Source organism: Phyllostomus hastatus, unplaced genomic scaffold (assembly GCF_019186645.2).
Source record: "Phyllostomus hastatus isolate PE091 unplaced genomic scaffold, TTU_PhHast_1.1 phas_contig_366, whole genome shotgun sequence".
Taxonomy (NCBI): Eukaryota; Metazoa; Chordata; class Mammalia; order Chiroptera; family Phyllostomidae; genus Phyllostomus; species Phyllostomus hastatus.
In genome coordinates this window covers 325,706-397,794 of record NW_025333864.1, presented here as the reverse complement: position 1 = coordinate 397,794, position 72,089 = coordinate 325,706, and the positions used below count along the sequence as shown (strand labels likewise).

At 35.4% G+C, this 72,089-nt stretch overlaps 1 pseudogene; it reads right to left on the bottom strand.

The window, feature by feature from the left end:
- Positions 1–33,423: 33,423 nt before the first annotated feature.
- On the bottom strand, positions 33,424–33,707 carry LOC123820702 (annotated as a pseudogene).
- Positions 33,708–72,089: the final 38,382 nt, after the last annotated feature.

Below are 72,089 nucleotides of genomic sequence, written 5' to 3'. Positions count from 1 at the left end.
ACTGCTATCTGGAGATTTTTTATTTTTTTATGTCCTACAGGTTTTCAACTGTGCCTTTAGTTCTTCTGTACTTGAATAAGACCAGTTTCAAAATTAGTCTTCCCTGAATCTTGTGTGATCACCAGTACCTATTTTCAAGGTTGTCAGCAGTAACTACAAAATCCCTGTCATACATCAAAGGTCTGTTTTTATTTTTCCTGGTGACCTTCATGCAAGCAGTGAATGGATAAATTTGTGCCATCAGCCACTTTATAATGGACAGAAAAACCTGAACACTGAAAACCCAATGCCAGAATTCCAGTTACTATCAGCTCATATTCTGTCACTTTTAAAAGGTCACAGATATACTGTTCTTAGTTTTAATCATTAATTTAGTGAGGCACACACCTCTTATCCCTAAAAGTTCTATATATTTTTGTATAAGTGGAAAATTCACTATGTATTTACTTCCAGGTTTAGCAAAGAAATGGAGACAGTGGTTGGGCCCATATAATAAACTGATGTAAGGTGGATATACATCTGAATTGTAAAAAATAAAACCTTTTATTTCTTGGTGTTTCATTTTTTAAAGCATGCTATATTCAGCAAAGATATAAGGGAGATTGGCAAATTTTTTAATTACACTGGAGTTGGGGCAAACAGAAAGTGAAGGTTATAGAATGTGTTTAGAGAAAGAATGGTAAAGAATAATAACTGAATAGTAAAATGCATCATGAGGTTTGCATATATAATCTTCCAAATAACTCTCTGAAATTATTTTTATTTTATAGAAGAGGACCTGAGGCTTAGAAAGATGAGTTAATTTGTTTAAGTCCATCAAACTATTGATAAATCCATTATTTATATTCAGTTTGTTGGTGCCAGAAACCATATTTTTGCATTTTATGGAGTAGTCTACTCAAGTAAGAGTAAAGTCATGTAGAATGACTATTTTCCTTAAAAAATAATTAATCATTTTTATTTAGCTGAGTCATTATTGAGTATTCATCACATGGAGAGCTAAGCAGTGTTTGTATCTTGGCCTACATGAGAAAGATGTGCCACATTTTGCTTATGTTTCTGAAATTATTAGGAGACCAAGACAGTTACTGAGCTTTACACCAACAGGAGAGTTGGCCACACTTGATATTTGATAAGATATAAAGGCATGAAACCTGAGGGGTAGAAGATAATCCATTTCATGTTGTATTATTTCTGGGTCATTTAATAGAAGCTAGTGAACTTATATTTTCTCTTATTAAATACTAATAAATTAGTAACAAGTAAAATGTCAAAGGAGACATATGTTTTAACAAATGTTGTAGATGAAAATTGTACAAATTTTGGTGAGAATTTTTTATCAATGGGAAAGTTGTTAAATATTATAAAATTACCATGGGCTGCAAACCAAAGCATTGCAAGTTCAATTCCCAGTATACATTCCCAGGGCACATGCCTGGGTTTCGGGCCAGGTCACCAGTTGGGACCATGTGAGAGGCAACCACACATTGATGTTTCTCTATCTCTCCCTTTCTCCCTCCCTTCCCCTCTCTAAAAAAATAAATAAATAAAATCTTAAAAATTATTATAAAATTACAGCTATTGCAAAATGTGTAATACTTTGTTCCTTTATTAACTGCAAAGACATAGTCTTCATTCAGTGACAGCCAATCTGACACAGTGTGAAGTAAAGCTTTGGAAGTAGATGAGGTGAAGAGTCAAATTCCAGATTTGTAATCTACTAGCTTTGTAACATGGAGTTAGGTAAAACTCCTTTTGATAATCTTCCAAAACTGGTTAGGGATATTGAACACCTTTTTATACCCATTGACCTTAGTTTTATGTCTTATTTGGAAATATGTCTATATGTCTTTTTAGCCCACTTTTTAATAAGATTTTTTTGCTTTTGAATTGTATGATTTTCTTATATATTTTGGATATTAACCACTTATTAGATACAATGTTAGAAAATCATTTTCCTATTCCATGTTGCCTTTTCATTTCCTTGGTTGTTTCCACTATTGTGCAGAAGTTTTTAGTTTTACATAGTCCCACTTGTTCATTTTTGTGTTTGTTCCTGTGCTTTTTGTGTCATGACCAAAAAAAATATATTGCCAAGATTAATGCCAAGCTCTTTCTCTGTGATTTCCTGTAGAAGTTTTGTGTATTTATGTCTTAGACTTAAGTACTAACCCATTTTGAATTAATTTTGTGAATAGTGTCTTATCTTTAAAAACTGCTATCATATGCTTCTTGAAAAATGGGAGGAAAGAGATATTTCCTTTTTTAAAGTATATTTTATTCATTATGGTATTACAGTTGTCTCAACCTTTTTCTCCCCTTTTATACTCCTCTGTGCTCCATCCCCCACTCTCCAGCATTTCCCAACACCCTTAGTTCATGTCCACAGGTCATACATATAAGTCCTTTGGCTTCTTCATTTCCTATATTATTCTTAACTTCTCTCTGTCTATTTTATGCTTACCAATTATGCTTCTTATTACCTACACCTTTCCACCCCATTCTCTGCCTCCACCTCCCCTCTGATAGCCCTCTGGGTGATCTCCATTTGTGATTCAGTTCTTGTTCTAGTTGCTTAGTTTGTTTTTAGTTTTTAGGTTCAGATGTTGATAGGTGTGAGTTTGCTCTCATTTTACTGTTCACAGTTTCTGATCTTCTATTTCTTAGATAAGTTCCTTTAACTTCTCATATAAGGGCAATGATGAACACCTTTAACCTGACCTTATCTGGGAAGCCTTTTAGCTTCCCTTCCATTCTAAATGATAGCTTTGCTGGATAGAGTAATCTTGAATGTAGGTCCTTGCCTTTCACAACTTTGAATACTTCTTTCCAGCCCCTTCCTGCCTGTAAGGTTTCTTTTGAGAAATCAGCTGATGGTCTTATGGGAACTTCTTTTTAGGTAACCCTCTCCTTTTCCACTTGTTGCTTTTAAGATTCTCTTATGTTTAACCTTGCTTAACTTAATAATAATGTGTGTTGGTGTGTTTCTTCTTGGATCCAATTTCTGTGGGACTCTCTAAGCTTCCTGGACTTCCTGGACATCTGTTTCTTTTGCCAGATTGGGGAAGTTCTCCTTCATTATGTTTTCAAATCAGTTTTTGATTTCTTTCTCTTACTCTTCTCCTTCTCACACCTCTATGATTTCGATGTTAGAATGTTTAAATTTGTCCTGGAAGTTCCTAAGCCTCTCCTCATTTTTTTGAAGTCTTATTTCTTCCTTATGTTCCAGTTGAATGTTTATTTCTTCCTTTTCTTCCAAATTGTTGATTTAAGTCCCAGTTTCCTTCCCTTCCCTGTTGGTTCTCTGTATATTTTTCTTTATCTTACTTGTATAACCTTCATTTTTTTCCTTCATTTTGTGACCAAACTCAATCATTTCTATGAGTATCCTGATTACCAATGTTTTGAACTCTGCACCTGATATGTGTTCTATCTCCTCAACACTTAGTTCTATTTTTGTAGCTGTGATCTTTTCTTTCATTTGGGCCATATTTCTTTGTCTCAGCATGCCTATTATATTATAAGGGGTGGAGTCTTAGGTTTTGCCAGGGTAGGGCAACACTCTTTGGTGTGTTGTTGTGCTGTCTGTAGGGGAGGAGTCAGAGAGGGAACAATGCCACTTGCTCCACTCTTGCTCTACTTTTTGTTACTTCCCTAGATTCCCACAAGTGTATAGTGCCCTTTCTGCCTATTCCCAGGTGGTGGGTTTTGTGTATGTTCTAGGATCCTGTAGGCCTCTCCAGTGGACTCTCCTGTGAGACTGGGAGTTTCTCCTGCCTTTACAACCATCACAGGATTTCACAGTCAAAGGTTTTGAGTCTTCATTTTCCTGCACTGAAACCCTGGCTTTAGTGGTCTGTGTCACTCCCCAGTTGTTCCTCCCAGTTTATCAGCTGATAATGTGGGAATGCCCAGTCCACCAGCCCCCACCTTGCCTGTGTGATCTGCACCTTGCTGCACAGCTGCCTGTCTTTGCCCCTCCTACCCAACTGGATGCATATTTCTTTATCTCCTTGGTTATTGTTTTTCTTTGCAGTTTGATTTTCTGTCAGTTCTGGTTGTTTTTTGTTTTTAAATTTCTTGTTATCCTTCTATTGGTTGTGCAAGGAAGCAAAGTGTTTCTACCTATGCCTCCATCTTTCCTGGAACTCCAAGAGAGAGATTTCTTTGGTTAAATGTTTGGAAAATGCTTCATGAGAGAGTTAAACTGATAAAATTTTAAATTAATATTTTAAAACTTTAAATAATTTACCATGGTCCTTGTGCCATTTGCTTATTTGTCTATAAGATGGCATTGTTTGCTCTCTTCCTTAAATCTTGATATCCTAATCCCTATCTCTACACATTTATCAGATATATCTTACCAAATCTCAGCATTGTGGTTCTAAGAGGCTCCCTATTATCTCTGGCTTGCCATGAAGAGTCCTCAAGACCTTTGTATGGCTGACCTTCCTAGCCTATTTTATGTATTTATGTATAAATACCTCTTATTTACCTGACTAACTTAATGCAGGTATTGTCTCCTCCAGTAGAACCTGGGTCCAGCTCACTACTTTAGGTATTTTTCGTATTTGAACCCTGTATCATCACCTCAAGATAGTTAATATATTGTATGAAAGTGTATGTCCTCATTATTTTTCTAATAATTGAACTGAACCTCTCTGGGTGCTTGTACATATTGTGTCTCTTTCATTCTTTCTCTTTCTCTCTCTCTCTCTCTCTCTCTCACACACACACACACACACACACACACCAAAAACACCTCTTTCTTATGCTATCACTGTGAACACAGATAGTGAACATAGACATAAAATCATGTAAACAAGATTATTTCTGTTTTTTCAACTAAACCTAGAAACACTGACATAGAATGACATTTTACGCTACATATTATATTTTTACTGACAATCTTTACACTTTAACCCCAACAACAGTGTATAGTCACGAGCATCTCTCTGAAGCTGCAGACATCAATCCTGTCAAATCTAATTGAATCAAAGCACAAGCAGTTACAAGTGAAGTGCATGTGGATAAATAAAAAGAAAAAAGTAGAGGAAAGAATAAAAACAAAATATATCCAATTGATGTTTACACTTCAACCTATTCCTTTGTGAGAACACTTTGTGGTGTCCTAAAAATTTCCTCCCATTTTTTCAGCTTCCTTACTAGTCATAATTTTGTTCTTTATTTAGAAACATTATAGATCTTCAACATCAATGGTGATTCAGTACAGGTTTAATACTTCCCAAGGTACAAACTGAACATGCTACTCTGTAGTATATAGCTTCCTACATTCCCCAGAATGCCAGCTTTAGGGGGCAGCTTAGGATTTATTGCAATGCTGATGGAGGTCAGGGAACAAACGGCGACATGTAATTCAACTTGTGACCCAATATTCAGGCTCTATTTGACTTGAATTTTTTGCAGCTTATAAAACTTCACAATATTATTCCTGAAAATTGCCTGCACTCATGCAGTGTGCAGTGGGTCCTGTGCCAATGCTTAGCTGATGACTGTCCTCTGAGTGATGAAGCTCAGCTGGGCCTATATTATGCAATCTGTGCACAGCCTTCCTGATCAAAACCCTGCTTAACACCAGCTTGACTGAACTCCAAAATTAATTTCACTGCAACACTTCTCATTCTCAGGGTAATGATGACCCATGCAGTGGGAGTAGGGAGTGGAAAGGGCAGCATTGTAAGATCTCCCAGGGCATTAGTAATATATTTTTTCTTGATATTAATGTTGGTTATGATGGTGGTATTGATTTTTATTTTTGTGGTTATTTGTAAAAAAAAAGTTCATCAAGTTCTGCATTTATGTTTCTATCTGTAGGTTATGCTTCCTTACAAAGATAATTCAAATATATCATCTCAAAGACCCAAACACACTTTAAGCTTCTTAAGATGTTTTGACTAGGAATGGTAATATTATAACCTATACTCTAGTATAACAAAGTGAATGTTGAGACCTTAAACCCCAGTGTGAGTTTTAAGTAGGCTACTTACTCTGTGTTTATCCTTATTTTTTCTGTTTCTTTAATTCCTAAATGGAATTATATTGCCTTATTAATAGAGTAATTACTTATAAGTGAGGCTTTGTGAATAAAGGTCAAGCAGAACAAATTAGTGGATTTCTCTTTTTCTTGGGAGTTAAGAAATGTTTTTAGGTGTGAAGAAAGTAAAGCATTTTGTCCCTGAAAGGAAAAGAAAGGTGGAAAGCAGATACATTCCAGTTACTTTAGAACATGTTTTAATGAAGAAGATTGTAAGACTGAAAGGTGGAGAATGTTCCCTATGGGCATTTAAAATAAAATCAAGAGTGAATTTCCCACAAAGCAACTGTGGTAAAGCCTAATAATTTCTATATTTTTCCTACAATGACTACTTGAAAACTTAAAAATATGAGCCAGAGAGAAGATGGAAGTGAAGTAGATGGGAACTGAGCCTACTTGCTCCTGCATCCAAATGGGACATTTAGCTGATCTTCCAAAAAAAATAAATGTAAACTGTCAATAGAATCTTAGCTGATAAAAAGTTTGGTAGCCGAAGTGTACAGAGGACACTTCAAAACAGGCAGTAAGGAGGTTTTATACTTGCACGGAGAAAGTCCCCAAGTATAGCATCAGAAACCACAGCTGCCACAGGGAAAACATCATTAGAGAGCCTGGTCAGTGACAGCAGCCTAACAGCTTCCTCCCTTCCTAGGGCAGGCAAATCCCAGACCCAGGCCAGGAAAGACTTGAAGGCATAAAGTTGCCTGAGGTTGGGGGTGGGCAGAACACACACACAGCTGGTGGCCCACTAAAGCTGAGGCAGTGGTTACTGGCTGGGACAGAGCCAGAGAGTGTGAGGACCCTGGCAGCACCTGAAGCTAGAAGATGTGGGCTGTGACTAGATGTAACTGAAATACACTCTGGACTTGCCAGAGAGTTGGAATGTGTGGAAAGCCAAGCAATGGCTCTAAGTGAGAGTCATCCCTACAGAGGCTTTTTTCAAAAGGGGAACTGATGCACACTGAGCAGTGACCTCATACACTCAGCTTCCCAGCCAACAAGGAAGGAGGACTATGAGCATGATTTTCTCCCACTCAGTGCCCCTCACAGATTGATCAAAAGGGTCCAAAGTAAGGTGGTTTATCAGCACCAACCTGGCACAACTGCACAGAGTGGAGAGTGGGCTGCACAGGGCTTTTGATAGGGGACTTATGAGTTGGAAAATTTTAGTTTAAGGTAAATAGTTATAGGCCTAGCAAGTAATGTATATATTAGAGCTTTTGTTTCATATCCTGAAGCTAAGGCCCATCCTGGTTCCTGGTAAATCAGAAACTACAGATAAGGCCCATCCTGATTCCTGGGAAAACAGACAACCTCCTGGGGCACCACTAAAGATTACCATCCAGGGACAGGGGGAGGCATCCAGGCCCCTGTGTTTCAGGGAGGGCAGATGATAACCCACCCCTGGGAGCAGCCAACTGCCCAGGACAGGGATGTTGCAGCTTCTATCAACTAATCCTCCCTGAATCTCAAAGCCCTCACCACACCTTGTTTATTCCCCATTATAAAAAGTCTGGCCTGGAAAGAAAAGGGACGATGGTCTGTTAGGGTATGAACCCTAATAACACTTCCATAAAGATTCAATCTCTGTCATTGCTTATTGGATTTGGTAATGACAGGCAGCCCAAACACCGGTGTCTTTTCTGGTTTCACAACAGCTCAGAAAAGTTTCACGTTGCTCTATATCAGAACTCACATATTTTTTTTAAATTTTTCTTTCTTCCTTTAATTTTAGGTTTTTTGTTTGTTTTTTGCTCCCTTTCATAAAGGACTTTAGTTTGTCTTCTTTTACTTCACGCCTATCCAAAATAACTCACTATTATTGGTCTTTTACTTTTCATTATTTTTATTCAGATTACATATGTTTATCATATTATTGTTATTCCAAATCCCACACAGCACCCTTCCCTGGTGTTTGCCATCTTCCTGAGCTTTATTACTACTGTAAATTTTATTTTCTCACACACTATACTGTGTCCCTATCCCTTACTCTCACTATTTTTCCATCCAGCTAACCTCACTTAAGTGCTCTTCTTTTAAGTCAGCTCACATTCTTTTTCCCCTCTTATAAGAGTCTTATTACATTTCCACCTTTTATAAGCAGTAGTTACTTAGGCAAAATACCACATTTGTTGATGTACTTCTCCAACAGAACTCCCATTTGTTCACTATATGTTTGTACTTTAAATCCCATAGAGTACTCTCCTGCTGTATTACTCCATTTTGCCTTCCACCTGCCACTTATCAGTTGAGTTAGGAATTTTCTTTCATTTCCATTTCCCCTCTCTCAACCTGGGCTTTACTCTTTACTTTTATTAGTTTACTTCCCCCATGCTCTCAAAATTATATTTCTTTATAGTAAATATCTCATATACACTTTTTGCTTTTGTACAATACACTTATCCCCATTCCACGTTTACTAAACTTTACTCAGTTGTCATTGTTATTGACATTTCTTTGCTTTTTCTGCAGTTTTGCTCTCGTTAGTCCAGTGCCTTTTCAATTTTACTGCAAACCTCATAGTATACACTTCTCTGTTCTTACTCCATTGTTCCCATCACCCTTTGGTGTTTAACTTACATTTTACCTTTTGTTCTCTCCCTTTCATCACCTTGGTTCTATCTCTATTCTTATCAATTCTTCTTCCTCTTACCACTCAATATTATTTCCCCCTCTTTTAGTCATCTCATATTCCCTTAGACTTATATCCATAATCTTTCTTCATCTTAATTATTCTTTGCTCAATTGTGTCTGAGATTGATAATGTGATATGGGGGTTCCTTTTGCTGTCATAGGTTTGGTTGTTTGGTCATACTGCCTTGTTAACCAACACCTGTACAACAGCATACAAGACAAAAATGGGAGGTGTGACTACCAGTAAGACTGCTGGAGGGGAGAATCCAACAACAAAGAAGTGGCCAAAAAGTAAAACCCAAGTACTACAAAAAAGTCCGTAGGAGCAGAACAAAGGGCAATCCTAGAGCATCCAGACAAGGAGATCAAAGAGACCACACCACAGAGTCCCACAAAACTCTTACCATAGAAATATACTCCACAAAGACAGGCAGGCAAAGCAGAGAACCCTGAGGTGCAGAAACAAAAGTGTCACCTAAATTGGGGAGACAAAGAAACAATACCTTATCAAAAGTAAAGGAAGAATCCCCAGTAAAAGAGCTAAATAAATTTGAGGCAAGCAATATATAAGACACAATTTAAAAAAAATGGCTATAAGAATGTTCAAGGAATACAGTGAGACCTACAAGGGACTGAGTGGGAATGACAATAGCATGAAAAAATAAATAGTACGATAAAAAAACAGGAAGAAATTAAGGACACAATATCTGAAATAAAAATAAATACACTAGGGGCCCTATTGGTGTGTGCCTGACCCTACCGCCCCATGGTTGTGCCATCACAGCAGCAAAGGCTACGTGCCCATGACCACCACCCCAGCTCTACATACCCATGACCATGGCACACAAGGCATGCACCCTTACTTGCCTTAGCAGCCATTGTGGCACTTCCGCCCTGGGGGTCTGGACTGACTCTCTAAGAGGAAGGAAGAAGCTCCCCTCACAGAGGAAAGCAGCAAGGCTCAAGGAGTTAGCAGTCCCCCGAAAGGCTTATCTCAGTGTGGGAGCCTAACTACCCTGGAGAGATATTGAGAGCCTCCAGCACCCAGGATAGCAAAGAGCAAGAAGGTTGTGTATGAGTTGCCCCTGAATGGTGCGCCTCAAGGACAGCACAACTGGTGTACTGAAGGTGCAAGGGTGGTGCTGAAGGGCACTGGGAGTCTGGCAGTGAGCTGAACAACTGGGCTGAAGGCTAGGCAACTGTGAAGAGTGAGGCCTCAGACCTGGCCCCCATCCACACAAAACAGCAGGAAGGGAGAATACAGAAAGCCAACTCCTCACAACCTGCTGCAGCCAGGCTTACCAGCAGAACTGGCTTGGCCACTTTAAAAACAGCAGGAGCCTTTTTTTTTCTTTCTTTATTATTATTTTTTAATTTTCCCCTCTCAAGTGAGACAATAAGACCTGGAGCTATGAAAGGACCACAGTGAAATCAAAAGATGGATCATCATAACAACTGAGAAACTGAGACCAGTTTCACTTTGATATTCCAGAGAACTTGCAAGTGATTGTTTATTTGTATTATTATTATTTTCGTTATTTTTACTTCTTTTATTTTATTAGTATTTTTATTTCTCTTTTTGTTTAGTTTTATTCTTGTTGTTTGTTTAATTATACTGCCTAGCTGATTTTCCTTGTCTCTCTCTTTCATAGTGTATTTTTAATTTTCCTTCCTTCACTTCACTTGTGTTCCAATAGCACACTACTCTAGGTCTTGTAACTCCTATTGTTGTTATTCCAATCACATGGATTCTGTCATATGATTGTTGTTCCAGTATTATTGTAAATAATTCTTGTTCCATAAAATTGTAAATAATACACAACACCCAGATAATAACCCATTTCACTGACTTCTGGAAATGTATTACTATTGTGCTTAACTCTATTCCCTTGCACACTACAACTATTTTCTGTCCTTTACTTTTGCTGTCTCATAATCTGACCTCCCAAAAAGTCACTGTTTTCTGGATCCAACTAACAATCCTTCCCCACTTTAATAAGAGTCTTATTTTTTTCCATACTTTCTAAAAGGTGGCTAGTTGAGTAAAATATCATGGTTAGCACTATATACATCAAAATGATCTCCCATTTCTTCTCTACAGGTTGGTACATTAAATCCCATGGAATCCTGCTGCCTTAATGCATTTTGTCTTCCCCCTTCAACTGATCACATTAAAGAGTAGGTGGCATCTGTGAACACCAATATACCTACTGGAAGAAGACAGAACCCACCAACAAAGGAATGACCAATAATGGAAGAAGGTGAAGGAGTGAGTGGTAGTCACACTAACTTCCAACCTGAAGCAATCTGAAATTACAACTAAATGGTAGAGAAATTACCAAGAATAAACAAATGAATAATTATGAAAGAGAAACCATAAAACCCTGGACAGAAAGAAGAATCAACTTGGAACAATCTGTCCACACCTGCACAACAGCATATAAGATGTGGTGGGCAAAGAGACCCTAACTTAACTATTTGTAGGGAAGATCCCACCAAAGAAAGACTCCAAAACAATAAAACCCCAGAGATATCTAGAGAACCAACATAAATGACAGCTTAAGAGCAGCAAGTTCAGAAGACCAAGGACTTTTCACTACTGAATCTCACAGGTCTCCTACTATAGAAGTTCACACTATAAATCCAAAAAGTCAGGACAGAACAATTTAAAAATTTAAAAAGCAGAGGCTAACAAAAAGAATCTCACAAGCAACAAGAAGACAAAGAAACTATCCCCAAATGAAAGGAGGAAGCCACAGAAAGAATGCTAAATGAAATAAAGGCAGGTCAACTATCATATATTAACTTTAAAATAATGGTTATAATGAATTTCAGTGAACTCACAGAGAATTACCAAAGATTACAGGGAAATTACAATGAACTCACTGCAAACTATATCAATATGAAAAAGGAAATAGAAACTATCAACAAGGGCCAAGAAGAAATGCATACAATTTCTGAATTGAACAACACAGTAAAAGGAATCAAAAGCAGACTAGATGAAGCAGAGGATTGAATCAGCAAGCTGGAGCACAAGATAGAAAAAAACATCCAGCAAGAGCAAGAAAAGGAAAAGAGACTCAGAAAGAATGAACCAGTGTTAAGAGAAGTGCAGGACAAGATGAAATGTAATAATATCTATATAATAAGGATACCAGAAGGAGAAGAAGAAAAGCAAGGATGGAAAACCTGTTTGAAAAAATAATGAGGGAAATTTCCCTAATTTGATAAGAGAAACAGTCACAAAAATCCAGGAAACACAGATAGTCCCAATGAAGAAAAACCCAAAGAGACCCACTGCAAGACACCTCATAATTAAAATGGCAAAAGTCCAAGACAGAGAGAGAATCTTCAAGGACACAAGAGAGAAGTGGGGAGCAACATACCAGAGAGCTCTGATAAAGCTAGCAGCTGACTTCTCAATGGAAAAGCTCCAAGGCAGAAGGTACTGGCAAAGAATATTAAAAGTAATGAAAACCGAAGGCATACAACCAAGACTACTCAATCCAGCAAGACTCTCAATTAAACTGGAAGATCACATAAGGGGGTTCCCAGACAAAAGAAGTGTAAAAGAACACACGTCCACCAACCAGCTCTATAAGAGATGCTAAAAGGACTACTTTAAGAAAAGAAAAGAAAAGAAAAAAAAAGAGTGAGAGAGAGAGGAACACAGGTATAAAAAATGGCAATGAATAAGTACCTATCAATAATAACCGTAAACATAAAAGCATTAAATGCTCCAATAAAAAGACATAGGGTACCTGAATGGAAAATAAATCATGACCCACACATATGCTGCCTACAAGAGACCCACCTTAGTATAAAAGACCTACACAGACTGAAAGTGAAGGACTGGAAACAAATATCCCAAGCAAACAGACAGGAAAAATAAGCCAGGATAGCAAAAATCATGTCACACAGAAGAGATGCCGAAAAAGGGCCATAAAAAGAGACCATGAAGTCACTTCATAATACTCAAGGGATTAATCCATCAAGAAGACACAAACATTATAAATGTATATGCACGCAATATAGGAGCACCCAAATAGATAAAGAAAATCTTAAAGGACTTCAAGAAAGATATGGACAGCAACAGAATTATAGTAGGGAATTTTAACAACCCACTGTCAAAAATGGATAGATCTGCCAAACAAAATATCAACAAAGATATTGTGGCATTGAACAATGTCCTAGATCAAATAGACTTAAGTGATATATACAGATCCTTTCATCCCAAAGGAGCAAAATACACATGCTTTTCAAATGCATATGGAACATTTTCAAAGATACACTACATGATGTGACACAAATCAAGCCTCAACAAATTCAATAAAATTGAAATAATATCAAGTATTTTCTCTGACCACAAGGGACTGAAATTAGAAATCAACCTCAAGGAAAAAACACAAAAACATTCAAACTCATGGAGATAAAATAGCATGCCATTAAACAATGAATGGGTAAAAAAATGACATTAAGGACAAATCAAAAGTTTCTGGAATCAAATGAAAAACAACTCACAACAATTCAAAATTTATGTCACACAGTAAAGGCAGTTCTGAGAAGGAAGTTTATAGCAATACAGGCCTACCTATAAAAGACAGCAACATTTCAAATAAACACCCTAACCCTATCTCTGCAAGAACTCAAAACACAACAACAAAAATGATTCAGAGCAAGTAGAAGGAACAAAATAACCAAGATCAGAGCAGAATTAAATGACATAAAGACTAAAAGCATAATTTTAAGAATCAAAAACATAATTTTAAATCTAGAAGCTGGTTCTTTGAAAAGATAAAGAAAATCAACAAGCTTTTAAGCAGACTCATCAAGAAAAAAAGAGAGAGGACCCAAATAAACACAATCAGAAATGAAAGAGGAGAAATTACAACTGATACCACAGAAATACAAAGGATTGTAAGAAATTACTATGAAGAACTATATGCCAAGAAATTTGAAAACTGAGGTGAAATGGACAAATTCTGGAAAATGCAATCTTCCCAAACTGAATGTAGAAGAAGCAAAAAGCCTGAATAGACCAATAACAGCTGATGAAATTGAAGCAGTAATCAAAAAAACTCCTACACACAGAACCCCTAGACCAAATGGTTTCTCAGGAGAATTGTGAAGCACTTAAGAGTGAGCTAACCCTTATCCTTCACCAACTATTCCAAGAAATCCAAGAAGATCTTTATATACCAACAATGAAATATCATAAACAGAACTTAGGTAAAAATCATATTTGCTATAGCAACAAGAAAAATAAAATACCTAGGAATAAACATAACCAAGGAGTTGAAAGACCTGTACTCAGAAAACTATACAACACTGAGGAAAAAATTAAGATGCAAACCCATGGAAGCATACACTGTGTGTATGTATGGAGTGGAAGAATTAACATAATTAAAATGTCAATACTACTCAAAGCAATTTATAGATTCAAAGCAATCCCTTTGAAAATACCAATAACATATTTCACAGATATGGAACAAACATTTCAAAAATTTATATGGGACCATAAAGTACCCTGAATAGTTAAAACAATTTTGAGAAAGAACAAAGGAGAAGGTCTCACAATACCTGATGTCAAACTATATTATAAGGCCACTGTAATCAAAACAGCCTGGTACTGGCATAAAAACAGACACATGGACAAATGGAACAGAAGAGAGAGCCCAGAAATAAACTCAAGTCTTTATGGTAAATTAGTGTTTGACAAAGGGGGAAAAATTGGAGTTTGATAAAATGGAGTAAAATTGCCTCTTCAGTACTTGGTTTTGTGAGATCTGGACAAGTACATGAAAAAATAATTAAACTAGACCACCAACTTTCACCACACACCAAAATAAATTCAAGATGGATAAAAGACATAAATATAAGTCATGAAACCATAAACATCCTAGAAGAGAACATAGGCAGAAAAATCTCAGAAAATCCATGCATCAATGTTTTTACCAATATGTACCCTAGAGCAAGGAACATAAAGGAAAGAATAAACAAATGGGACTTCTTCAAAATAACAAGCTTTCTTCATGGCTAAAGAAAACAGCAAAATGAAAAGGGAACCAACCATATGGGAAAACATATTTGCAGATGATTCCTCAAACAAGTGTTTGGTCTCCAACATATAAAAAGAACTCACATGTTCCACTTCAGGAAAACAAACAACCCAATTAAAACAATGGCAAAGGACCTTAACAGACACTTCTCCAAAGAAGGCATGTACAGGGTTCAGAGGCATATGAATGCATGGTCAATATCACCAGATTGTGTTGCAATGATTAGATTGTTGCAAATTAAAACCACAATGAAATACCACTTCACACCAGTCAGAATGGCCATCATAAACAAATCAACATACAATATGTGATGGGAAGTTTGTGGAGAAAGGAAAATCTTAGCACATTGCTGGTCGAAATGCAGACTTTTGCAGCCACTGTGGATAAACAATACAGAATTTCCTCAGAAAACTAAAAACTGAACTTCCTGTTGTCTGGGCAATTCCACTGCTAGTACTATACCCTAAGAATCCTGAGCACCAATTCAAAATAACCTATGCACCTCAATGTTTTAGCAGCACAATTTACAGTAGCCAAGTACTAGAAGCAACCTAAGTGCCCATCAGTAAATGGGTGGATCAAAATACGGTGGTACCTTTACACAATGCAATACTATGCTGCAGAAAGACAGAAGGAGCTCCTATCCTTTGCAATAGATGGAATTGTAGATTATTATGCTAAGTGATACAAACCAGATCGTGATAGACAAATACCACATGATATCACCTATAAGTGGAACCTAATCGTCAACAAAACAAACAAGAAAGCAAAATGTAACCAGAGACCTTGAAATTAAGAACATACTGACAGTAACCAGAGAGAATGTAAGAGGGAATAATGGGGGGTAAGGGGGAGATGATTTTCAGGAACATATATAAAGGACACATGGAAAAAGCCAAAGGGTGGAAATATCAAGGGTGTAAGTTGGAAATGGGTTGGGTAGGGGAGAGTCATGGGAGAATATGGAGACAATTATACTTGAACCACAGTAAAAAAAAAATAAAAATATAAAAAACAGAACTATTTTTAAAAGTGATGACATTTATGACTCAGTTATAAGATAAAATTTATGCAATTTTGGTAATGATGATTTAACACTAAAATTAGTTGAAAAATTATCTTTGTAGTATGACCTATATATAGTACATAAGAAAATATGGTTAATCACCACACTGTTGCAAGGGAGATGTGGATATAAAGGAAGTAAAAAGCAATGGATAAAATATAATAGCAATAAAATTTAAAAGAAAATACAGTTAAAACATAAATATACATATATAGGTAATGACTTTTAGTTATTCATTTGTTCATTCTTTCATGTGCCCTTATCAGGGATCATACCCACAACCTTGGCAAATCAGGACAATGTTCTAACCAACTAAGCCACTTGGCCAGGGCAAAATCTTTTTTTTTTTTAATACTCTTAATGGACACAATTGTACTTGAACAAAAGAAAGAACATAAAAAACAAAAATAAAATATTTTGATAGGTAAGTAGCTAGTGCTATCATTAAACATAAACAGAATTCATATGATGTGTGAAGAGTAAGATGCACATTAAGAAGGCAGAAAATGTATGTGAAACACAGAAAGGCTGGAAGGACTAAGATATTTATGAAGTAAATATCAATGACATATAAATATATAACATACACCACAGGTGGCAAACACAAAGCCTGAAGGCCAAATCAAGCCCTCCACCTTGTTTTATCCAACCTGGTGCCTTGTTTCTACTGGGCAGCAGCACTGAGCTCTCACTTAACTGTTACAAAGTAGTTACATTTATACAGTCCTAAAATTACATTCAGGCCTTTGAAGGCAACCATGAGGTTTATGTGGCCCCCAGTGAAAATAAGTTTGACACCCCTGACATACACATAGTGTTGAGAATACATTCAGTAAACATGGGTATTGGTATTTATTTTTAATGAGGTTTAATTGAGTCACATATCAATGACACCCATCATGGCCCCTTATTTCCTCTGTTCAGCAAATACAAATACAGAGCTGTCAAGTTATTGCTGTGCCAAGGTAATTGCTCTGGTGTGTCTCCACAGGAACAAGTGGGTAATTGGCCCAAGCCACTTTGTATATGTGGGTCGCATTGCTTGAACTTAAACTCTATCCTTGTATCTACACCATCAACACAAAAGTGAATGTGGCAGACAGCATCAAGATATAGGAACACTGCATGCCCCAGGATTCAAGTAATAAAGATTTCCCAACTCACTTCTACCCTGTTTTAAGTGTCCTTACTTTTCCTGTTTCCTTCCCCTTACTTCTCACTCTGTGATTTTAATTAATTAGCTCTGTGATTTTAACAAGCTGTGAGATATATTTTAATTTGGTCTGGGATACTTGCTGCATGGTGCTTACTCGAATAGCTTGCCTAGTATTGAGTTTGGAAGTCACCAATACATCTAGACAATTTTTCCACAAAATAGTATAACTAATCAGCTTCCATGTTATGTTTATTCTCCGTAGTCCCAAGGTCTATAAAAGCTCATGGAGATACTCCAGAAATATTTGTAGAATGAGGAATAAAACTTTGAAAGTTTCCTGACCTAGGACCAACTCCTGTTGTGATGCTGAGACTACTTGCACAACATGAAATTCAACCTTTAACAAACACTTCAAGCATGGAAAAGTGAGATATTTTTATATTCATCTTTGTATTTTAAGTGGAAGAAATTATTTGCAGATCATGAAATTCAAGTTAATAGTTTTAATAGTAAAAGAAAATGTTATATATTGCCTACTATATAGGGTACAATTCTAAGTACTTCACATATAATCAATACTTTAGCTATGATGGCTACCCTGTAATGGAGGTACTATGATAAGCTGTTTTTTTTTTTACAGAATAGGAAACTCAAGCCCAGGTAGGTTATATAACTTTTCCAAGGTCAAGAGAAACAAAATTTAAATCTTAAACTTTTTGCTGTCATTTTTAAGAAAGGACCAGAAGAACTAAAGAATTTGCTTGAGGTCATATGGATTGGAAAAGATAGAATTGATTCTAAGAGATAAACATCCTGAAATCCATTCAAAATTTCTTTCACCCAAACTCCACTGAGACCAAACATTTTCTTACAAGCTTGTGTACATAGAAAAGTTATTAAATAATTCAATATTAATGATGCATTATAATAAAGCAGTATATTTTATATAATATAAAATAAGTATAAAATAAAACTACAAAGTATGGGTAATTATATAACTTATATAACAGTTATTAATAAAATTTTATATTTATTTTCTTAAAATGGGATATTTTATAAGGGATTTTTAAATAATTCACCATATATTTTTAATTGTGGTGTCCACACACTCATCACTACTATGTATATAGAAATAAGTTCTTTGATTAATATTTGTATGATGTGACATTTCTCATCTTTTATTTACTTTCAGCCAATCTATATTGTCATATTTGAGATGAGTTTATCTTAGGCAGTCTGATTGGTTCATGTTTTGTAATCATGTTCTCTAATCTCCTTATTATACTTAGGTTATTATTTAGGTGTATTTAGGTTATTATTTTTGTTATGGCATAAGTTTATAACTTTATTTCTTATTTCCTGTTTACTCTCTCTTCTTTTGTTGTTGGTTTTCTGTTTTCTATTCTTGTTGTCCTGTAGGTAATCAGAATATTTTTGGAATTATATTTTGATTTACCAAGAGTGGTTTTGAGTAATTTGCTTTAGGCAGAATTAGTGGTATTTTGGCATATATAATAGATACATAACTCATGCATAATCTATTTATGTAATCATTTGCAGTATAATTCTCATAAATGTTTAGAACCACATCAGATACTATTATAATTCTGCTTCTCTGGTCTAGCATAGAAAATTCAAGAAGAGCAGAAGAATAGATTGTGTTTACCCATATGTTTTCCTTACTGTGTTCTTTTTTTCTTTCTGATGTTCCAAGTTTCATATTTAACATTTACTCTCTGGTTAGAGTAGTATCTGTAGTTCTGAGAGGAATAAGTTTCCTTTGTTTTTACTCACCTGCTTTTCCTCACCCACTCCTGGGTATTATTGTTGAATCTAAGATTCTGAATTGACCTTTTTGGCAGGTGGAGGTAGAAGTCCAAATTTCATATTAAGCCTCATTGACACAGAGCTGGAGAGCTTTTGCTATTGCTGAGCATGGATAGAAGTCAGAGCTCTTCATAAGGTCTTCACTGATATTTTCTGTATGGGTGGCCTAGAATTGCCTCATTAATGATCTCCACATATCCTGGCTGGGTAGCTCATTTAGTGAGAGCCTGATCCTCAACACCAAGGTCATGGGTTGGTTACCCAGTCAGGGCACATATAAGAATCAACCAATAAATGTGTAAATAAGTGAAACAACAAATTAATGTTTTTCCTTTTCTCTCTCTCATTCTCTCAAAATAAATAAATTTAAAAAAATGATTTCAACTTAACATAAATTGACACCAAAGAGTAGGGGAAAAATACTTGTTACTGCCTGGTGGGAGTTATAATCCTGCCTTCCTACTCTACCACTTTATTTGAGAGATGGTCACCTTAATTAGCCTGGCAAGGGTGAAATGTAAGTTCTTCATTCAGCACTCCTGATGTGATTTGGAAGAGAACTTATTTTTTTTTCTTTCTTTTTTTTTTCCTGTGGTGTTTGGTTGAGGTAGACCTGTTTTCTAAATGTCTCCATATCTTGCTAGACAGCAACTCTCCTGGTCTTTCTTTAGAGACAGCAGGATTTGGGGGGAAATTTTATTGTCTGCATCCTTTGACATTATTAGGTTGATTGATTATATAGCTAAAGTCTGGGATATAAGAAGCAAAAAGAAAACCCAAGAATCTCACTGTTGTGTCATTTCTTGGTTTCCTACTTGGTCAGCCATGTATTCTCCATCTTTCAGAATGTTATATATATATTTGTTTTGTTTGTTTTAATATAATATCCTGAGGTTTTAATTATTCTTAGCAAGAAGAATAGAGAAATTATGCCTATTCATCTTCCCAGAAGAAATGTCTCTTCATATGACTAAGTTTTCTCTTAATTTTTTTTAATTTATTGGGGTGACACGTGTTCGCAAAACTGCATAGGCTTCAAGTATACAACTTAGTAAAACGTCATCTGCAGAACACATTGTGTGTCCTTCACCTCAAGCAAAATCTCTTTCCATAACCTTTTACCTCCTTTTCACACTCTCACCCTCACTTACCTTCCACCCACTTTTCCCCCTGGCTATCACTACACTGTTGTCTGTGTCTATGTGTTATATATATGTTTTTATGTGATAACTTAATCTTCTCTCATCCAATCCCCCAATTCCCCTCTCCTCTGACACCTGTCACCTGTTCTTTGTGTCCATGCCTCTCTTTCTATTTTGTTCATCAGCTTATTTTTTATTAGGTTTTACATAAAAGTTAGATCATATTTGTCTTTCTCGGACTGGCTTATTTCAATGACTATAATAATCTCTGGTCCGTCCATGCTGTCACAAAAGATAAGATTTCCCTCCATTTTATGACAGCATAGGATTCCATGGTGTGAAAGTACCACAGCTCTTAAAAAATATTTTATTATTATTCTATTACAGTTATTCTAATTTTCACCTTTTGCTGTCCTTAGTGGAACCCACATTCCTGCTCCAACAGTCAATCCCCAAATGGAGGTTCATATCCATGAGTCATTAGTATATGTTCATTAACTAGTCCTTTCACCTTCTTTTCAACCTTACACCCCTCACTTCTCCCCTCTGATCATGGTCATGCTGTTCCTTGTTACCATATGTTTGGCCCTAATGTGCTCATTTGTTTGTTTTGTTCATTAGTTTCCTCTTATAGGTGAGATCATATAGTATAGGTCTTTCATCTCCTTGCTTATTTTACTAACATAATATTCCTCAGTTCTGTCCAAGCTCTAGTGAAAACTAGGAATACCTTCTTTCCTACTGCTGCATACTATTTGATTGAGTAAATATACTAGTTTTTTTATCCACTCATTTACGGATGGAACTTAGGTTGTTTCTAGCCCCTGGCTATTGTAAATAACAGTGTTGTGAATGTAGTAGTGCATAAATCTTTTTGAAGTGGTGTTTCAGGATTCTTGGTATAAGCCCAGCAGTGGAATTTTAAAAGCAGTTCTACTGTTAGTTTACAGAGGAAATTCCATACTGTTTTCCTCAGTGGCTGCACCAGTCTGCATCCCCACTAACAGTGCTCTAGGATTTCCTTTTCCCCACATCCTCACCAGCACTTACTGTTTGTTGAATTGTTAATGATGGCCATTCTCAACAGTGTGAGGCGGTATCTCATTATAATTTTAATTTGCATCTCTCTGAAGGCTAGTGATTAGAGTACCCTTTTATATATCTAGGGACATTTGTATGTCCTCCTTAGAGAAGTGTCCATATAGGTCCTTTGCCTGTTTTGTAATTGGATTGTTTGTCTTCCTGGAGTTAAGACATATTTTTGAGATCAAATCTTTCTTTGAGGTATCATTGGCAAGTGTATTTTCTTTCCCATATGGCTAGTTCTGTTTTCATTTTAATGATAGTTTCTTTAGCTATGCAAAAGCTTTTTAATTTGATGTAGCCGCATTTGTTTATTTTTTCCCTTATTTCCCTTTCCCTAGGAAATAGATTGGCAAAAATAATGTTGGGGACGTGTATCTGAAATTTTACTGTTTATGTTTTCTTCTAGAACTTTTATGGTGCCATGATTTATATTTAAATCTTTTATCCATCTTGAGTTTATTCTGGTGTATGGTATAATTTGGTGGTCTACTTTCATTTTTCTGCATGTACCTGTCAAGTTCTCCCGCCATCATTCATTATATATTTTACATAATATTTTAAATATTAATTGAACATAGACATGTGTTTATTTCTGGGTTCTCTATTCTGTTCCATTGATGCATACATCTGTTCTTATGACAGTACTAATTGTTTTGATCATATTGGCCTTGTAGTATAGTTTCATAAAAGGTAATGTGATCCCTTCTACTTTAATCCTATTAAGATTGCAAAGACTAATTGGGGACTTTTTGGTTACATATAAATTTGTGAAATATTTGTTCTAGATCTGTGAAATATGTCATTGGTATTTTGATAGGGATTGCATTGAATCTATAGATTGCTATGGATAGTATGGACATTTTAGTGATGTTAATTCATTTTTTATCAATTCTACTATGTTTTTCCTCTTTTAAGATTTTATTTATTTATTTTTACAGATGGGGGAAGGGAAGGAGAAAGAGAGGGAGAGAAACATCAATATGTGGTTGTGTCTTGCACACCTCATAATGGGGACCTGGCCCCAAACCCAGGCATGTGCTCTGACTGGGAATCGAACTGGCAACCTTTTGGTTCTCAGGCTTGCGTTCAATCCACTGAGCTACACCAGCCAGGGCTGGTTTGTTTCATCTTTTAATTGCTGTTCAAATGCAGTTGTCTCCATTTTCCTCCCACCACTTTACACCACCCGACCAAACCCCAACCCTCACCCTCCATCCTACCCTCTTTCGGCTTTACCCATGGATCATTTATACATGTCCCTTGATGAACCTTTCCCTTCTTTCCATCATTCCTCCCTGCCCCCACTCTGGTTTCTGTCAGTGTGTCTTTACTTCAATGTCTCTGGTTACATCTTGCTTTTTTATTTTGCTCATTAGGTTCCACATATAGTTGAGATTATATATTTTTGTGTATTATCACTGGGCTTATTTCATTTACTATAATGCTCTCTAGTTCCACCCATGCTGTTGTGAAGCAGGATGTTTCTTCTTTCTCTGCTGTGTAGTAATCCATTGTGTAAATGTACCACAGTATTTTGATCCACTCATTTACTGATGGGCACTTAGGTTGCTTCCAGCACTTGGCTATTGTAAATTGTGCTCCTATGAACACTAGGGTGCATAGGTTTTTTTGAATTGGTGTTTCAGTATCCCTAGGGTATAATCACAACTGTGGAATTGCCAGATCAAAAGGCAGTTTCATTTTTAGCTTTTTTGAGGAAATTCCATACTGTTTTCCACAGTGGCTATACCAGTCTGCATTCCCACAATGTACTAAGGTTCCCTTTTCTCTACAACCCTGCCAGCAGTTATTGTTTGTTGATTTGTTTATGATGGCTATTCTGACTCATGTGATGTGTGATTTCCATTTGCATCTCCCTGATGACTAGTGATGCTCAACATCCTTTTATATGTCTCTGGGCCCTCTAAAAGTCCTCCTTGGAGAAGTGTTTGTTCAGGTCCTATGACCATTTTTTAATTGGATTTTTTATCTTTTTGGTGTGTATTCCTGTGTGTTCTTTATATATTTTGGAAATCAAACCCTTATCTGAAGTATTATTGGCAATATTTTCTCATACATTTGTTTCCCTTTACATTCTGCTGATGTTTTTTTGGAATGTAGAAGCTTTGTATTTTGATGAAGTCCCACTTGTTTATTATTTACTTCATATCCCTTGCTCTAGGGGACATATCTATGAAGGTATTGCTCTATCGACTATCTGAGATTTTCCTCCCTATGTTCTCCTCTAGGACTTTTATGGTGTTGCAACTTATTTTTAAGTCTTTAATTCATCTTGACTTTATTTTTGTGTATGATGCAAGTTGAAAATCAAGTTTCATTTTTTTGCAAGGTGTACCAGTCCGTATCTCCTAATGCCATTTCTTAAAGAGTTTATTTTTATTCCATTTTATGTTCCTGTCCCTTTGTTGAACATTGACCTTAGAATCATGTGTTTATTTGTGGGCTCTCTATTTTGTTCCATTTGTCTGTTCTCATGCCAATACCAGATGGTTTTGATTACAGCAGCATTGTGATATAGTTTGATGTCAGGTATTGTGATCCTCCCTACATTGTTCTTTTTCAAAACTGCTGAGGCTGTTCTGTGTTGTTTATGGTTTCATATAAATTTTTGAAATGTTTGTTCTATAACTGTGAAATATGTCATTGGTATTTTAATAGGAATTGCATTGAATGTATAAATTGTTTTGGGTAATATGGGTAAGATTTCATTGGGTAAGATTTCATTGTTGGTGTACAAAAATGTCTTGACATCTGAATATTGTCTTTGTATACCACTGTTTTGCTAAATTCACTTATTAGGTTGACTAAGTTTTTGGTGGAGTCTATAGGGTTTTCTATGTACACAATCATGTCATCTGCAAGGAATGACAGTTTCACTTCCTACTTTCCATTTTGGATGCCTTTTATTTCTTATTCTTGTCTGATTGCTGTCACTAGGACTTAAAATACTCTGTTGAATAGAAATGCTGAAAGCAGACATCCTTGTCTTATTCCTGATCTTAGTGGAGAAGCTTTTTTTTTTTTGCCTATTGAATATGGTGTTGGCTGTAGGTTTCTCCTGTATGGTTTCTGTTATGTTAAGGTATGCCCCCTCTATCCCCAGTTTGTTGATTGTTTTTATCTTAAATAATCATTGTACCATATCAGATACTTTTTCCCTGTCTACTGCAAGGATCATGTGATTTTGTGTTTCTTTTTTATGTGATTTGCATTTATTGATTTGCAAATGTTGTATCATCCTTGCATTCCTGGGATGAATCCTATTTGATCATGGTGTATGACCTCTTTAATGTATTTCTGGTTGCAGTTTGCCAATATTTTGTTGAAGATTTTAGCATCTATGTTCATCAGGTATATTGGCCTGTAGTTTTGTTTCTCTTTTTATTTTTTATGTCTTTATCTGGTTTTGGAATTAGGATGATGCTGGCTTCATGAAAATTTTTGGAATAGTCAATGAGGGATAGGGGTTAGTTTTTACTTAAAACTTGTAAAATTTTTCTGTGAGACAATCTAGTCAAAGGCTTTGTATGCCCAGAATTTTTTGATTACTGCTACTATTTCACTAGCTGTTATTGGTATGTTCAGGCTTTCTGCTTCTTCTTAATTCAGTTTTGGAAAATTATATTTTCCTAGAAATTTGTCCATTTCACCCAGGTTTTCCAATTTCTTGGCATATAGTTGTTCATAGTAATTTCTTACAATTTCTTATATTTCTCTCATACCAGTTGTAGTTTCTCCTCTTTCATTTTGTGATTTTATTTATTTGAATCCCCTCCCTTTTCCTCTTTATGAGTCTGGTTAAAAGTTGTCAACTTTGTTTATCTCTTCAAAGAACCATCTCCTTTGGATTCTTCTTTTAGTGCTATGTCATTTAATTCTGCTCTGATCTTAATTTCCTTTATTCTACCTCTTCTGGGCTTTGTTTGTTGTTGTTTCTCCAGTTCTTGTAGAGCACAGGTGACAAACACAAGGCCTGTGGGCTGAATCCAGCCCTCCACCTTGTTTCTTCTGGCTTGGCACCCTGTGTCTACCCATCAGCAGTGCCGAGCTCTCGCTTAACTATGAAGGAGTAATTCCATTTATACAGTCCTAAACTTAACTTTGGACCTTTGAAGGCAACTGTGAGGCTGATGTGGCCCCCAGTGAAAATGAGTTTGACACCCCTGGGGTAGAGGTAGGGTTAAGTTGATTATTTGGAATGTTTCTGTTTTTTTTTTTTTAGGTAGGCCTGTATCACTGTGAACTTTCCTCTTAGGACTGCCTTCAGTGTGTCCCATAGCTTTTGGATTGTTGTTTGTTCATTTTCCTTTAATTCCAGAAACATTTTGGTTTCTTCCTTGATCTCATTATTAACCCATTCATTATTTAACAGCTTGCTGTTCAGTCTCCATGACTATAAATGCTTTTGAGTTTCTTCCTTGAGTTTGTTTCTACTTTCAAGTGTTTGTGCTCTGAGAAAAATACTTGATATTATTTTAATATTCATGAGTTTGTTGAGGCTTGTTCTGTATCCTATCATTGTGATTGTGGTCCATTATTGAAAATGTTCCATGTGCAATACTTTTGAAAAGAATGTATATTTTGCTTTTGGGGGGATGGAAGGATACACACACACACACACACACACACACACACACACTATATATATGTATATATATATATACACACACACACACACACATATATATATGTGAACAGAATGGTACATTAGATCAAATGTACTTAATTGATTCTATCAGTTGAGTACAGTTAACCAATTTTATCAGTTAAGTACATTTGATTTAATGTGTCATTCTGTTCCACAATATCCTTATTGATATTTTGTTTGGAAGATCTATCCATTGTTGACAGTGTTGTGTCAAAGTCTTTTAGTATAAATGTGTTGCTATCTATGTCTTTCTTGAATTCATCCAAGACTTTTCTTTTATATTTGGATGCTCCTATGTTGTGTACATATATGCTGACAATATTTATGTCTTTTTGATGGTCTTCCCTTGAATTTTATGAAGTGTCCTTCTGTGTCACTTTTCATAGCCTTTTCTTTGAAGTCTATTTTTACTGATATAAATATGACTATTCCAGCTTTTCTTTTCCTGTCCATTTGCTTGGAATATTTTTATCCAATTCTTCACTTTTAGTCTGTATAGGTCTTTTGTTCTGAAGTAGGTCTCTTGTAGGCAGCATATGAGCATGTCATGATTTTTTCTCCATTCAGCTACCCTATGTCTTTTGTTTGGAACATTTAATACATTAACATTTAAGGTCCTTATTGATAGGTACTTATGCCTTGCCATTTTAACCTTTTTGTACTTGTGTTCTTCATTGTCTTACTCTTTTTCTTCATCTTCATAAGCAGTCCCTTTGTTATATCTTTCAATGTGGGTTTCTTGGAGGAGTATTCTTTCAGCCTTCTTTTGCCTGAGAAGCTCCTCATTTCACCATCCATTTTAATTGAGAACTTTGCTTGGTAGGGTAGTCTTGGTTGAAGATTTTTTTTTTTCTTCATCTTCATTATTTGGAATATTTCTTGCCATTCTCTTCTGGTTTGTCGTGTTTTTGTTGAGAAGTCGGCAGCTGGCCTTATCAGGGCTTCCTTGTGTATTACCTCCTGTTTCTTCCTTGTTGCCTTTATGATTCTCTTTTTGTCCATGCATTTTGACAATTTAATTATTATTTTTCTTAGAGTGGGTCTCTTTTGGTTCATCTTGATTGTGACTTTCTGTGCTTTCTGGACTTGTATGACTGTTTCTCTCCTAAAATTAGGGAAGTTTTCCATCATTGCCTTTTCAAACAGGTTTTCTGTCCCTTGCTTCTCTTCTCCTTCTGGTATCACTATTATTAAGTTTCATGTTATCCTGCTGTTCCCTTAACACCTCTTTTTTTAGTCTTTTTTTCCTATTTTTGTTCTTCCTTGGAGTTTTTTTTTCTAACTTGTCTTCCAGGTACCTAATTCAATCCTCTGTTTCATCTAGTGTGCTTTTGATTTCTTCTATTATGTTATTAAATTCAGAAATAGTATTCTTCATGTTCTTTTGGCTATTATTGATTGTTCCTATGTCCTATTTTATGCTGATATAGTTTGCAGTAAGTTCCTCATAGCTTTCCTGTAGTTTTTGGTAGTTCTGACTGAGCTCATTGAAGTTTTTTATAACCATTATTTTGAACTCAATATATGATAGTTGGATTGCCTCAATTTCATTGAATGCTTTCTCTAAGGATTTCTCCTTTCCTTTCTGCCAGGTATTGTTTCTTTGCCTTCCTATTATATGTGAGACTCTTCTTTTTTGTTTCTGTCTCTTAAAATTATCTGTTTTGATTCCTTGATTTGGTAGTGTGAACTTCTGTGGTAGGAGACCTGTGAGATTCAGTGATGTATTATCCTTGATCTCCCAGACTTGATGTTCTTTGGATGCCCTTATGTCATTTATGTTGTTTTTTAAATATAATTATGTTTTGATTGCTTTTTGGTCATTCTTTGTTGAATCCTTCCCTATAGCTGGTTGACTAAGGTTCACTCTGCCTACCAAGTCTTTTATGCTGCTGTGCAGCTACTGTCACCACAAAGCCCAGGAATCAAACCCACACCTGCAAAAATAACTCCTCCCCCAATAAATCCCACAATCAACTGCAAATGAACCAGTAATAATAAAGGTGTAAAGAGATTGAGACTATTGTAAGAAAAGAGAGGGAATATGTTATGACATACTGAAAGAAAAATTATTTTGAGAGGGTAGAAGGAGGAGCACAATAACAATTGGGATTCAGACCAATGTGAAGAGGGAAACAAATTTTACATTATGAATAAGAAAGGGAATGAAGAAAGTGGAATATACACAAATTTGATGGACAGGAAATTAGTGTTAAAAAGCTATCCAGGAAAGAATATCACAGATCATGGAGCTGACCACCTTGGATATCAGCTTGGTAGCTTCTAGTATTTACCACTGTTTTTTCTTTCTTAATCCACCTTTGGCAATGTCAAGTGTTGACCTGTCTGACCTTAGGCAGCCTGTTAGAGACTTCCTTGGATCTACTTTCTGTGGTTGGCTCCTTCAGTTGTTATTGTAGTCACTCTGCACTTAGTAGTCAGGCTTAAGCACTATAGGGTAGGGCAGGATCCCTGCTGGAGTCAGGAATATTGTTTCTCCTCAGTCTGCTGCTGCTCAGAAGAGACGGATCTGCCTGAGCAGGATGGTTGCTGCCATATGGGGTGTGACTCAGCATTAGGATCCTGCCATCTACTCTTTCAGCTCTCTCCCCAAAGCTTCCATCGTCAGCCTCCCCTCAGGCCTCTGCAGCCCACTTTGCCTTTGCCTTGCTGGCCCCAGGGTAAACAAAAATTTGTGTGTTGGCCCTTCAAATGGCTCTTTTTTTCTCCAGCTATCCATCTCTAACAAAAAGCCAACCTGCCACTTTTTACCAAGGGTTGTTTCTGTGTACATTTGGGCTCCAGTTCTTTAAGCTGTGGATCCTTCCTTAGGGTTTAGACCCCACCCTTCTGAGGGAGATCCAACCAGCTGCTTAATTATTCCTATGGTGTTGCCACATGTGGGCCCTAGCCAGCCTTCTAAGAGCCTCTACCACACTCCTTACCCGTCAGGTTATGCTAAAGCTGATTCTTCTGTCTGTCCAAGGTTATAAGGCTTCTCTTGCTATTGCTCAGTTGTTTGTTCTGGGTGATTTCTCCACAATTTAGTTGTAATTCTAGATTAGTTCTGGGAGGAGATGAGTGTGACTTCCATTCACTTCTCTGCCATGTTGTCCACCCCCCCATTCAATGATGTTAAATCTTCCAATACATGTACATGGTAATTGCTACCATTTATTTGTGTCTTCCTTAAGGTTTTTTTTTTTTTTCTTCTCAGTTTTGTTTTCCTAGTACAGAGCTTTTACCTTCTTGGTTCAATTTATTTCTAGATACTTTATTTATCTAGTTGCTAGAATAAGTAGGGGTTATTTTCCCCCTCATTTCAGTTTCTGATATTTCATTGTTGGTGTACAAAAATGCCTTCAATTTCTTAATGTTTACTTTGTATCCTGCTATTTGGCCAAATTCACTTATTTGGTCAAGGTGTTTTTTGGTTTGTTTGTTTGTTTGTTTGTTTGCTTGGTTTTGGTGGAGACCATAGATTTTTCTATGTACACTATCATGTCATCTGCAAATAATGACAATTTTACTTCCTCTTTTCCAATTCTGATGATTTGTATTTCTTTTTTTTTCTGTTCCTTATGGCTGGAACTTCCAATACAATGTTGAATAAAAGTGGTGAGAGAGAAAACCCTTGTCTTGTTCTTAATCTTAAGGGAAAATCTTTTAGTTCTTGCCCTTTGAGTATGACATTGGCTGTAGGCATCTCATGTATGGCTATTATTATGTTGAGATATACTCAATCTACTCCCACTTTGCTGAGTGTTTTTATCCTAAATGGGTGCTGTGTTTTATCAAAATATTTTCTGCATCTCTTGTTATGATCATGAGATTTTTCTTGATTTTGTGTATGTAGTGCATTATGTTTATTTATTTGTGAGTGTTGCACCATCCTTATATCCCTGAGATGAATCCCACTTGATCATGGTGTATGAACTTTTTAATGTATTGCTGGATCTGGTTTACCAATATTTTGTTGTGATTTTAGCATCTGTATTCATCAGAGACATCTATATTCAAGCAGAGATATTGCCATTTAGTTTTCTTTCTTTACTGTGACTTTACCTGATTTTGGAATTAGGATAATAGTGGCCTCATAAAAATAATTTGGGAGTCTTTCCTTTTCTTGTATTATTTTTTAAATAGTTCAAGAGGGATGACAGTTAGTTCTTCTTTAAATGTTTGGTAATATTCACCTGTGAGGTCTCCTGGTCCAGGGGATTTATGTATCAGAAGATTTTTAATTAGTGATTCAATTTTAATAGTTGTTATCAGTCTATTTGGGCTTTCCACTTCTTGATTCAGTTTTGGAAAATTGTATTTTATTAGAAATTTGTTTATTTTTCCTGTGCTGTCCAGTTCTTTGCATACAATTGCTCATAATAATGTCTTACAATCCTTTGTATTTCTGTGGTATGGGTTTTAACTTTTAACTTTTGTTTCTGGTTTTATTTATTTGAGTCCACTCTCTTCTTTCTTGATGAGTCTGGTTAAAGCCTTGTAAATTTTGTTTATTTTTTCAAAGAACCATCTCCTGGATTTATTGATCCTTTGAATTGTTATTTTATTTTCTATTTCATTTAATGCTGCTCTGAACTTATTTTTTTTTCCTTCCTTCTACTCACTTGGACTTTGTTTCCTGTTGCTCATTAGTTCTTGTAGATGTAGAGTTAGGTTTTGTCTTCCATATTTTTCCATCTTTTTTAGGTAGGCCTTCATTAATATGTACTTCCCTCTCAGGACTGCCTTCTTTGTGTCCCATAGGTAATGGGCTGATGTGTGCTTATTTTGATTTGTTTCCAGATACTGTTTGTTTTCTTCCTTGATTTCATTGTTAACCCATTCACTATGTAATAGCATGTTTTTCAGTCTCCATGCAATTGAATGTTTTACATTTCCTTTCCTTAAAGTTGATTTCTAGTTTCAAACCATTTGATCTGAGACAATGCTTGATATGATTTTTCAATATTCCTGGATTTATCAAGGCTTGATTTGTTTACTGCCATGTGGTGTATATTTGAAATTGTTTCATGTGCATTTGAAAAGAATGTACATTTTGCTGCTTTGGGGTGAATGTTTCTGTATATATCAATTAAGTTCATTTGATCTGTTGTGTCATTCAGTAGCACATATCCTTGTTGATTTTTTTTTTCATTTTTATCTATTTATTTTTTTAGGAAGATCTATCCTTTGTTGACAGTGGGGTGATACAATTCCTTACTATGAGTGTGTTTGCTATAGATATCTTTCTCGAATTCCCCCCATATTTTCTTTATATATTTGGGTGCTCCTTTATTGGGTATATACATGTTAACAAGGGTTATTCATATCTTCCTGATGGACTAGTTCCTTAAGTATTTAGTAGTGACCACCTTTTTCTGTTTTTGTAGCCTTTTTTTTTACTTTGTTTATTGATTTAATGATAGTAACCATTCTGGCAGGTATGAAGTGATATATCACTGTGGTTTCAATATACATTTTTCTAATGATTAATGATGTTGAGCACTTTCTCATATGTCTATTGACTATCTCTACGTCTTTGAAGATATATCTATTAGATACTTAGATTACATTTTATTTTTTAAATTTATTTTTATTTAAAAAATATTTATTTTAGACAGAGGGGAAAGGAAGGAGAAAGAGAGGGAGAGAAACATCAGTGTGTGGTTGCCTCTCATGTGTCCCCCACTGGGGACCTGGCCAGCAACCCAGGCATGTACCCTGACTGGGAATCAAACTAGCAACCTCTGAATGGCAGGCCAGCACTCAATCCACAGAGGCATAGCAGGCAGGACCTTGGCAATTTTTAAAAATTGGATTGTTTGCTTTTCTGGTGTTAAGTTGTATTAGTTCTTTGCATATTTTGGAAATTAAATATTTATCAGATGTATCATTGGAAAATATATGTTCCCATTCAGTTATTTCTCTGCATTCTGTCAATGGTTTCTTTGCTGTGCAAAAGCATTTTAGTATGATGTAGTCCCATTTGTTTATTTACTTTGTTTCTCTTTCTCTAGGAGACATAGTGACAAAAATATTGTTATGAGAATTGTCTAAGATTTTCATGCCTAGGTTTTCTTCTATTTTTTTTTATAATTTTGCAACTGACACGTCCTTAATTATTTTGAGTTTATACTTTGGTATGCTGTAAGTTTTCAACATTTTCTATAGAAATAACATAAAGTTATCAGAGTCTTTCCTCTCATATAATTTTATTTTTTTAAATACTGTTTTGGGGGCTTTATTAAATTTTTTTCTGAAGCTTCACCATTAATTTTTGGCAATGCCACATTTGATCTATCTCCATAGTTTCTTTTCAGAAATACTTCTTACCAAGTGTCATGTTCTCAGTGAACTCCATGTCTTTAATTTCACTTGGGTGAACTGGAGGGCCTCTCCCAAAGCAATGGGTCAGCCAAGTGTGTAAAGTCCCATTCTCCCCAGTCAAACTCCACCCTTAGCACTGTGTGGTCATAGTATCCCATGTCAACATTTAGTTCAAATCCTCCCTTTTGGGACAGAGAGAGGTTTCAGTTATTCAGCATAGGCCATAGGTTTTGTTTGCTAATGTGCAGGGGAATATGGCCAGGCTAGGGCAGCAGTATATACCTCTGTTGCACAAGTGAATCTTATAATGTTTCACAGTAAATGAGAAACAACAAGCTTAAGCTTTTTCAGCTTCAAAATTAAATCCAAAGACTTATCATATAAAAGTGAAAAATATTATCAGGATCTTATCAATTTACTTCTCTGACAATTCAACTTAGGTTGAGGTAAAATTTATTTTTCTTTTTAAAGATGTTATTCATTTATTTTTAGATAAGGGAAAGGGAGGAGAAAGAGAGGGAGAGAAACATCAATGTGTCATTGCCATTCCTGTGCCCCAGACTAGGGACCTGGCCTGCAACCCAAGCATGTGCCCTAGACTGGGAATCAAACCTGCAACCCTTTGGTTTGCAGGCCATCAATCCATCCTCTGAGTCATAGCAGCCAGGGCATAATTTTTTATTAATTCTTTTAAAGAAAAAATGTTTAATAAACTTTAAAGTAAATATTATTATAAGGTGCTCAGTTCATGAAAAGAAAAAAACTATAGCTCAATATTTTAAGCATAATTTGCAGACAAATGTAGCAAATTGCATAATAAACTTTTTATTTACAATTAATTTACAATTTCATTGTGCTTTTACATGCCATGCCACTTGAATGTATAGAAAGTAACATGAGAAGTGTAATAAGCATTAGCAGGTGCATGTTTCTATTGAGCCTCTCAGCCCCATCTCCAATGCCTTCTGCCAGGTGATGTACCTACATTCAATGCCACCCAGCTCCTAAAAGGAGCCCTAAAAACCATAATTATCAGCATTCTTAATCTGCTGTGCTGTTTTACATATTTATTTTGTTGTATATGTTTTTGTTTAGAAATAAATATCAAATTTATTTCAAATTAAAAAAATAGAAATTATCTGAAAAAAATTAGTGGAGCAAATCAACTCAAAAAAAGAATGCTGCAGTTTGGTGATGACATTTATTGGAATGACTGGAGGAAAATAAAATTCCATTTAGCTTAATAATTTGTAAGTTATCTATAAATTAACATTTCAGGAGTGGAAGAATCCCTGGTCATTTCTTACCATCAAAATTTACTCAGGTTTCTCTTTTTAATACCTTCTACATTTAGAGGCAGTCATACAAAATCTCTTATTTTTCATAAGATTAATTCTTTTTTTCAGACAACTCTCAGTGGAGTGGTAATTAGTACAACACTATCTCCTTAAAAAAATCATCAAAAGAGTCTGTTTTATTGATTTACATAGCTCTTCATATCTTTCTTCAGCAATTTCTATAGAAGTAAACTCCACATTTTCCAATATCATATTTAAACATTGATTATAAGCATATAATCTACTTTGAAGTTCTCTGTTATTTCTCATTTTCACATAAATTCATTCATCCAGGATGAGTTTCTTCTGTGGTACTGGTAGTTTGTTGTGGGTGAATGTCAGCTGCCATATATTAAAACCCTGATTTTTTTCATTAAGATTTATTTAAGGCAGTCACTATTATCATCATCAAAATGCATAAGAAGAATCATGCTTAGAAAGGTTAAATAATCAGAGCTAATAGTCAAGCTAAGATTCTAACTTAATAATGTGTGGCCTAGAAGGATCCAATTCCCTCACACTTCAAGCTCTTGTCATAATATCCTGATATGAAATTCCTGCTTCTGCAACCAACTTTCCTCCAGTTTTCATCCCCATGTTATTGTTAGTTGGTATCTTCTTTGTGAATTGTATCTCCTTATAGTGTCTGACACTCCCACATTCCACACATTGACAAGGAGGATGATCTGATGGATGAAACCAAAACACATGAAAGCTGACAATATGTGCGAAGCAGACAATACATTTTACTCAGAGTGGTTTCCTGTCTACTGTGTTTTCCAGCATTTGTGATAATTTCTAACCATTTCTCTTAAACTGGATCAAATGGCTGCATAATTGCAAAAAACATTCAAAGTTGGAATAATCTTAGTGTTTGAAAATCATAAAACAGTATTTCTTTAAAAGCACTCCAGAACTCAAGCATCTCACACAGATTGATCTCTCCATCCTATGAATTACTTGGCAAAAAGTGAACTTGTCTAGTACTATAAGCATGATTGTACAATTGTGGAGGTATTAGAGATGGTTTCAAATTCAAAGCATTTTCTTTGTCTTCTTAGTTAAAGACCAGTCAAAGCTGTGGAGGTGTTACTCTGAAGCCTCTGAATGTCCTATTCACAAATATCCCTTGTACTGCTTTGAAAATAAATATATATTTGTTGGTATATTTCTGTATTTCAGAAGCAGTGCCTTCAAAAACTATTATATATAACTTTCAAAGTGGGAAAAGGAGCAAGAGAAAGGATTTGTCCATCTAAATAGTTATAAGTTGGTTGTAGACAAACAGTAAGAACTGTTAATTTACATTTTCTTAATGTGAAGGTCATTTAATCACCAGAATCATTTTATGGATTCTATGCTGTTGATGAAGTTCTCAGGAAAGATTCTTAACTCCAGATTCTCTTTTGCTTTAGTCATCTCACCTTGATAAGCTCTTTTAATAGACTATATCTAAGGATTGTTCCTTTGGAATATGATTCCAAGATATGTTTGGTAAATATACATTAAATTATATCTAACATTTACCTTCATTTTATGTCATATATTACTGATATTTATATAAGATATATTGAAGAGAATTCCTTTTTTCCACATTATTAAAAAAGTTTAACAGACTTGTAATATCTATTTCCAAACAATGAAAAGAATATCTCTGTGACTCTTTTGAGCATGGTGTTTTTGGTGGGGTAGAACTCTGAAAATTTCTTTTTCATCCATGTTAATTTTTCCACTTATTTTATTACTTTCTTAATTTATTTTTCTATAAAATTGTGTTATTCCATTTAATGCATTAATTTCAATTTTAATTAATTGTATCTGTAGGAAAAATGAAGTCAGTCAGGCTCCCTCACCTGGATGTCTGGGCAACTGTGGCTTGGCAGGGTTTATGCAGCCTTGAGTAAGGGCCTGCATGTGTAGAATGAAGCTATGTTATATACTATGAGGTCAATATTAGCACCCTGCTAGCTTTGTGTGAATTTAGTGTATGAGGGAGTCAGGATTTCCCCAGTGGAGGACATGTGGTAAGACACGCAGCTTGCAGCATGTATAAATCACCACACCTCAGAATAAAGGCATGTCAGACATCCCAACAGCTCCACGAATGTTCTTCCACCTGACCAAATCCCGTCTGAATCTGCCTGGCCTTGAATGTTCAGAAGACAATATCATAATATAATAAAACATTATTTTACAATGCAATTTCTTTATGCTTTATCATATCATGTTTTTAATTTATGTACTTGACTTTATATCTATATGTTTTCCTTTATGCTTTCCTTAAGCTCTTCTATACCTGAGATCTTATTTGAAAAAAAAAAAGTTTCATATGTTTTCTTATTTCATGGAAATGTACTTGAATTAAATTTTGTTGACTTATAAGCAACAATTTTATATTGAGTGTTAAATATATTCTATGACATCTCTTAGATACATTAAACATAAACTATGTTTCCATTCCTCATTCTCCTGTTTTGTTTGAGTAATTACTTAAAGAAAAAGGGAGAAGTAGTGCCTTTATTTCATTATCTTAAATAGCTAATCTGATGCTGAAAGAGGCTAAAGGCATAGTAAAGACTTGCACTAAACATTGTGATTGTGTAACTAGTGATTCATGCTATACTGTTCTAGTAGTTTCTTCCTATTTGCCTCCAGAACTTTACTCTTTAATTATTGTTTTCTTTATTTTTTAATGGAGCAAAAAGGAAAAAAATCCTCTAGAAACATAAATACTTTGAGTACTGAACAGTTTACCCCCCGCACACACACAGACTAAACACTGAAAATGTTAAGCATATTTCATTGTTTACAGAGATATGGCTTTGTGCTATTTCTCTGTTCTCATTAGCATGACTTTATGCCTCCTGCCCAGGTAAATAGGAATTATTCATTATAGGAACTTTTCAAAAAGCCCACCAACTTGCAATAGAAAGTATTGATCATTTTTGTCCTATGATCCTTTACATCCTTCATCTTAAAAGCGTTCCCTTGAGGTTTTTACCAGTTCTAGTTTACTATATTTTCATCTTTATCCACTGAGAAATAAGACCCTCCAAACCAGCCACAACCCTCCCCACCACCACTGCTAAAGTTTTGAAATGGGGAAGATGGTGCTCTCCATTGCTGTGGTAAGCAATAAACTCAGTTTGGTCTTATTACCAGACTATGTTAATAATTTTAAGGGAATAAGTTTTTGAAAACTCCATTTCCCATTTCTTTGCCAGAACTTCTTGCTTTTCCTGGTCCCAGAGTTATATCATCAACTATTCTCATAATTTATAGCAAGTTTCTTCTAAACAAGCTTAGATAAATTGTAATATCTTTATTACATAGTTGTTTAAGAGGCTACGCATTTTGTTACAATTATAATAGTAGTATATATCACATACTTCCTCATCCATACTCTGCAAAACTATCAAGATCATTAAAAATAAGGAAAGTATGAACCTGCCACAGCCAAGAGGGATCTAGAAAGAAATTCCAACTAAATGTCAAGTGTTATCCTGGATGGATACTAGAGCAGTAAAAAGATATTAGGTAAAAACTAAACCTATACCCCCCAGGCCCGGCGCTCCCAGGTCTGCTTCAGGGAACCGGGGAGAGTGGACTCACTGCTCCCTCCCCGACAACAGGGATTGAGCAACACCACGGAAGGACTTGTTGCTTGAAAGCACAGAGAGGGGAGTTGGACTGGGAGACAGTCACACAGGGGCTTCAGGCACCCACACATAGCCCTGGGAGGGGTGAGTGCCCCCAGCCTACGCGACCAGGGGTGGCCTGGACCTACGTGCACCTGCCCCCAGCTCGGGGTTCTGTGGAAGACCCAGACCTCACAGGCCTGAAAAAGGAAAGGGTGCAGGTGTTTAAGGGTTTCTGGAGCCTGCGATGGTGAACTCAGGGGAACACGCGCCATTTGGGGATTTCTGACTCTCGAGCTGTGAACCCAGAGGGGTCACAGTGCTTCAGGGGCTTCTGGAGCCTGCAACAGGGAAATTGGTGGAAGTGCGTGCCCCTTCCAATCCCCGGAGCTTGCTCCATGAATCCAGAAAAAAAGACGGTGATTCCCGAGAACATAGAGCCCACCACAGTGAAATTTGGGTAAAGGGCATCTCTCCTTGTGATCCCCAGAGCTTGCACCATGAACCAAAAAAACACACAGGAGCTCTGCGGGGCCCAGAGCCTGGAAGATCACGGCAGTGATTTTGGGAAAACATGCTTGGGAGCTCCCATATCCACATCCAGGGACCTGCAGAAGGATGTCACACCAGCTCTGGGGAGAGTGCACTGCTAGATCTGGGGACAGTGCCCCAGAGACTGGCTGAGTTCTGCCTGGGAAAAGTATAAACATTCCAAATGCCCCTCAGCCTGCTGAGGCCAGCAAGACGAGAAAAACTGGTCTGGCAAGTTAGAAATGAACAAGAAAGTTTTTCGTTTTGTTTTGTTTTGTTTTGTTTTGTTTTTGGCTGTTGTTCGATTGTTTGATTTTATCTTGTTTTTTCAGTGACTTTTTATTTTCTAATACTTATTATTTTTATATCTCTCAATTCCTTATGTTTCTCTTCCCTTCATCCTAGTATTATTCCTTCCACTCCAAATTTATTTCTCCTGCATTCCATCGTTTGCTTTTTTTCCCTTTTTTTTCTTGAGCCTGGAAGTTACTGCTAATTTGTATTATCTTTTTCTCACTTTTCTGACATTTTTTATTTTAATAGTATTTTGGTATTCTTTTTATTTCTGCATAATCTTCTTTGCTTGGCTGGTTATACTCTCATTTCATAGGTTCCCCCGGTAATCTAATTCATAGTGTGTTGATAATTTACCATCCTTCATTTGTGTTCCATTAGTATACCTCTCAAGGTTCTATACTCCTTATTCTTGTTATCTAGATCTCATAGATTCTGCCACATGATTGTTGCTTTAATATTACTGTAAATAAGACCTAGTTCACACAATTGTAAATGCTACTCAACACCCCTCCCTGATCTCAGCCCACTTTGCAATTTCCTGAACTATATTATTATGGGGATTGTCTCTGTTCTTTTACACACTACTCATATTTACTAATCTTTATTCCCACCCTACCTCAGAATGTGACCTCCCACAGCCTCACAGCTGTCTAGATCCAACTGACAATCTTTTCCTCCCCAAAAAGAGCCTTACCTTCTTTCCATCCTTTCTAAAATGTGGCTAGTGGGGTGGAAGATCATGGTTAATACTTTACGTAGCCAAAGGATATCCCATCTCTTCTCTACTGGCTGCTACTGTAAATATCATAGAATACTGTCTTGCTGCCTTAAACCATTTTGCCTTACTCCTCCAAAGGATCATGAAAAAGAGTAGGAGGAGGCTGTGAAGACCAGGATGCATGAAGGAGACTGCACCACTGAATCTTACAGGTATTCTACAACAGAAGTTCACACCATAATCACAAGGAACCAGAACTGATCAATTTAAGAAACAGAGGCTAACAAGAAGAGTCTCACAAACAATGAGAAGACAAAGAAACTATTCCCAAATGAAGGGAAAGGAGGAAGCCACAGAAAGAATGCTAAATGAAATAGAGGCAACTCAACTATCAGATATTGAATTCAAAATGATTATCAGTAAGCTCAATGAACTCACAATGAGCTACCAGAAACTACAGGGAAGCTAAAATGATCTCACTGCAAACTATATCAGCATGAAAAACGAAATAGAAACAATCAACAAGGGCAAAGAGTAAATGAAGAATAAAATTTCTGAACTGAAGAACACAGTAGAAGGAATGAAAAGCAGGATTGATGAAGCAGAAGACCAGGTTAGCGAATTGGAGGACAAAGTAGAAAAAAACACCCAGCAGGAGCAAGAAAAGGAAAAGAGGCTCAGAAAGAATGAAGAGGGATTAAGAGAAATGCAAGACAATACGAAACATAATAATATCTGTATAATAGGGATACCAGAAAGAGAAGAGCAAGGGATAGAAAATCTATTTGAAAAAGTAATGATGGAAAACTTCCCTAATTTGATGAGAGAAAAAGTTACACAAATCCAGGAAACACAGAGAGTCCCAATCAAGAGGAACCCAAAGAGGCCCAGCTCAGGACACATCATGATTAAAATGGCAAAATTTCAAGACAAAGAGGGAATCTTAAAGGCAGCAAGGGAAAAACAGGAAGTAACATACAAGGAAGCCCCAATAAGGCTAACAGCTGATTTCTCAATGGAAACACTCCAGGCCAGAAGAGAATGGCAAGAGATATTCCAAGTAATGAAAACCAGAGGTCTGAAACCAAGGCTACTTTACACATCAAGGCTTTCAATCAAGATAGAAGGCTACTAAGAAGCTTCCCAGACAAAACAAGTCTAAAATACAACTCCACCAAACCAGCTTTGCAAGAGATGCTAAAGAGACTGCTTTAAGGAAAGGAAGGAAAAGAGAGGCGGGAGGCACACATACATAAATGGCAATGAATAAGTACCTATCAGTAATAACCTTAAACATAAATGGATTAAATGCTCCAATCAAAAGACATAGAATAGCTGAATGGATAAGAAAAATGACCCACATATATGCTGCCTACAAGAGACCCACCTCTTGATAAAAAAACTACACAGGCTGAAAATGAGGGGGTGGAAACAAATTTTCCAAGCAAATGGACAGGAAAAAAAAGCCGGGATAGCAATACTCATATCAGACAAAATAGACTTCCAAAAAAGGACCATAAAGAGAGACCCAGAAGGTCACTTCATAATACGCAAGGGAAGAATCCACCAAGAAGAAATAAATATTGTAAATATATATGCACCCAAGATAGGTGCACCCAAATACATAAAGAAAATCTTAAAGGACTTCAAGAAAGATATTGACAGCAACACAATTATAGTGGGGGATTTTAACACCCCACCATCAAAAATGGGCAGATCTTTCAAAAAAAATATGAACAAATATATTGTGGCATTGAACAATACCCTAGATTAAATGGATTTAAATGATATATATATAGAGAGAGCTCTCTATCCCAAAGAAGCTAAATACACATTCTCTTCAAATGCATACGGAACATTGTCAAAGAGAGACCACATGATAGGACAAAAATCAAGTCTCAGCAGTTTCAAGAAAATTGAAATCATACCAAGCATTTTCTCAGAACCCAAGGGACTGAAGCTAGAAACCAACCACAAGGAAAAAAAATGAAAACACTGAAAATCATGGAGATTAAATAGCATGCTATTAAACAATGAATGGGTCAAGAATGAAAGTAGGGAAGAAATCAAAATGTTTCTGGAAAAAAAATGAAAATGAACTCACAACAATCTAAAACTTATGGTACACTGTGATGACAGTCCTAAGAGGGAAGTTCATAGCGATACAGGCCCACCTAGAAAAAGTAGAAATATTTCAAACAAACAACCTAACCCTACATCTACAAGAAGTTGAGGAACAACAACAAAGACAATCCAGAGCAAGCAGAAGGATAGAAATAACCAAGATCAGAGCAGAATTAAATGACATAAACACTAAAAGAACAATTCTAAGGATCAATGAATCCAAGAGCTGATTCTTTGAAAAGACAAACAAAATCCACAAGCCTTTAAGCAGACTCATCAAGAAAAAAAGACAGAAGACCCAAATAAGCACAATCAGAAATGAAAGAGAAGAGATTACAACAGATACCACAGAGATACAAAGGAATGTAAGAAATTGCTACAAAGAACTGTATGCCAAGAAATTTGAAAACCTAGGTGAAATGGACAAATTTCCAGAAAAATATAATCTTCCAAAACTCAATGAAAAATAAGCAGAAAGCCCAAACAAACCAATAACAGCAAAAGAAATTAAAGCAGTAATAAAAAAAAACTCCCAACACACAAAAGCCCTGGATCAGATGGTTTCACAGGAGAATTCTACAAAGCATTTAAGAAAGAGCTAACCCCTATCCTTCACAGATTATTCCAAAAATTCCAAAAAGATGGGAGACTCCCAAACTCTTTTTATGAGGTCAACATCATCCTAATTCCAAAACCAGATAAAGACACAACAAAGAAAGAAAACTTCAGGCCAATATCACTGATGAACGTTGATGCTAGAATCCTCAACAAAATACTGGCAAACTGCATCCAACAATACATTAAAAAGATCATACACCATGACCATTTGGGATTCATTCCAAGGATGCAAGGATGGTACAATATTCACAAGTCAGTAAATGTAATACATCACATAAACAAAAGCAAAGAAAAAAAACACATGATCATATCAATAGATGCAGAAAAAGCATTTGATAAGGTACAGCACCCATTCATGACAAAAACACTCGGGAAAGTGGAAATAGAGGGGGCATTCCTCAACATGATAAAGACCATATATGAGAGACCTACAGCCAACATTATACTCAATGGGCAAAAATTAAAGTCTTTTCCACTAAGATCAGGAACAAGACAAGGCTGTCCACTTTCACCACTTCTATTTAATATAGTACTGGAAGTTTTACCACAGCAATCAGACAAGAAAAAGAAATAAAAGGCATCCTAATCGGAAAGGAGGAAACAATATTGTCACTTTTTGCAGATGACATGTTAGTGTACATAGACAATCCTATAGATAGACTCAGGCAAAAAGCTGATTGACCTAAAAAATGAATTTGGCAAAAGAGCAGGATGCAAAGTACATATCCAGAAATCAAAGGCATTTCTGTACACCAACAATGAAACAACAGAAGCAGAAATTAAGAAAAAAATCCCATTTGAAATAGCAAAAAGAAAAATAAAATACCTAGGAATAAACCTAACCAAAGAGGTAAAAGACCTGTATTCAGAAAACTACATAATACTGAGGAAAGAAATCAAGGAAGACCCAAACAAGTGGACACATATACCGTGTTCATGGATTGGAAGAATTAATATCATCAAAATGCCCATACTACCCAAAGCAGTTTACACATTCAGTGCAAAACCTATTAAAGTACCAAAGGCTTGTTTCACAGACATAGAACAAACACTTCAAAAATTTATATGGAACCATAAATGACCCTGAATAGCTGCTGCAATTCTGAGAAAGAAAAGTAAAGTAGGAGGGATCACATGCAGGAGGGATCACAATACCTGACACTAAACTATTCTACAAAGCCACTGTAATCAAAACAGCCTGATACTGGCATAAAACCAGGCACATGGACCAATGGAACAGAACAGAAGGCCATAAATAAACCCAAGTCTCTATCATCAACTAATATTTGATAAAGGAGGCAGCAATATAAAATGGAGTAAAAATAGCCTCTTCAACAAATGGTGTTGGGAGAACTGGACAGCTACGTGCAATAAAATGAAATTAGAGCACCAACTTACACCTTATACAAAAATAAATTCAAGGTGGATAAAGGAATTAAATATAAGCTGTGACACCATTAAAGTCCTAGAGGAAAACGTGGGTAGGAAAATCTCAGATATGTCATTCAGAAACATTTTTACTGACATGTCCCCTAGAGCAAGAGACATAAAGGAAAAAATAAACAAGTGGGACCTCATCAAAATAAAAAGCTTCTGCACAGCTAAAGAAAAAAGTATCAAAATAAAAAGAGAACCAACTGTATGGGAAAACATATTTGCCAATGATACCTCAGACAAGGGTTCAATCTCCAAAATATATCAAGAACTTACATGACTCCACTCTAAGAAGACAAGCAACCCAATTAAAAAATGGGCAAAGGACTTGAACAGACACTTCTCCAAGGAGGACATACAGAGGATCCAAAGACACATGAAACAATGTTCAATATCACTAGTTATCAGAGAGATTCAAATTAAAACCACAATGATATACCACTTAACACAGGTCAGAATGGCCATCATAAACAAAGTAACCAACAACAAGTGTTGGAGAGGTTGCGGAGAAAAGGGGACCCTCGTGCACTGTTGGTGGTACTGCAGACTGGTACAACCACTATGGAAAGCAGTATGGAACTTCCTCAGAAAACTGAAAATGAATCTGCCTTTTGACCCAGCAATTCCACTGCTGGAATATATCCTAATAACTCTGAAACACCAATCCAAAAGAACCTATGCACCCTAATGTTCATAGCAGCACAATTTATAATAGCCAAGTGTTGGAAGCAACCTTAGTGGCTATCAATAAATGAATGGATCAAAAATCTGTGGTGCATTTACACAATGGAATTCTATGCAGCAGAAAAAAAGAAGGAGCTCCTACGCTTTGCAAAAGCATGGATGGAGCTGGAAAGCATTATGCTAAGCGAAATAAGCCAGACAGTGAAAGACAAATACCAAATGATCTCACCTTTAACAGGAACCTAATCAACAAAACATTGAAACAAGCAAAATATAACCAAAAACACTGAAATACAGGACAGGCTGACAGTGTCCACAGGGGAGAAACGAGGGAATTTCAGGGGAGAATGGGAAGGGTTTACAGGAACAAATTTAAAGGACACATGGACAAAAACTAAGGAGAGGGTGGTAATGGGAGGGAAGTGGGGAGGGTTGGGTGGATGAGCTCTAATGAGAGTAAAAGGGAGGAAACTGTGCTTGAACAATGATTAAAATTAAAAAAGATAGTAAAAAACTAAAACTAAAAAGAATACTTAAAAAAACCCTGAATCATCTATGTAGAGTATAAAATGTAGTTGTAATTATGTATTAATATTGGTTCATTAATTATAACAAATAAACCAATGTAAAATGCTAATAATAGAGAAAAAAATTGTGTCATTTATATGGGAAATATCTACTATATTTTCAATTGTTCTGTAATTCTAAATGTCTTAAAAATAAAATCCATTGAAAATAAATAAATATATATATATACATATATATACATATATATATATATTTCTTAACCATCTTCTTATTAGTTCTGGTATCTTTTCTTTAGAAATAAACCTTATGATTTTCCGGTTAATAGCCTCCTTTTCTTTTCCTGTCCTTATAGTAAAATTAATTACCAAAACAACAAATATGAAACTCTTATGTCCACATCAGTGGCATGAACCATCTTGAATATCCTTCTTTTAACTGCCCTATCTCCATGAGTCTTATGCTCTATAAAATTCTACTTCAGATTTTGTTTCCTTTGCAAAATCTTCTTTGTTTATTCCTGTTAACTCTATTCCCTTTGTATTAAAGTGGCTATAATTTACATTCCAACAACAAACAGGGACAATCCTCAGGACAAAAAACAAACAAACAAGCAAACAAACAAACAAAAAACCCTGTGTTGTTACCTGACAGATGGGCAAGCGGGAATAGGAGTTAAGTGACAAAAATTTAAGTACATGAGTTTTGAGGTTGAATGCTTGTTATTACTGTGCAACATAATGAATATCCCTGAGCTTCAGCTTTTTTCTTTCTATTGAAAAGCAATAATGATAGATTCAGGATTATAGTGATAAGTAATCAAATGAATTAATAGTTCTCTGGATTATCAACTCTAACATTGACATAGGTGGCAGATTGTTTAATTGAAAAAAATAATCATGTACATAATGTGAAATTATATTGACAGTCACTGCAACTAAAAGGATTAAAAGAAGTAATTTCTATCCACAATTAATAATTGGTTGAGACAAGTGGTTAAGCATACTCCTTCAATTAAGCATAAGCCTTTAGTTAAACATAAGCCATTAATTTAACAGTATGTTAACTTAAAAAAATGTTTCATGGGTAGAAAATAAAAAAAATATATTAATCCAAATTTTGAAATTTGCCTTGGCCAGGTGGCTCAGTAGGTTAGAGTGCCATCTCTCATGCACCGTATTTTGAAGTTCAAAATTCTTAGAAGATGACACCCAAACTAAACATTGTAAAGTCTCATTAAAGATAAAGAGAACAAGATTAATCAATGAACAGAGTCATGAAACAACATAGGGCATTTATCTAGTTCACTGTTAAGGCATGAATTGCAAATAGGCAAGGGGCAGGAGATGACATTTGGGTGGAAATTAGGTAATGGAAAGGATTGTAATTTATGTTTGTGTTTGACTTTGTCTTGCATAGACCACTGAAGTCTAACAAAGGATATTAAAAAAAGGAAAGATAAGAGGGAATATTTTTTGTGGGACTAAATTCAGAGTAGTATGAATTTTAAAAAAATGACACAATATTTTTATGTGATATTGAAATAAAAACAGTACATTTTATTTTCCCTGAATAAATCAGTTATGGTGGGTATTAACAGATGATACTGTAGAGGGAAACTATATAACCTGGTCATATTAGATGCTTTTTTAGGATTGTTATTTCTTTGCAGTTAAAAATTTGAAGTTAAAGTAAATAGAACAAAGTCTCAGTCCAAGCCTGCCAATCTCATTAACAATGGAAAAATTTACTGAATAGTACACTTTTCACAACATTAATAAATACAGTCTCTCTGATTTCTTCCATCTCTGCTCCATGTGACAATTTGCCCTATAAATCAAAATATAAAGTAGTATTTTCTGTTTTGTTATTTTTTTTTATTTTTAACCTATCACTTATTTACTTTAAAATGTAGTTTACTGACTTGGCTGGTATGGCTCAGTGGGCTGAGTGCCAGCCTGTGAACACTATCCAACCAGGTTGCTGGTTCAACTTCCTATCAGGGCACTGGCCTGGGTTACAGACCAGGTCACCGTTTGGGAGTGTATGGGAAGCAACTGATATTTCTCTCCCTCTCTTTTTCCTTCCCTTCTTCTCTCTATAAATAAATAAATAAATAAAATCTTCAATAAATAAAATGCAGTTTACTTTAAATATTATTACATATTAATTTTGTGTGTAGCACAGTAGTCAGATTCTCCCAATATTTCCAGTACTCACCTAACACCATATGTAGTTTTATAAGTTTATTGACTATGTTTCCTATGCTGTATATTACATCCCCATTACTATTTTGTAATTACCAATCTGTACTTCTCAATTCTTTTAGCTTTTTCAGCCAGTCTCCCAAACCCCCTTCCCTCTAACACCCATCAATCTATATTTTGTATCTCTGGGTCTGATCCTGTGTTCATTTTTGTTTTTTAATATTGTACTTTAGATTTCACATACAAGTGAAATCTTATGATATTTGTCTTTGACTGATTTATTACACATACCTTCTAGGTCCACTCATATTGTCACAAGTAGTAGCATTTTGTTCTTTTTACATGGTCCATTTATATTCCATTGTATATATGTATCACCACATTTTTATCTACTCAGTTATTGATGGGCATTTGGGTTGCTTCTATAGCTTAGTCATTGTAAACAATGCTGCAACAAACACAGGGATGCATGTATTATTTCTAATTAGTGTTTTGTGTTTCTTTGGATAAATATTCAGAAGTGGAACCACTGAGTCATAAGGCAGTTCCATATTTAATGTTTTGAGGTATCTCCATACTGCTTTCCATAATGGCTGAAACTATCTGCATTCCCTCCAACAGTGCACAAGTGTTCCCTTTTCTCTCCATCCTGGTCAACTTGTTTGTTGATTTGTTGATGGCAACTATTCTGGCAGATCTGAGGTGATATCTCACTGTGATTTTAAATTGCATTTCTTTGATGATTAGTGATGACTATATTTTCATGTGTCTATTGGCCATCTTAATGGCCACTTTGGAGATATGTCTATTCAGATCCTTAGCTCCTTTTTAATTTTTTTTTTTCTGGTTGAGTTGTATGTTTTTTTAAATATATTTGGATATGAATCTGTTATCAAAAGTATTATGGGAAAATATGTTTTCTCATTTAGTGGGTTGTCTTTTCATTTTGTTGATGGTTTCTTTGCTGTGAAAAAAAAAAACATTTTAGTTTGAGTTAGTCCCATTTGTTTATTTTTTTCCTCTTGTCCAGGGAGATATATCAGAAAATTGGAGATCTGAGAGAAATATCTGAGATTTTACTGCCCATGTTTTCATCTATGACTTTTATGATTTTGAGTAGTACATTTAAATTTTTAATTCTGCATGAGTTTATTCTGCATATTGTATAAGAAGGTGCTGATTTCATTTTTTCATATATCTATCCAACACTATTCATTGAGGTGACTATTTTTAATCCACTGTATGTTTTTGCCTCCTTTTTTCAAATATTAATTGACCATAACTCTGTAGATGTATTTCTGGGCTTTCTGGTTGGTTCCACTGATTTACATGTCTCTTTCCAGACCAGTACCATGCTCTTTAGGTTACTATGACCTTGAACTATAGTTTTATATCAGATAATGTGATTCCTCCAAATTTATTCTTCTTTCTCAGGATTTTTGTGGGTATTTTGTTTTTTTTGTGGTTCCATATACATTTTTTTGGATTATTTTATATCTGTGAAATATGATGTTGATATTTTAATAGGAATTGCACTGAACTCATAGAAAGCTTTGTTTAGTATGGACATTTTAACAATGTTTATTTTTCTAACCCATGAGTATGGTATATGCTTCCACTTATCTGTGTCGTCTTCAATTTATTTCTTCACATCTGATAATTTTCAGGGTAAAGATCTTTTCCCTCTTTGGTTAAATATATTCCTAGTTATTTCATGTTTTGATGTAATTATAAATGTGATTTCTTCTTAGTTCCCATTTTTTTAGTGCACTATTGGTGTATAAAAATGCATACTGCTTCTGGATATTTATTTTGTATACTGCTACTTTATCTGAATTTATTTTTCAGAGTGCCATTTTCAACTGACAGAGAGACAATAACTATCTCTTTTTCTTTTTTTAAATTTTTACTTTTAACTCCATTTTCCCTCCAACACTCCCCCTTGGCTTGACCCATCCCTACCTCCCACCCTAGATCCTACCCCCTTTTGACTTTGTCTATGTGTTTTTTATACATGTTCCCCTCTCCCCTCTGGTTACTGTAAGTTTGTTCTTTATTTCAATGTCTCTGGTTGTATTTTGCTTGCTTATTTGTTTTGTTGATTGGGTTCCACTTATAGGTGAGATTATATGGTATTTGTCCCTCACTGCCTGGCTTATTTCACTTAGCACAATGCCCTCCAGTTTCATCCATGTGGTCTCAAAGGGTAGGAGAACCTTCTTTCTTTCAAATGTGTAGTACTCTGTTTGTAAATGTACCATAGCTTTTTGACTCACTCATTTACTGGTGGGCATTTACGTTGCTTCTAGCACCTGGCTATTATAAATTGTGCTACTATGAACATTAGGGTGCACAGGTGCTTTTGAATTGGTATTTCAGGATTATTACTGTATAATTGCAACAGTGGAATTGCCAGGTCAAAAAGCAGTTCCATTTTTAGTTTTCTGAGGAAATCCCATACTGTTTTCCACAGTGGCTGCACCAGTCTGCATTCCCCCCAACAGTGCACTAGGGTTCCGTTTTCTCCACATCCTTGACACTTGTTGTTTGTTGATTTGTTTATGATGGTCATTCTGACCAGTGTGGAGTGGTATCTCATTTTAGTTTTAATTTGCATCTTTCTGAAGGCTGGTGTTGCTGAGCATCTTTTCATATGAGAGAGACAAAAAAATTTCATGTTTAGCACAATTCAAACAACATTCAGGTAGTAGCCAATATTTATTTTTTGAGTAAAATCTATGGCAGAATAGTTAATAACTGGTGAATATATTGTGGAAAACAGTCCTTTATCTAAAGGGGTAATAAATGAATTTCCATTTACTCTTGGTTGTTGTTGTTGTATTAATAAGATTTCAAGGAGGGTTATGAAAAGTGGAAATACAAAGAAAACTAATATTTTACACATCCCTATTACCTAGGAAACTAAGTTACTATTTATTCATGGTAAGAGAGGAAAATGAGGTTTGTCATAACTTGATCAATTGCCAATGTCACTTGAATGTAAGAGCTTGACTTTATAAACCAGACAGTTCTGACTACTCACAGCCTATCTGTTCTAGTACATTAGTGGACATAAACTGGATCTTTGGTACATAAGTGATCTGACTCAGAGACAGTTCTTCTCTGTGGTCCAAGTATAAACTTATGAGGAAGAAAGTAAAGTTTACTTCATAACTGAGCCAGTTTTCTCTTACAAATCCATAGAGTTAATAATATTACCTTGGGTAAATTAGAAAAATTATCAAAAATACCTTTAACCAAGTTTTACTTGTCAGAGACCATTTATTCAGATACTATCCACATTTTCTTTGGCAAATTTTGCCCAGATTTAATTTTTCTGTTATAAAATTTTATGCAGATGAATTAAATTATAAATTACATGTAATTGTGATTTTATGACTGCAACTAACCCTTCCTCTAAGGAGCTCACTGTTTTCATGAAGCAGAACCTAAATTCAACTGAAAATGTATACAAATATTCCTAGACTTTATTTTTCCAAAAAAATGTACACTATATCTATGAAAGATTAGTTTTAACTAAAAATGTTAGTATTCACATTTTTGAAATATGATTTAATTTAAAAAAAACTTTTTCTTTACACATAATTGATTATATGTAATGAATTTTTAAGAATGTTGTTTTCTGCTCTAATGTTTAAGAACAGGCAATCATGGTGAGAGAAGGAAATGGGCCCAAGACCTGTAATACTGTTACTATAGGTAGTTAACTAGTTATAAATGAGAGCAAAGGGGTATAGACATTGTGTTTAATAAACTGGGAAGTATAAGCCTATTTGCTTCAACAGGGAGCTATAGCATTTTCTGACTCATTCACACACTCCAAGGGACTGCCATGGAGGAGAATTAATCCCAGGGGGCAAAAGAAATCTCCCCAGCAACTCTGTTCACCCTCCAGTACCTGGTTGTAGGGAGAAACAGGGAAATAGAGACCTACCAGTCTAACTAAGGGATGAATCCATCATAAGCCTGCAAAAGCTTGGGAAGTTGATTGGTGATTTTGGAAAACAACTGATCTGTCTTAATAGAAACTAATGTACTCCCAAGGGAACAAAGATACCCTTTCTCTCTCATGCTTGGTCACCAACACTCACCCCATGTGTTTATGTGTTGTCTTTCTTGCCTGGGAATACATGTGGCCATGCAGGTCTAGCATCTACCAGGGCCCTCAGCAGACTGGGTGGGTTCCAAAGGACTAAGCTTAAATATGAAACAGAAATTCTGTACACTGGTCTTTGTTATGGTCTTGCTGAGGACAAGTTTAGGATTTTCCATGGAAGTACAGATAGAGGTGGGACATTGGAACACCAAGGATAGCCTTCCATGCAAATAAACCTTGACAAATCACCATTTCCCATGCCAGATCCCATGGAACAGCCTAATTTCCACTGGAAACAACATTTTCTCTTATCTGAATTCTTATATGCTTGACTTGTTAAATAAAATATTTTGTTTTAAATAGCTCTAGATAGATACATTAAATACAAATACAGAACATACTTCTGTACATCATATGCAATTTCCCTTATTATTGACATCTTATTTAACTGTGACACTTATGCCATAGCCAATGATGATGTTGATACATTATGATGGACTAAAGTTTATATCTTATTTGATTTTCTGTGATTTTTACATGAAGTGTTTTTTTTTCCTGATCTTAAATTGCATCCAGATACCAAGTGTAGACTCCTCTAAAAAGTGGTAGTTTTTCAGACTTCCTTTGTTTTTGATGACTTTCACAGTTTTGAGGAGAGCTTTGTAGAATGTTCCTTAATTTGGGTGGGTTTGTTATTTCTCTGGGATTAGAGGTTTGAGGGAACAATATCACAGTGGTAAAATGTCATTTTCAACACACTATATCAAAAGGACATGTTATCAGGCTGACCTTTCACTGGCTCAAGGTCATGCATGCTTGTGGTGTTTCCCCACTGTAATGTCTCTCCTTTCCTTTTCCTAACTGTTCTCTGTGAAAGTCACCAAGCACAACCACCACCTCAAGTAAGAGGACCAAGTATATTCTTTTTTTCTATTTTATTTATTTTATAATTTTATTTATTTTTATTTTGTAATACTATTAATCCCCACCATACCCTCTTCTGACCCCATCCACCCTCTTCCCATGCAATTACCACATTATTGTCCTTGTCCATCAGTTCATTTTCTCTCCTTCTTTTTTTCTCAATCCGTCCATTATCCCCACCCCTATCAGAGCTGTCATCCTTCTCTCTATCTATGGGTCTGTCTCTATTTTGCTTATTATTTCAGTTTGTTCACATATGAGTGAAATCATATGGTAATTGCTTTTCCCTAACTGGCTTATTTAACTTATCATAATGTTTTCCAGGACCATCCATGCTGTTACAAAGGGTAACATTTTCTTCTTTTCTATGGTAAAGCAGTTTTCCATTTTGTAAATGTAACATAGCTGTTTTATCCTCTTGTCTATTGGTAGACACTTGGGCTGCTTCCAAACCATGACTATTGTAAATAATGCAGCAATGAACATAGAGATGCATATATTGTTTCAAATTAGTGCTTCAGGTTTCTTCATATAGATTCCCAAAAGTAGAATTGCTGGGTCTTAGTAGAGTAAGACAGTTCCATTCTTAATATTTTGAGGTATCTCCACACTGCTTTCCACAGTGGCTGCACCAATCATTTTCCCACCATCAGTGGGAATACACATCCTTTCTCCACATCCTTGCCAGCACTTGATATTTGTTGCTTATTGATGACAGACAATCTGACAGATGTGAGATGATACCATAGTGTAGTTTTGATTTGCATTTTTCTGATGATGATCATCTTTTCATATTTGCTAGTGTATGTCCTTATTGTATGTCTATTAACCATTTGTATGTCCTCTTTGGAGAAGTGTATTCAGGGCATTTGTTCATTTTTTAATTGGAATTTTATTGTGTAGTTTTAAAACTTATTTTAAATTTTTGACATTAACCCCTTATCAGATGTATTATTGAATGTGTTCTCCCATTTATTGGGTTGTATTTTCATTTTGTTGATCATTTCCTTTACCATGCAAAAACTTTTTAGTTTGATGTAGTTTGATTTGTTTATTTTTTGTCTTTTGTTTCCCTTGCCTGAGTAGATATATCAGAAAAAAATATTGCTGTGAGCAATGTCCAAGACTATACTGCCTATATTTTTTTTCTAGGATTTTTATGGTTTTAAGTATAACAGTTAAGTTTTTAATCTATTCTGAGTGTATTCTTGTATACAGCATAAGAAAGTGGTCTAGCATTGAAATTAAGAACAAACTCACAATAACCAGACGGGAGATGTGAGGGGATAATGGGGGAAAAGAGGAAAGGGGTTTTGGGAACATGTATAAAGGACACATGACAAAACCAAAGGCAGGTAGGATCAAGGCAGGGGATTGCTGAGGTGGGAGGAAGTGGTGGGGGCAAGGGAAATGGAGACAACTGTACATGAACAACAATAAAAATGTGAAAATAAAAAAGAAAGTGGTCTAGTTTTATTTCTCTATATGTGTATTTCCAATCTTCCCAACACCATGTATTGAATAAACTATCTGTATGTCCATTGTATGCTTTTGCCTCCTTTGTCAAATATTGACTATAGAGTGGCATGGGTTAATTTCTGGAATCTCTATTTTGTTCCATGGATCTATATGTTTTGTTGAACAATGGCATATAATATAGTTTAATATTCAGTAGTGTGATTCATTCTCAAGATCACTAATGCTATTCAGGGCCTTGTGTGGTTCCATATAAATTTGTGGAATATTTGTTCTCATTCTGTGAAATACACCATTATTATCTTGATAAGAATTAAGTAAATCTGTAGGTTGCTTTGGGTAATATGGACATTTTAATAATATGAATTCTTCCTGTCTATGAACAGAGTGTATGATTCCATTTATTTGTATTTTCCTCAATTTCTTTCTCAAGTGTCATATATTTTCTGAGTACAGGTCACTTATATTCTTAGTTTATTTTTTTCCTAGATTTTTTACTTTTAAATTTGATTACTTATAATTTTGATTTACATTGTTTTCTTAATTTCCATTTCTGATAGTTCATTGATAGCACATGAAAAATGCAACTGATTTCTAGAGATTAACTCTGTATCCTGCTACTTTACTGAATTTAGTTATCTGTTCCAGTATTTTATTTTATTATTTTGGTGGAATTTTTAGTTTTCCCTATATACAGTATCATGTTATATGTAAACAATGACAGTTTTACTACCTTCTTTCCAATATGGATGCCTTTTATTTCCTTTTATTGTCTGATTACTGTGGCTAGGACTTGTACTGTGTTGAGTAACAGTGGCAGAACCACACATACTTGTCCTGTTCACACTCTTAAGAGGAAGCTTACAGTTTTTGCCCACTGAGTATGATGTTAGTGAAGGGTTTGTCACATGTGGCCTTTATTATGTTCAGATTAATTTTCTCTATTTCCACTTTGCTGAGTATTTTCCCCATAAAATGGTGCTCAATTTTATCAAATACCTTTTCTGAATCTATTAAGGTGATCATGTTTTGTTTACACTTCATTTTGTCTATGTGGTTTATCATGTTTATTGATTTGTGGATATTATACTAATCTTGCATCTCCAGAATAAACCCCACTTGGTCAATGTATATGACCTTTTTATTTATTTCTGTATTTTGGATTGCTAAAGTTTGCTGAGGATTTTAGGATTCATTTTTATCAGGGATATTGGCCAATAGGGTTTTTTTTTCCCCCTTATGGGAAAATGCTGGCCTTATAAAATGAGCTGCAGGATTTTCCCTCATCTTGAAACTTTTGGAATAGTTTAAGGAGTAGAAATCTTAGTCCTCTGAGTATTTGGTAAAATGCATCTGGGAAGTCATCTGGTCCAGGGCTTTTGTTTGTTGGAAAATTTTTATGACAGTTTCAATTTTACTAGTGTTAATATATCTTCAAATGATGTGATTCCTTCTAATTTAGTTTTGAAAGATATTATGTTTCTAGGAATTTGTTTATTTAATCTAGATTGTCCATTTGCTTGGTACAAGTTGTTCATAATATTTTCTTAACTTTTAATATTTATTTTGTGTTAGCTGTTGTATCTCCTGTTTCTTTTTATATTTTTGTTTGTAAATTAGATATTTTTATTGTTAACTAGTTACCTTTCATTTTTTATTATTATTCTATTATAGTTGTCCCAATTGTTCCCCTTTTGTCCTTCTGTGCTCAGCCCATTCCCCACTTCCACAGAAAATCCCCATACCATTGCCAGTGTTCATAGGTCATTCATACATGTTCTATGACTAGTCCCTTTCCCTTGTTTCCACCATTATCCCCTTCTGCCCTGCCATCTGGCCACTGTCAAAATGTTCTATGCTTCCATGTCTCTGGTTCTGTTTTGCTCACTAGTTTTATTTTGTTCAATAAATTCCTCTTATAAGTGAGATCAGGTGGTATTTGTCTTTCAATGACTGTCTTACTTCTCTTACCATAACACTCTCCAGTTCCATCCAAACTGTTTCAAAAGGTAAGAGCCCTTTCACTCTACTGTTAAGTATTCCCTTTGTAAATGTACCACTTTTTTGATGCCCTCATATGCTGATGGGCACTAAGGCTGTTTCCAGCATTTGCCTGTTATAAATAACACACTATGAACATAACAGTGTATAAATTATTTTGAATTGTTGTTTCAGGATTCTTACTGTTTATATCCAGCAGTGAAAATTCTGGATCAAAAGACAGTTCAATTTTAATATTTGAGGAAATTCCATACTATTTTCCACAGTGGCTGCACTGGTACACATTCCCTCCAACAGTGCATTAGGGTTCCCTTTTCTCTACATCCTGGCCAACACTTGTTTGTTGATTTATTCACGATGGCCATTCTGATAGGTATGAGGTGCTATCTCATTGTTGTTTAAATTGCTTCACTCTGATGGCAAGTAATGTTGAGCATAACTTTTCATATAACTATGGGCAATTTGTATGCCTTCCTTGGAGAAGTGTCTATTTAGGTCTTTTGCACATTTTTTATTAAATTGTTTATCTTCCTGGTGTTGGGATTTATTAGTTCTTTGTATATTTTGAAGATTAAACCTTTATCAGATGTGTCATTGGAAAATAAGTTTTCTCATTCAGTTGTTTTCCATTCCATGTTGTCAATGGTTTCTTTTGTTGTGAGAAGATTTTTTAATTGGAAGTAGTCCCATTTGTTTGTTTGTTTTCCCTTTATTTACCTTGCCCTGGGAGATAGATATATCAGCAAAAATGTTGGTACATGGGATACCACAAATTGTGCTACTTAAGTTTTCCACTAGGATTTTTATGGTATCATGACTTATATTTAAGTCATTTATCCATTTTGAGTTTATTCTGGTGTACAGTGGAAGATAATGTTCTAGTTTTGTTGTTGTTGTTGTTGTTGTTGTTTTGCATGTACCAGTCCACTTCTCTCAACATTTATTGAAGAGACTATTTTTATTCCATTGTATGCTTGTCCCACTCTGTCAAATATTAATTGACCATAGAGTCATGAGTTTATTTCTGGGCTCTCTATTCTCTTCCATTAATCTATGTTCTGTTTTTATGCCAGCACCAGGCTTTTGATAACAGGACCTTTTAGTATAGTTATATATCAGGCATTGTAATCCCTCCCCTGCAATCCCATTATTCTTTTTCCTCAAGATTTCTAAGGCTACTTGGTGTCTTCTTTGGTTCCATACACATTTTTGGAGTATTTGCTCTAGATTAGTGAAATATGTGATTGGTATATTATATAAGGATTACTTTAAATGTATAAATTTCTTTGGATAATATGGATATCTTAATGAGGTTAACTCTTCCAATTCATGATTGTGATATATACTTCCTTTTATTTGTTTCTTCCTTAGTTTCTTTCTTCAGTGTCCATTGGTTTCCAAGAAACACTCCTTTATGTCTTAGGTTAGATTTACTCCTAAGTAATTTATTTTATTTTATACTATAATAAATGAAATTTTCACTAGTTTTTTTTGTTCTTTTTGTTTTTTTAATGTTTAGTCTTCTAATTTTTTAAATTTTTACCTTGTTATTTATTTATTTAATTAATATATTTATCATTGGTAAGTACAGTTGTCTCCATTTTTCCCTACCACTTCCTCACACCCCACCCAACCCCATCTCCTACCCTCTATCCTTCCCTATTTTGCTTTGTCCATGTATCCTTTATATATATTCCTTGATGACCCTCCCTCTCCCATTACACCCTCCCTTCTGTTAGTTCCTTACCAGGTCAGTTGTTCCTTACTTCAATGTCTCTGGTTATATTTTGCTTGCTTGTTTGTTTTGTTGATCAGGTTCCACTTATAGGTGGGATCTGTGGTATTTGTCTTTCACTGCCTGCCTTATTTCACTTAGCATAATGCTCTATAGATCCATCCAAGCTGTCACAAAGGGTACGAGCTCCTTTTTTCTTTCTGCTGCACTGTGTTCTGCTGTGTAAATGTACCATACTTTTTTGATCCACTCATTTACTGATAGGTACTTAGGTTGCTTCCAACACTTGACTATTATAAATTGAACTTCTATGAACATTGTGGTGAATAAGTTCTGAATTGGTGTTTCAGTATTTTTAGGGTATCATCCCAACAGTTGAATTGCTGGGTCAAAAGCCAGTTCCATTTTTATTATTCTGAGGATATTCCATACTGTTCTCCACAGATATTGAACCAATTTGCATTCCCACCAACAGTGTACTAGGATCTCTTTTTCTCCACACCCTAGTGAGGACTTGTTTGTTGATTTGTTCATGATGGCCATTCTGAGTGGTGTGGAGAGGCATCTCATTGTGGGTTTAATTTGGATCTCTCTGATGGCTAGTGATTCTGAGCATCCTTTCAGATGTCTCTGGGCCCTCTGAATGTCCTCCTTGGATAACACTCTGTTCAGGTCTTTCACCCATTTTTTAAATTGGTTTCTCTGTCTTTCTGCAGTGGAGTCATGCAAGTTTTAGAGATCAAATCCTTGTCCGAAGTAACATTGGCAAATACATTTTTCCATGTTTGGTCACCTTTTCACTTTGCTCATATTTTCTTTAGCCATGAAGAACTATTTTATTTTGATGAAGTCCTGTTTGTTTATTCTTCCCTTTATGTTGCCATCACTAGGGGACATATTGGTAAAAATATTTCTGTGAGTGATTTCTGAAATTTCCTGCCTATGTTCTTCTCTAAGACTTTTCTCATGTTGTGATTTATATTTAAGTCCTTTCTCCATCTTCAGTTCATTTTTGTATATGGTGTAAGTTGGTGGTAAACTTTCATTTTTTCAGGTGTAGCTTTCCAAATCCCTGAACATGATTTGTTGAAGAGGCTATTTTTACTCCATTTTATGCATCTTCCTCTTTTTTTGAATATTAAATAACTATAAAGACTTGGGTTCATTCTTGGGCTCTCTATTCTGTTCCATCGATCTATATGTCTGTTCTTATGCCAGTACCAGACTGTTTTGATTACCATAGTCATGTAATATAGTTTGATGTCAGGTATGGTGATCCCTCCTACTTTGTTCTTCTTTCTCAAAATTGCTGTGGTAATTTGGGGTAATTTATGGTTCCATATAAATTTATGAAATGTTTTTATATCTTTGAAATATGCCATTGGTATTTTAGTAGCAATATGTTAAATCTATAAATTGCTTTATGCAGTGTGAACATTTTCATGTTAATTTTTCCAACCTATGAACTTGGTATAAGCTTCCATTTGTTTATGTCTTCCTTAATTTCTTTCTTCAGTGTTGTGTAGTTTTCTGAGTGTAGGACTTTTACCTCCTTGGTTAGATTTATCCTTAGGTACTTTATGTTAGTTGTTGCTAGAGCAAATGAATTTTTTTTCTGATATTTCATTGTTGGTGTACAAAATGCCTTCAATTCTGAATATTGACTTTGTATCCTACTGTTTTGCCAACTTCACTTAATAGGTTGAATAGTTTTTGGGTGGAATCTATAGTGTACATTTCCATGTACACTATCATATCATCTGCAAACAATGATAGTTTTACGTCTTCCTTTCCATTATGGATGCATTTTTTATTTCTTCTTCTTCTCTTATCACTGTGGCTAGGACTTCCAATACTATGTTGAATAGAAGTAGTGAAAGCAGATATCCTTGTCTTGTTCCTGATCTTAGTGGGAAAGGTCTAAGTTTTTGCCTCGTGGGTATGATGTTGGCTGTAAGTTTCACATCTATGACCTTTATTATATTGATTTATGCTTGCTCTATTGAGACTTTGCTGAATTATCATTTTATCATAAATTGGTGCTGTACTTTATCAAATGTTTTTTCTGCATCTATTGATATGATCATGTGATTTTTGTCTTTGGTTTATGTGAAATATTATGTGAATTGATTTGCATATATTGTAGCATTCTTACACATCTGGGATGAATCCCACTTGATCATGGTGTATGATCTTGTTAATGTATTGATAGAGGCTGTTTGCCAATATTTTACTGAGGATTTTAGTATCTGCATTTATCAGAGATATTGGCCTACAGTTATCTTTCTTTATTGTGTCTTTACCTGGTTTTAGGATTAGGATGATATTAGCTTCATAAAAAGTATTGAGAGTCTTCCTTCTTCTTGGAATTTTTGGGATAGCCTGTGAAGGATAGGGGTTAGCTCTTCCTCAAATGTTGTGTAAAATTCTCTTGTGAAACTTACCATTAAAGGGATTTTGTGTGCTGGGAGTTTTTTGATTAGTGCTTCAATTTCATAGGTTGTTATCAGTCTGTTCAGGCTTTGAACTTCTTCTTGATTCAGTTTGGTAAGATTATATTTTTCTAGAAATTTGTCCACTTCCCCTATGTTTTCAAAATTTTTGGCATATGGTTCTTCATAGTAATTTTTTACATTTCTTTGTATTTCTGTGGTATCAGTTGTAATCTCTCCTTTTTTTTCTGATTGTGTTTATTTGGGTCCTCTCTTTTTTCTTGATGAGTCTGCTTAAAGGCTTGCAGATTTTGTTTATCTTTTCAAAGAACCAGCTCCTGAATTTACTGATCCTTACAATTGTTCTTTTAGTCACTATGTCATTTAATTCTGCTCTGATATTAATTGTTTCCTTTCTTCTACTCTGGGCTTTGTTTGTAATTGTTTTTCCATCTCTTGTAGATGTAGGGTTTGGTTGCTTATTTGAAATTATTTTATCTTTTTTAGGCACGGCTGTGTTGCTACAATCTTTCCTCTCAGGACTTCCTTCCATGTGTCTCAAAAGTTTTTGACTGTTATGATTTCATTTTCATTTGTTTCCAGAAACTTTTTGATTTCTTCTTTGATCTCATTGTTCCATTCATCTCTTAATAGCATGCTACTCAATCTTCCAAAATTTGTGTGTTTTGAGTTTTCCACTTGAGGATGGTTTCTAGATTCAGGCACTTATGGTCTGAAAAAAAAATGCTTGATACTATTTAAATTTTCCTGAATTTGTTTAGTTTTGTTTTGTGTTCTATCATATGGTCTATATTTGAAAATGTCCCATGTGTGTTTGAAACGAATGTGCATTTTGTTTCTTTGGAATGAAAGATTCTATATGTATCAGTAAGTCCATTGGATCTAGTGCATCATTAAATGTCATAATATTCTTTCATAATTTTGTTTGGAAGATTTATTCATTTGGTAGTGGGATGTTAAAACATCCCCTAGTATAGGTGCTATTGTCCATATATTTCTTGAAGTCCTCCAAGAATTTCCTTATAATTTGTTTGCTCCTGTCTTGGGTACATATATGATTATAATTTTTATGTCTTTTTGATGAATTTTTTAAAGATTTTATTTATTTACTTCTAGAGAGAGTAGGGAGGGAGGGAGAGAGAGAGAGAGAGAGAGAGAGAGAGAGAGAGAGAGAGAGACATCAATGTGTGGTTGCTGGGGGCCATGGCCTGCAACCCAGGCATGTGCCCTGACTGGGAATCGAACCTGAAATGCTTTGGTTTGCAGCCCGTACTCAATCCACTGAGCTACACCAGCCAGGGCCTGGATGAATTCTTCACTTGAGTATTATGAAGTGTCTTTCTTTGTCTGTTTTTATGGCCTTTGTTTTCAAGTCTATCTTTTTTATATAAGTATTGCTACCCCATCTCTTTTTCCTGTCCATTTTCTTGTAATATTTTTTCCAACCTTTCACTTTCAATATGTGTAGGTTTTGTTCTGAGACATGTCTCTTGTAGACAGCATAGGTGTTCATCATGTTTTCTTATCCATTCAACTACCCTACATATTTTGATTGATCTTTTAATCCATTTACATTTAAGGTTATAATTGGTAGGTATGTATTCATTGCCATTTTACCCACTTTGCACCTCTGTTCTTTTCATTCCCACTCTTTTTTTCCTGTTCTTAAAGCAGTACCTTTAGCATATCCTACAGTGCTCATTTGGTGACATTGTATTCTTTCAGCCTTATTTTGGATGAGAAACTTGTTATTTTACCTTCTATTTTTTTTAAATTGGGAGTCTTGCTGGATATAGTAGTCTTCATTGCAGGCCTTTGTTTTTCATTGTTTGAAATATTTCTTGCCATTCCCTTCTGGCTTGTAATGTTTCTGTTGATAAGTCAGCTATTACACTTATTGGGGCTCCCTTGTTTATTACTTCCTATTTATCCCTTGCTGCTTTTAAAATTCTGTCTTAGTGAACTTTGTCATTGTAATTATGATGTGTCTTGGTGTGAGCCTTTTGGGGTTCCTCTTGGTTGGGACCCTCTGTACTTCCTTGATTTGTGTGAATTGTTCTGTCATCAAATTAGGTAAGTTTTTCATCATTACTTTTTCAAACAGGTTTTCTATCCCTTGCTCTTCTCCTCCTTCTGGTATCCCTGTAACATGGATGTTATTACATTTCAGGTTGTCCTCTAGGTCCCTTAACACCGCTTCATTCTTTTTTAGTTTATTTTCCCTTTTCTTGCTCTTTCTGGGAGTTTTTTTCTAACTTGTCCTCTAGCTCACTGATTAAATCCTGTGCTTCATCTAGCTTGCTTTTGATTTCTTCTACTGTGTTCTTCAATTCAGTAGTTGTATTCTTCCTTTTTTCTTGGCTCTTGATGGTTTCTATGTCCATTTTCATGATGGGGTAATTCACAGTAAGTTCCTTGTACCCTCCCTTTGGTTTTGGTAATTCTCACTGAGATCATTGAGCTTACTTATAACCATTGTTTTGAACTCAGTATCTTATGGTTGACTTGCCTCTATTTCATTTAGCATCCCTTTAAGGATTCCACCTTTCCTTTCATTTGCAGGTTGTTTCTTTGCCTTCTCATTACATGTGAGACTCTTCTTACTTGCCTTTGCTTCTTAAATGTATCTGTTTTGACTCCCTGAGTTTGTGATGTGAACTTCTATGGTAGAGACCTGTGAGCATCAGTGGTGCAGTCTTCTTGATCTCCTGAACTTGATGATCTTGGGATGCCCTTCATGCTATTTATGTTGGCTCTCTGGATAGAATTGGGGTTTGATTATTGTTGGATCATTTGTTGTTGGGTCCTTCCCTTAAGCTGATTGACTGAATGTCAATCCACCCACCACATCTTATATGCTGTTTTGCAAGCACTGACAAAAGAAAACCCCAAAGCCCAGGGAACAAACCCACACCTACAAAAATAACTGCCCCCATAATCCATTTGCTATAATAACAAATGAACCAGTATTAATAATGTTGTAAAGAGACGAAGAGTATTATATGAAAGGATAGAAATAAGCTATAGTATGAAATCTAGTTATTTAATATGCACAAATTTGATGAATAAGAAATGAAGGTTAAAAAGCTTCACAGGAAAGAAAATATCACAAATTATGGTGAAGATCCCAGTGGATTTTGTCTTAATAGCCTCCAATATCTACCACTGTATTTTTTTCTTTCAGAATCTGCCTCTGGTGTTGTCAGATGTTGACTCTCTCTGACCTTAGGCAGGGATCTACTTTCTATAGTTGTCTCTTCCAGTTGTTAATATAGTCACTCTGTACTCAGCAGTTGGACTTAAGGGCCTCACAGGGAGGGGAAGAATCCCTTCTGTTGTTGAGGGTATTGTTTCCCCTCAGACTGCTGCTTCTCACTGGGATGTCATCTGATGAGCAGGTTGTCTGCTGTCATATGGATGATGGAGTCAGCATCAGGATCCTGGTGTCTATTCTCTCAGCTTTCTCCCCAAAGTTTCCATCCCTAGTCTTTCCTCATACTTCTGTTGCCAACTCTGCCCCCACCTTTGCCAGAGCCTATGGTAAGTGGCTGCAAGTGAAAATTTGTGCATTGGCCCTTCAAACATCTTTTTGCATCTCTAGCCATTCAGCAGAGAGCAACGCTGAATCTTTTCACCTTGCACATTTGATTGCTATCTGTGTGCATTTGGGGGCTCTGCTGTTCTAGGCTGGAGATCCCAGTTTAGGATTTAGACCCCACACTTCTCCAGGGAATAAAACTGACTATAATTGTCCTTCCAATGCTGCCAGCTGTGGGCACCCAGCCACCCCTCTTGAGACTCCCCTTAATTCTTCTCTGTTGCTGTTGGTCAGTTGTTTATTCTGGGTGATTTCTCCACAATTTAGTTGTAAATCCAGATGGGTCCTGGAAGAAGGTTGGTGTGGCTTCCATTCACCTTTTCATCTCTCTAGTTTTTCTTTCTGATAGTTCATTGGTGTCATTCAGGAATGTCATCAATTTCTGTGTATTACTCTGTATCCTGCTTCTTAGCTGAATTCACTTATTACATTCAGTATTTTTTTGTGGGGGAGGCTTATGAGGTTTTTTATGTACACTATAATGTCATCTGCAGAAAATTACAGTTTTATTTATTTCTTTCCAATTTGGATGCCTCTTGTTTCTTCTTTTCTGATCTATGTGACAAAAACTTCCAACACTATGTTGAATGAGTGGTGAAAGGAAAAAATATTTGTATTTTTCTTGATCTTAAGGGAAAAGCCTTTATTTTTTTCCCATTGACTATAATATTGTCAGTAGGTTGTTCACATATGGGCTTTATTATGTTGAGGCATGCTCCTTCAATTCCCACTTTCTGGGTGTTTTTATTATAAATTAATGCTGGATATTATCAAATGCTTTGTCAGCATCTATTGATATGATCATGTAATTTTTGTCCTTCATTATGTTTATGTGGTGTACCACATTCATTGATTTGTAAATATTGTACAATCTTTGTATCCCTGTGATGAATCCCACTTCACCATGATGTATGATTTTTTTTAATGTATTGTTGGATGTGGTTTGCCAATATTTTATTAAAGATTTTAGTGTCTCTGTTTTCATGAGTGATATTGGCCTGTAATTGTCTTTCTTTGTTGTGTCTTTATCTGGTTTTACAACTGAGATGATATTGACCTTGAAGAAAGGGTTTGGGTGTCTTCCCTCTTCATGAAATTTTTGGAATAGTTCAAGAACAGGAGTTAGTTCTTCCTTCATTGTTTGGTGAAATTCACCTGTTAAACATTCTGGGCCAGGGCTTTGTTCCACAGGTTTTTGGATGGTTTATTTGTTTGTTTTCCTGCCCTCAGTTCCATTAGTTCTTATTAGCCTAATCAGGCTTTCTGCTTCTTCTTGATTCAATTTTGGAAGATTGCATAGTTCTAGAAATTTTTCCATTTCACTCAGGTTGTCCAATTTTTTCTCAATTTTTCACAGTAATTTTTTACAATCCTTTTTGTATCTCTGGTATTGGTTTTCATTTCTCCTCTCATTTCTGATTTCATTTGTTTTCATCCTCTCTCCTTTTTTCTTCCCTATAGATGACTCTGGTTAAAGGTTTTTTTCAATTTTGTTTGTCTTTTTCAAAGAGCCAGCTCCTGGATTTATTGATCCTTTGAAATGATTTTGTTTGTTTTTATTCTTCATGTCATTGAATTGTGCTCTGTTTTTTTTGTTGTTGTTGTTGTTGTTTTTGTAATTTCCTTCTACTCACTCTGGATTTTGTTTTTGTCACTCTAGTTCTTTTATATGTAGGGTCAGGTTGTTTATTTGAGATTTTTTCTTTCTTATTTATGTGGGCTTATATTCCTATGAATTTCCTTCTCATAACTGCTGTCACTATGTCCCATGGATTTTCGGTATTGTGTGTTCACTATCACTTGTTTCCAGGTACTTTTGGATTTCTTTCTTGATCTTATTGTTAACCCACTCATTGTTTAATAACATGTTATTCAGTCTCTATGTATTTGAATGTCTTTAATTTTTTTTTCTTGAGTGGGTTTCTTGTTTCAAGCCATGTGATCTAAGAAGATTTTTGATATGATTGCTACCTTCTTGAATTTGTTGAGGCTTGCTTTGTGTCCTACCATGTGGTCTATCTGTGAAAATGATTATGTGTTTTTGAAAATAATGTATATTTTATTCCCTTGGGGTGAAATGCTCAGTAAATATCAACTAAATCCATTAGATCTAGGGTGTCATTTCATGTCACAATATCCTTGTTGATTTTTTGTTTGGATGATCTATCCATTGTTGTAAGTGGAGTGTTAAAATTACCTAAAATATATAGTTCTTAATCTCCTTTTTAATGTCCACAAAGGTTTTCCTTATATATTAGGTGCTCATATGTTTATAAAGGTTGTATCCTGTTGTTGGATAACTCCCTTAAGTGATATATAGAGACTTTCTTTGTCTCTTCATATAGTTTTTGTTTTGAAGTCTATTTTCTCTGATATCAGTATTTCTATCCCACTTTTTTTTCATGTTCATTTGCTTGAGGGTTTTTAATCTATCCCTTCACTTTCAGTCTGTATAGATCTTTAGTTCTGAGGTGGGTCTCTTATAGACAACATATGTGTGAGTCAAGTTTTCTTATCCATTCAGTACTTTATTTCCTTTGTAGTACTTAATCCATACAATTTAAAGTTATTTTTTATATTTATTCATTCTCCTTTCTTTGTGCCTGTGTTCATCTTGTGCTTTCTTACTCTCTCTTTGTCTCTCTGTCTCTCTTTTTCTCAGTCTCTCTCCCCTACTGTCTCATTCTTCATCTTAAAGTAGTCCCTTTAGCAGTTTTTGCAATGATTTTTTTGGTGGAGATGCCCAATTTAGCCTTTGTTTGTATGGGGGAAATCCTTATTTTCTCTTCCACTTTAAATGATAGCCTTGTTTAGTAGAATAGTCTTGCTGAAGGTCTTTACTTACCATTATGTGGAATATTTTGTAGCATTCCTTTGTGGAATATTTGTAGTGTTTCTATTGAGAAATCATCTGCTAGCCTTATCAAAATCCCCCATGTATGTTACTAGCTGTTTCTCTCTTGCTGGCTTTAAGATTATCTTTTTGTATTTAAATTTTGCCATTTTAATTATGATGTGTCTTGGATTAGGCTTCTTTTGGGTTCATCTGAATCAGGGTCCTCTGTACTTGCTGAACTTGCATGACTTTTTTCCTCACCAAATTAGGGAATTTTTCTGTCATTACTTTTCAAACAAGTTTTCTGTCTCTTAGTCTTTTTCTGCTACCTGGAACCACTATGATTTGAATATTGTTATTTTTCATGTTGTTCTGCAGCTCTCTTAAACTATCCTTGTTTTTTTCTAATCTGTTTTCACTTTGTTGATATGACAGTGTATTTCTTTCCATCTTGTCTTACAATTCACTGATTAAATCCTCTGCTTCATCTTGCCTGCTTTCTAATTCCTCTAGTGTATTCTTCATTTCAGATATTCTATTATTTATTCCCTTCTGGTTATTAGTCATATTTTCTATGTCCTTTTTAATGCTGGTGTAGTTCCCACTAAGTTTCTTGTAGCTACCATAAGGTTCCTCCTAGCTCTGAGTTCTTTTAACACCCTCATAACCATTATTTTAAACTCTAGTTTTAGTTAATTGGTTGTCTCAATTTCATTTAGCACTCTTTCTGGAGATTCCTACCACCATTTCAATGGGGATTGGCTCTTTGTCTCCGCATTCTAGGCTGATCTTTTTTTTTCTTTTTCTGTGTATTAGATTGATCTGTTTTGACTCCCTTCATGAGATTAACTTCTGTGGGAGGAGTCTTGTGGGACTTAGAGGTGCAGTCTCCTTGAACTCCTAATTTGGATAATCTAGAGATTCACTTTATGCACTTTATGGGAGCTCTTTTGCTGTAATAATTTTTGGCTGTGTTGGCTCATTCATTTATGGGTTCTCCTCTCTGGTTGGCTGACTGAAAGTCACAACCCCCACAATTTCTTTCATGTTATTGTATAGTAGCTGCCAGAACAACCTAAACAACACAGCAAATATAGCCCACACCAACAAAAAACACCCCCTAACCACTACTGTGATTATAAACAACAAAAGAGCTAAAATCAATAAACATAGAAAAAAACATAAAAATATTATATAATAGAAACAAAGAATGTGAGATGACTAAAGAAGGAAAACTGATTTTTAGTGTGTAGGTGAAGGAGAAATAATAAGAGTAGGATATAGAAACTGGGAGAAGAAAAGGAGAAAATAAAATTTATAATGTAAATAAAATGAGGGATCAGGGCAAACTATAATAAGAAAAGAGTACAATATGAGGAATGAAAATGAAAAAATAGTAAAAAGTAGGAATGAATTAAGAAAAACAACCACTGCAGCAATAACCATTACAAATGAGAAAATATTTAAAGAGGTGAAAAGGTAATACTAATATTATAATAAAGAAAAAAGAAAAAATGTAAGATGTCTAAAAAATAAAAATTATTTTCATTGAATAGAGGGAAGAGAAATAATAAGTATAGAGGTTAGAAACCAGACTAATAAAGGGAAAAATGAAAATTAAAATGAAAGATGGGACAAGAGGAAGGACAAATGAAGCAGGACACAGGAACACTAAATTATGAGATTTAAAGTTTAGACAACAATAGTGAACAAATAGGGATAAAATCAAAGAAATGCAACAACAACCACAATATCAATGACAACCAAGCAAATATTAATAAAGGTGAAATGATAATAAGGGTATTATATAAAAGGGAAAAAGAATGTGAGATCACTAATGGAAAGAAAGATGGTTGTGAAAGGATAAAGGGAGGAAAAATAATAAGACTGAGGAATAAAAACAAGGTGTAGAAAGGGAAAACATAAAATTTAAAACAAAAATAAGAGAGAAAATGAAGGTAAAATAGAGTAAGAGAAAGGAAGATTAAATATAAAATTGAGAGGGATTGGAAGATGGTGGGAAGGTAGGTGGGAGCAGAGTCCAATTTTCCTTGTGTCCTGCTGGAACACTTAGGTGATCTTCTGAGGAGCAGAGTGAACAGCCAATGGTATCCTAGCTCATCTGAAGTTTGGAGGCCAAAAATTGCAGACGACATTGGAAAACAGATGGTGAGGACATTGTGATGGGATGGTAAGGTTCCTAGGATCTGCACAGGACCGAGGTTGCTGTGGGCCCTGGTCTGGTGCCTACCACAGGATATGGGAGGAGAGTCAGATCACCAGCTCCCTCTCCTACCACAGCAGGAAGGACAGCCCAGCACCAGAAGGGACCTGAATGCTGGAAGTCACTGGGGGGAATAGAGACAAAGTGGGAGACACACAGAGGCAGTATACATCTGCTGTGTGTGGATGCTGGCACCTGAGAAATTGAGGTTACAGGCAACACCTGGAAAAGGGAGGAATTGGGCCATGTTGGACCCTGAGTTGGATGGTCTATGGACTGGTTGGAAAGTTGGGCTGTGTGAAAAGTTGTGAACTTAAGTACTGACGGCAGCTGCTTTGCAAGGATCTCTCCAGTTGTGGATGACTGGCCCAGAAGGTGATTTCAGCTGAATGCTCCCAGAGGCTGAGTGGCTAAGTAGAACCACATGCCTAGCTTGTCTCACACTGCATGCCTGAGGCTGAGTGGCTGAGTGAAATAACATGCCTGAGACTGTCTCACATTGAGAGCAGCTGAGTGGCTGATTTGAGAGTGGCAGCCCAAGGAGAACATGGGCCAAAAGAGGTGAGGAAACTGTGAATATTTTGACCCAGTCCTGGTCCCTATTTTCTCAAAATCATAGGAAGGAAGAAAAGTGAAACCCAGCGCCCCTCTTCCTGTGGCATCCAGTAAGACCAGCAGAACTCTGCTGAATGGGTTTAAAGTCAACAGGAGGCTTATTATTTTTTTTTAGTTTTCTCTCTCTTTTGATCTCTTGATTGGGTACATTCTATTATGGTTATCCAAATCATATATTTTAGTCATATTATTGTTGTTGCAGTACTATTGTAAATAATGTTTGTTCCATACAATTGTACATACTATACAGTAACCCTCCATGATCTTAGCCCACTTCACTTTAATCCTGAGCATTATTATTGTGGTTAACTCTATTCTGTCTCACAGTACACCTAATGTCTATCCTTTCATTTCACTTAATCTCATTATATAATCTTGCACAAACACTCTGTTTTCTGGATTCACCTCACAATCTTACTACCCTCTAACAAGAGTCTTATCTGTCTTTCAAGTTTTATAAAAAAATGCCTAGTTGGGTAAAATATCAAAGTTAATGCTATATTAATCCAAAGAATCTCCTATCTCTTCTCTAGTGGCTGGTAGTTTAAATCACATAAAATATTATCCAGCTGTCTGAATCCATTTTGCCTACCCCATACCACTGATCACATACAAGAATAGGTGAGAGCTGTGAACATCAGTATACCTGCTGGAGGAGAAAAATGACCAACAAAAGAAACACCAAAGGGTAAAAACTCAAGTACAATAAGAGAGCCCAAACAAACAGAATAAAGGACAAATCTAGGTGTCCAAACAAGAACATTGAAGAGATCACAGCACTGAACTCCATAAAATTCCTACCATAGAAGCTCACCCTACAAAGATAGCTAGGAAAGTGAAACATCAGGAAGTGCAAAAACAAAAAAAGAGTCACCTAAAATGGGGAGACAAAAAAAGAACATGCAATCAAAAGTAATGGAGGACTCAACACTAACAAAGATAAAAAAAAAAAGGAGGTAATCAAACTATCAGATATAAAAGTCAAAATAACAGTTATAAAGATGCTCAAGGAACTTACAGACAACTGCAAGGAACTGAGTGAGAGCTATATCAGCATGAAAAAGGAAATAGAAACTATAAAAGAAAAAAGATAGGAAGAAATAAACAACAAAATCTCCAAAATATAAGACACAGTAGAAACAATAACAAACAGGATGGATGAAGTAGAGGATTGAATCAGCAAGCTGGAGAACAAGATAAAAAACAAACAAACAAACAAAAAAACACCGAGACAGCACAAGAAAAGAAAAAGGGGCACTGAAAGAACAAACAAGTGGTAAAGACAACATGAAATGTAAAAATAATCATGTAATAGGGATACCAAAAGGAGAAGAATATCAAGGGATAGAAAATCTGTTTGAAAAAATAATGTTGGAAAACATTGCCAATTTGATGAGAGAAAAAAAAAATCACAAAATCCAGGAAACACAGAGTACCAATCAAGAAGAACCAAAAAAAGCCCACTTCAAGATGCATCATAATTAAAATGGCAGAATACCAAGTCAAAGAAAGAATCTTTAAGGCAGCAAGGGAGAAAGAGGAAGTAACATACTAGAGAACCCAGATAAGGCTGGAAGCTGACATCTCAATGGAAAAGTTCCAAGCCACAAGAGAATGGCAAGAAAAATTCCAAATAATGAAAACTACAGGCCTGCAAACAAAGCTATTTTATCCACAAAAGCTCTCATTTAAAGTGGAAAGCCAAATAATGAGCTTCAAAGACAAAAAAAAGTCTAAAAAAATACACCTCCACCAAACCAGTTCTGCATGAGATGCTAAAGGGACAGCTTTAAGAAACAAAAGGTAAAGACTGAGAGAGAGAGGAACACAGGAATGAAAAAAATGGCAATGAATAAATACCTATCAATAATAACCTTAAACATAAAAAAGCATTAAATGCTCCAATCAAAAGACATTGGGTAGCCAAATGGATGAGAAAGCATGACCCAAACATATGCTGTCAGAGGAGACACACCTCAGAACCAAAGACATACATAGACTGAAACTGAAGGGCTAAAAGCAAATATTCCAAGCAAACAAACAGGAAAAAAAAAAAGCCAGAGCAGCAATACTCATATCAAACAAAATAGACTTCAAAAAAGGGTCATAAAAAGAGATCCAGAAGGTCACTTCATAATACTTAAGGGAAGAATACATCAAGAAGACATAAACATTGTAAATATATATGCACCCAACATAAGAGCACCCAAATACATAAAGAAAATCTTGGAGAACTTCAAGAAAAATATGGACAGCAACACAATTATAGTAGGGGATTTCAACACCCCACTGTCAAAAATGGATAGATCGTCTGAACAAAATATCAACAAAGATATTGCAGCATTGAACAATGTCCTAGATCAAATGAATAGAGCCATTTATCCCAAAGAAGCAAAATACACTTTCTTTTCAAGTACTCATGGAACATTTTAAAAGATAGACTGCATGAAAGGACATAAAACAAGCCTTAACAAGTTCAAGAAAATTGAAATCATATCAAGCATTTTCTCTCACATCAGGGGACTGAAATTAGAAACAGACCTTAAGGAAAAAAAACTCATAAACGCTCAAACTCATGGAGATTGAATAGCATGCTATTAAACAATGAAGGGGTCAAGAAATGAGATTGAGGAGAAAACCAAAAAGTTTCTGGATACAAATGAAAATGAACTCACACGATCCAAAACTTCTGGGACACAGCAAAGGCAGTCTTGAGAGGGAAGTTCATAGTGATACAGGCCTATCTAAAAAAAAATTCAAATAAACAACCTAACCTAACAAATACAAGACCTCAGAAAAACAACAACAAAGTAGAAGGAAGGAAATAAACAAGCTCAGAACAGAATTAAATGACATAAACACTAAAAGTAAAATTCTAAGGATCAATAAATCCAGGAGCTGCTTCTTTGAAAACATAAACAAAATGGACAAGCCTTTAAGCAGATTCATCAAGAAAAAAAGGGAAAAGACCCAAATAAACACAATCAGAAATAAAAGAGGAGAGATTACACCTGATACCACAGGAATACAAAGGATTGTAAGAAATTATTACAAAGAACTATATGGCAAGAAATTTGAAAACCTAGATGAAATGGGCAAATTTCTAGAAAAATATAATCTTCCAAAACTCAATGAAGAAGCAGAAAGCCCAAACAAACCAATAACAGCTGCCAAAATTGAAGCAGGAATCAAAAAACTCCCAACACACAAAAGTCCTGGATGAGACAGTTTCACAGGAGAATTCTACAAAGCATTTAAGAAAGAGCTAACCCCTATCCTTCACAGATTATTACAAAAAAATCCAAGAATACTGAAGACTCCCAAACTCTTTTTTTCGAAGCCGGTATCATCCTAATCCCAAAACCAGATAAAGACACAACAAAGAAAGAAAACTTCAGGATAATACTTCTGATGAACATAGATGTTAAATCCTCAACAAAATATTGGCAAACTGCACCCAGCAATACATTAATAAGATTATATACCATGACCAAGTAGGATTCATCCCAGGGATGCAAGGATGGTACAGTATTCACAAATCAATAAACATAACACATCACATAAACAAAATCAAAGACAAACATCATATAATCACATCAATAGATGTGGAAAAAGCAATTGATAAGGTACAGCACCGATTTATGATAAATACACTCAGAAAAGTGGGAATAGAGGGAGCATTCCTTAGCATAATAAAGACCATATATGAAAGTCCTATAGTCAACATCATACTCAATGGACAAAACTAAAAATTTCCCCACTAAGATCAGGAACAAGACAAGGTTGTCCATTTTCACCATTTCTATTCAACATAGTATTGGAAGGCCAAGCCACAGCAATCAGAGAAGAAAAGAAAATAAAAGGTTTCCAAATTGGAAAAGAGGAAACAAAACTGTCATTGTTTGCAGATGACATGGTAGTGCAAATAGAAAATCCTACAGACTCCACCAAAAACCTGTCCAACCGAATAAATTAA